This window comes from Corythoichthys intestinalis, unplaced genomic scaffold, assembly GCF_030265065.1.
Source record: "Corythoichthys intestinalis isolate RoL2023-P3 unplaced genomic scaffold, ASM3026506v1 HiC_scaffold_27, whole genome shotgun sequence".
Classification (NCBI taxonomy): Eukaryota; Metazoa; Chordata; class Actinopteri; order Syngnathiformes; family Syngnathidae; genus Corythoichthys; species Corythoichthys intestinalis.
The window spans coordinates 881,626-953,714 of record NW_026651596.1 but is presented as its reverse complement, the minus strand read 5'-3'; the positions used below and the strand labels follow the sequence as shown (position 1 = coordinate 953,714).

The 72,089-nt window shown below is 39.0% G+C and overlaps 2 protein-coding genes across 2 annotated transcripts; one reads left to right on the top strand and one right to left on the bottom strand.

Annotated features, from left to right (window-relative positions):
* The first annotated feature begins 42,088 nt into the window (after positions 1-42,088).
* LOC130911319 (uncharacterized) lies at positions 42,089-42,961 on the top strand. The gene has a single exon (XM_057829202.1). The coding sequence runs from the start codon at positions 42,089-42,091 to the stop codon at positions 42,959-42,961; it is 873 nt and encodes a 290-aa protein (XP_057685185.1).
* A 429-nt stretch (positions 42,962-43,390) lies between these two features.
* LOC130911327 (uncharacterized) lies at positions 43,391-55,686 on the bottom strand. Its single transcript, XM_057829209.1, has 8 exons — positions 54,248-55,686; positions 54,093-54,158; positions 50,942-51,051; positions 50,636-50,796; positions 44,397-44,465; positions 44,102-44,171; positions 43,778-43,867; positions 43,391-43,657 (listed from the first exon to the last, which is right to left on the bottom strand). The coding sequence occupies exons 1-8, from the start codon at positions 54,323-54,325 to the stop codon at positions 43,639-43,641; spliced, it is 663 nt and encodes a 220-aa protein (XP_057685192.1). The 5' UTR covers positions 54,326-55,686; the 3' UTR covers positions 43,391-43,638.
* Between the last annotated feature and the right edge of the window lie 16,403 nt (positions 55,687-72,089).

The following is a 72,089-nucleotide window of genomic DNA, read 5'->3' as shown; positions in this document are numbered from 1 at the left end:
TTTGAGCGCAATACTCAAACTTAGTTAAAAAAAAAGTCATTTAAGCCTTTTCGCAGTGAGATCTACGCGATATGGCCGAGAATTGTAATTTTGATGTTAACTCCAAAACCGCTGCGCAGAAGTCAACCAAACTTCACCCAATAGTGTATTGTATCACAATCTAGTAGTTACATTTGGAAATTTGGTTCTAGGACATTTGGTTTGAGCGCAATCCTCAAACTTAGTTAAAAAAAGTCATTTAAGCCTTTTCTCAGTGAGATCTACGCGATATGGCCGAGAAATGTAATTTTGATGTTAACTCCAAAACCGCTGCGCAGAAGTCACCCAAACTTCACCCAATAGTGTATTGTATCACAATCTAGTAGTTACATTTGGAAATTTGGTTCTATGACATTTGGTTTGAGCGCAATCCTCAAACTTAGTTAAAAAAAGTCATTTAAGCCTTTTCTCAGTGAGATCTACGCGATATGGCCGAGAAATGTAATTTTGATGTTAACTCCAAAACCGCTGCGCAGAAGTCACCCAAACTTCACCCAATAGTTAATTGTATCACAATCTAGTAGTTACATTTGGAAATTTGGTTCTAGGACATTTGATTTGAGCGCAATCCTCAAACTTAGTTAAAAAAAGTCATTTAAGCCTTTTCTCAGTGAGATCTAGGCGATATGGCCGAGAAATGTAATTTTGATGTTAACTCCCAAACCGCTGCGCAGAAGTCAACCAAACTTCACCCAATAGTGTATTGTATCATATCCTAGTAGTTACATTTGGAAATTTGGTTCTAGGACATTTGGTTTGAGCGCAATCCTCAAACTTAGTTAAAAAAAGTCATTTAAGCCTTTTCGCAGTGAGATCTAGGCGATATGGCCGAGAAATGTAATTTTGATGTTAACTCCCAAACCGCTGCGCAGAAGTCAACCAAACTTCACCCAATAGTGTATTGTATCACAATCTAGTAGTTACATTTGGAAATTTGGTTCTAGGACATTTGGTTTGAGCGCAATCCTCAAACTTAGTTAAAAAAAGTCATTTAAGCCTTTTCTCAGTGAGATCTACGCGATATGGCCGAGAAATGTAATTTTGATGTTAACTCCAAAACCGCTGCGCAGAAGTCACCCAAACTTCACCCAATAGTGTATTGTATCACAATCTAGTAGTTACATTTGGAAATTTGGTTCTAGGACATTTGGTTTGAGCGCAATCCTCAAACTTAGTTAAAAAAAGTCATTTAAGCCTTTTCTCAGTGAGATCTAGGCGATATGGCCGAGAAATGTAATTTTGATGTTAACTCCCAAACCGCTGCGCAGAAGTCAACCAAACTTCACCCAATAGTGTATTGTATCATATCCTAGTAGTTACATTTGGAAATTTGGTTCTAGGACATTTGGTTTGAGCGCAATCCTCAAACTTACTTAAAAAAAGTTATTTAAGCCTTTTCTCAGTGAGATCTAGGCGATATGGCCGAGAAATGTAATTTTGATGTTAACTCCCAAACCGCTGCGCAGAAGTCAACCAAACTTCACCCAATAGTGTATTGTATCATATCCTAGTAGTTACATTTGGAAATTTGGTTCTAGGACATTTGGTTTGAGCGCAATCATCAAACTTAATTAAAAAAGTCATTTAAGCCTTTTCTCAGTGAGATCTATGCGATATGGCCGAGAAATGTAATTTTGATGTTAACTCCCAAACCGCTGCGCAGAAGTCAACCAAACTTCACCCAATAGTGTATTTTATCACAATCTAGTAGTTACATTTGGAAATTTGGTTCTAGGACATTTGGTTTGAGCGCAATACTCAAACTTAGTTAAAAAAAAGTCATTTAAGCCTTTTCGCAGTGAGATCTACGCGATATGGCCGAGAATTGTAATTTTGATGTTAACTCCAAAACCGCTGCGCAGAAGTCAACCAAACTTCACCCAATAGTGTATTGTATCACAATCTAGTAGTTACATTTGGAAATTTGGTTCTAGGACATTTGGTTTGAGCGCAATCCTCAAACTTAGTTAAAAAAAGTCATTTAAGCCTTTTCTCAGTGAGATCTACGCGATATGGCCGAGAAATGTAATTTTGATGTTAACTCCAAAACCGCTGCGCAGAAGTCACCCAAACTTCACCCAATAGTGTATTGTATCACAATCTAGTAGTTACATTTGGAAATTTGGTCCTAGGACATTTGGTTTGAGCGCAATCATCAAACTTAATTAAAAAAGTCATTTAAGCCTTTTCTCAGTGAGATCTATGCGATATGGCCGAGAAATGTAATTTTGATGTTAACTCCCAAACCGCTGCACAGAAGTCAACCAAACTTCACCCAATAGTGTATTTTATCACAATCTAGTAGTTACATTTGGAAATTTGGTTCTAGGACATTTGGTTTGAGCGCAATACTCAAAATTAGTTAAAATAAGTCATTTAAGCCTTTTCTCAGTGAGATCTACGCGATATGGCCGAGAAATGTAATTTTGATGTTAACTCCCAAACCGCTGCGCAGAAGTCAACCAAACTTCACCCAATAGTGTATTTTATCACAATCTAGTAGTTACATTTGGAAATTTGGTTCTAGGACATTTGGTTTGAGCGCAATACTCAAACTTAGTTAAAATAAGTCATTTAAGCCTTTTCTCAGTGAGATCTACGCGATATGGCCGAGAAATGTAATTTTGATGTTAACTCCCAAACCGCTGCGCAGAAGTCAACCAAACTTCACCCAATAGTGTATTGTATCACAATCTAGTAGTTACATTTGGAAATTTGGTTCTAGGACATTTGGTTTGAGCGCAATCCTCAAACTTAGTTAAAAAAAGTCATTTAAGCCTTTTCTCAGTGAGATCTACGCGATATGGCCGAGAAATGTAATTTTGATGTTAACTCCCAAACCGCTGCGCAGAAGTCACCCAAACTGCACCCAATAGTGTATTGTATCACAATCTAGTAGTTACATTTGGAAATTTGGTTCTAGGACATTTGGTTTGAGCGCAATCCTCAAACTTAGTTAAAAAAAGTCATTTAAGCCTTTTCTCAGTGAGATCTACGCGATATGGCCGAGGAATGTAATTTTGATGTTAACTCCCAAACCGCTGCGCAGAAGTCAACCAGACTTCACCCAATAGTGTATTGTATCATATCCTAGTAGTTACATTTGGAAATTTGGTTCTAGGACATTTGGTTTGAGCGCAATCATCAAACTTAATTAAAAAAGTCATTTAAGCCTTTTCTCAGTGAGATCTATGCGATATGGCCGAGAAATGTAATTTTGATGTTAACTCCCAAACCGCTGCGCAGAAGTCAACCAAACTTCACCCAATAGTGTATTTTATCACAATCTAGTAGTTACATTTGGAAATTTGGTTCTAGGACATTTGGTTTGAGCGCAATACTCAAACTTAGTTAAAAAAAAAGTCATTTAAGCCTTTTCGCAGTGAGATCTACGCGATATGGCCGAGAATTGTAATTTTGATGTTAACTCCAAAACCGCTGCGCAGAAGTCAACCAAACTTCACCCAATAGTGTATTGTATCACAATCTAGTAGTTACATTTGGAAATTTGGTTCTAGGACATTTGGTTTGAGCGCAATCCTCAAACTTAGTTAAAAAAAGTCATTTAAGCCTTTTCTCAGTGAGATCTACGCGATATGGCCGAGAAATGTAATTTTGATGTTAACTCCAAAACCGCTGCGCAGAAGTCACCCAAACTTCACCCAATAGTGTATTGTATCACAATCTAGTAGTTACATTTGGAAATTTGGTTCTATGACATTTGGTTTGAGCGCAATCCTCAAACTTAGTTAAAAAAAGTCATTTAAGCCTTTTCTCAGTGAGATCTACGCGATATGGCCGAGAAATGTAATTTTGATGTTAACTCCAAAACCGCTGCGCAGAAGTCACCCAAACTTCACCCAATAGTTAATTGTATCACAATCTAGTAGTTACATTTGGAAATTTGGTTCTAGGACATTTGATTTGAGCGCAATCCTCAAACTTAGTTAAAAAAAGTCATTTAAGCCTTTTCTCAGTGAGATCTAGGCGATATGGCCGAGAAATGTAATTTTGATGTTAACTCCCAAACCGCTGCGCAGAAGTCAACCAAACTTCACCCAATAGTGTATTGTATCATATCCTAGTAGTTACATTTGGAAATTTGGTTCTAGGACATTTGGTTTGAGCGCAATCCTCAAACTTAGTTAAAAAAAGTCATTTAAGCCTTTTCGCAGTGAGATCTAGGCGATATGGCCGAGAAATGTAATTTTGATGTTAACTCCCAAACCGCTGCGCAGAAGTCAACCAAACTTCACCCAATAGTGTATTGTATCACAATCTAGTAGTTACATTTGGAAATTTGGTTCTAGGACATTTGGTTTGAGCGCAATCCTCAAACTTAGTTAAAAAAAGTCATTTAAGCCTTTTCTCAGTGAGATCTACGCGATATGGCCGAGAAATGTAATTTTGATGTTAACTCCAAAACCGCTGCGCAGAAGTCACCCAAACTTCACCCAATAGTGTATTGTATCACAATCTAGTAGTTACATTTGGAAATTTGGTTCTAGGACATTTGGTTTGAGCGCAATCCTCAAACTTAGTTAAAAAAAGTCATTTAAGCCTTTTCTCAGTGAGATCTAGGCGATATGGCCGAGAAATGTAATTTTGATGTTAACTCCCAAACCGCTGCGCAGAAGTCAACCAAACTTCACCCAATAGTGTATTGTATCATATCCTAGTAGTTACATTTGGAAATTTGGTTCTAGGACATTTGGTTTGAGCGCAATCATCAAACTTAATTAAAAAAGTCATTTAAGCCTTTTCTCAGTGAGATCTATGCGATATGGCCGAGAAATGTAATTTTGATGTTAACTCCCAAACCGCTGCGCAGAAGTCAACCAAACTTCACCCAATAGTGTATTGTATCACAATCTAGTAGTTACATTTGGAAATTTGGTTCTAGGACATTTGGTTTGAGCGCAATACTCAAACTTAGTTAAAAAAAAGTCATTTAAGCCTTTTCTCAGTGAGATCTACACGATATGGCCGAGAAATGTAATTTTGATGTTAACTCCAAAACCGCTGCGCAGAAGTCAACCAAACTTCACCCAATAGTGTATTGTATCACAATCTAGTAGTTACATTTGGAAATTTGGTTCTAGGACATTTGGTTTGAGCGCAATCCTCAAACTTAGTTAAAAAAAGTCATTTAAGCCTTTTCTCAGTGAGATCTACGCGATATGGCCGAGAAATGTAATTTTGATGTTAACTCCAAAACCGCTGCGCAGAAGTCACCCAAACTTCACCCAATAGTGTATTGTATCACAATCTAGTAGTTACATTTGGAAATTTGGTTCTAGGACATTTGGTTTGAGCGCAATCCTCAAACTTAGTTAAAAAAAGTCATTTAAGCCTTTTCTCAGTGAGATCTACGCGATATGGCCGAGAAATGTAATTTTGATGTTAACTCCCAAACCGCTGCGCAGAAGTCAACCAAACTTCACCCAATAGTGTATTGTATCACAATCTAGTAGTTACATTTGGAAATTTGGTTCTAGGACATTTGGTTTGAGCGCAATACTCAAACTTAGTTAAAAAAAGTCATTTAAGCCTTTTCTCAGTGGGATCTACACGATATGGCCGAGAAATGTAATTTTGATGTTAACTCCCAAACCGCTGCGCAGAAGTCAACCAAACTTCACCCAATAGTGTACTGTATCACAATCTAGTAGTTACATTTGGAAATTTGGTCCTAGGACATTTGGTTTGAGCGCAATCATCAAACTTAATTAAAAAAGTCATTTAAGCCTTTTCTCAGTGAGATCTATGCGATATGGCCGAGAAATGTAATTTTGATGTTAACTCCCAAACCGCTGCACAGAAGTCAACCAAACTTCACCCAATAGTGTATTTTATCACAATCTAGTAGTTACATTTGGAAATTTGGTTCTAGGACATTTGGTTTGAGCGCAATACTCAAAATTAGTTAAAATAAGTCATTTAAGCCTTTTCTCAGTGAGATCTACGCGATATGGCCGAGAAATGTAATTTTGATGTTAACTCCCAAACCGCTGCGCAGAAGTCAACCAAACTTCACCCAATAGTGTATTTTATCACAATCTAGTAGTTACATTTGGAAATTTGGTTCTAGGACATTTGGTTTGAGCGCAATACTCAAACTTAGTTAAAATAAGTCATTTAAGCCTTTTCTCAGTGAGATCTACGCGATATGGCCGAGAAATGTAATTTTGATGTTAACTCCCAAACCGCTGCGCAGAAGTCAACCAAACTTCACCCAATAGTGTATTGTATCACAATCTAGTAGTTACATTTGGAAATTTGGTTCTAGGACATTTGGTTTGAGCGCAATCCTCAAACTTAGTTAAAAAAAGTCATTTAAGCCTTTTCTCAGTGAGATCTACGCGATATGGCCGAGAAATGTAATTTTGATGTTAACTCCAAAACCGCTGCGCAGAAGTCACCCAAACTTCACCCAATAGTGTATTGTATCACAATCTAGTAGTTACATTTGGAAATTTGGTTCTAGGACATTTGGTTTGAGCGCAATCCTCAAACTTAGTTAAAAAAAGTCATTTAAGCCTTTTCTCAGTGAGATCTAGGCGATATGGCCGAGAAATGTAATTTTGATGTTAACTTCCAAACCGCTGCGCAGAAGTCAACCAAACTTCACCCAATAGTGTATTTTATCACAATCTAGTAGTTACATTTGGAAATTTTGTTCTAGGACATTTGGTTTGAGCGCAATACTCAAACTTAGTTAAAAAAAAGTCATTTAAGCCTTTTCTCAGTGAGATCTACACGATATGGCCGAGAAATGTAATTTTGATGTTAACTCCAAAACCGCTGCGCAGAAGTCAACCAAACTTCACCCAATAGTGTATTGTATCACAATCTAGTAGTTACATTTGGAAATTTGGTTCTAGGACATTTGGTTTGAGCGCAATCCTCAAACTTAGTTAAAAAAAGTCATTTAAGCCTTTTCTCAGTGAGATCTACGCGATATGGCCGAGAAATGTAATTTTGATGTTTACTCCAAAACCGCTGCGCAGAAGTCACCCAAACTTCACCCAATAGTGTATTGTATCACAATCTAGTAGTTACATTTGGAAATTTGGTTCTAGGACATTTGGTTTGAGCGCAATCCTCAAACTTAGTTAAAAAAAGTCATTTAAGCCTTTTCTCAGTGAGATCTACGCGATATGGCCGAGAAATGTAATTTTGATGTTAACTCCCAAACCGCTGCGCAGAAGTCAACCAAACTTCACCCAATAGTGTATTGTATCACAATCTAGTAGTTACATTTGGAAATTTGGTTCTAGGACATTTGGTTTGAGCGCAATACTCAAACTTAGTTAAAAAAAGTCATTTAAGCCTTTTCTCAGTGAGATCTACGCGATATGGCCGAGAAATGTAATTTTGATGTTAACTCCCAAACCGCTGCGCAGAAGTCAACCAAACTTCACCCAATAGTGTACTGTATCACAATCTAGTAGTTACATTTGGAAATTTGGTTCTAGGACATTTGGTTTGAGCGCAATCCTCAAACTTAGTTAAAAAAAGTCATTTAAGCCTTTTCTCAGTGAGATCTAGGCGATATGGCCGAGAAATGTAATTTTGATGTTAACTTCCAAACCGCTGCGCAGAAGTCAACCAAACTTCACCCAATAGTGTATTGTATCATATCCTAGTAGTTACATTTGGAAATTTGGTTCTAGGACATTTGGTTTGAGCGCAATCATCAAACTTAATTAAAAAAGTCATTTAAGCCTTTTCTCAGTGAGATCTATGCGATATGGCCGAGAAATGTAATTTTGATGTTAACTCCCAAACCGCTGCGCAGAAGTCAACCAAACTTCACCCAATAGTGTATTTTATCACAATCTAGTAGTTACATTGGAAATTTGGTTCTAGGACATTTGGTTTGAGCGCAATACTCAAACTTAGTTAAAAAAAAGTCATTTAAGCCTTTTCTCAGTGAGATCTACACGATATGGCCGAGAAATGTAATTTTGATGTTAACTCCCAAACCGCTGCGCAGAAGTCAACCAAACTTCACCCAATAGTGTATTGTATCACAATCTAGTAGTTACATTTGGAAATTTGGTTCTAGGACATTTGGTTTTAGCGCAATACTCAAACTTAGTTAAAAAAAGTCATTTAAGCCTTTTCTCAGTGAGATCTACGCGATATGGCCGAGAAATGTAATTTTGATGTTAACTCCCAAACCGCTGCGCAGAAGTCAACCAAACTTCACCCAATAGTGTACTGTATCACAATCTAGTAGTTACATTTGGAAATTTGGTTCTAGGACATTTGGTTTGAGCGCAATCATCAAACTTAATTAAAAAAGTCATTTAAGCCTTTTCTCAGTGAGATCTATGCGATATGGCCGAGAAATGTAATTTTGATGTTAACTCCCAAACCGCTGCGCAGAAGTCAACCAAACTTCACCCAATAGTGTATTGTATCATATCCTAGTAGTTACATTTGGAAATTTGGTTCTAGGACATTTGGTTTGAGCGCAATCCTCAAACTTAGTTAAAAAAAGTCATTTAAGCCTTTTCTCAGTGAGATCTACGCGATATGGCCGAGAAATGTAATTTTGATGTTAACTCCCAAACCGCTGCGCAGAAGTCAACCAAACTTCACCCAATAGTGTATTGTATCACAATCTAGTAGTTACATTTGGAAATTTGGTTCTAGGACATTTGGTTTGAGCGCAATACTCAAACTTAGTTAAAAAAAAGTCATTTAAGCCTTTTCTCAGTGAGATCTACGCGATATGGCCGAGAAATGTAATTTTGATGTTAACTCCCAAACCGCTGCGCAGAAGTCAACCAAACTTCACCCAATAGTGTATTGTATCACATTCTAGTAGTTACATTTGGAAATTTGGTTCTAGGACATTTGGTTTGAGCGCAATCCTCAAACTTAGTTAAAAAAAAGTCATTTAAGCCTTTTCGCAGTGAGATCTACGCGATATGGCCGAGAAATGTAATTTTGATGTTAACTCCAAAACTGCTGCGCAGAAGTCACCCAAACTTCCCCCAATAGTGTATTGTATCATAATCTAGTAGTTACATTTGGAAATTTGGTTCTAGGACATTTGGTTTGAGCGCAATCCTCAAACTTAGTTAAAAAAAGTCATTTAAGCCTTTTCGCAGTGAGAGCTACGCAATATGGCCGAGAAATGTAATTTTGATGTTAACTCCAAAACCGCTGCGTAGAAGTCACTCAAACTTCACCCAATAGTGTATTGTATCATAATCTAGTAGTTACATTTGGAAATTTGGTTCTAGGACATTTGGTTTGAGCGCAATCCTCAAACTTAGTTAAAAAATAGTCATTTAAGCCTTTTCTCAGTGAGATCTAGGCGATATGGCCGAGAAATGTAATTTTGATGTTAACTCCCAAACCGCTGCGCAGAAGTCAACCAAACTTCACCCAATAGTGTATTGTATCACAATCTAGTAGTTACATTTGGAAATTTGGTTCTAGGACATTTGGTTTGAGCGCAATCATCAAACTTAATTAAAAAAGTCATTTAAGCCTTTTCTCAGTGAGATCTATGCGATATGGCCGAGAAATGTAATTTTGATGTTAACTCCCAAACCGCTGCGCAGAAGTCAACCAAACTTCACCCAATAGTGTATTTTATCACAATGTAGTAGTTACATTTGGAAATTTGGTTCTAGGATATTTGGTTTGAGCGCAATACTCAAACTTAGTTAAAAAAAGTCATTTAAGCCTTTTCTCAGTGAGATCTACGCGATATGGCCGAGAAATGTAATTTTGATGTTAACTCCCAAACCGCTGCGCAGAAGTCAACCAAACTTCACCCAATAGTGTATTGTATCACAATCTAGTAGTTACATTTGGAAATTTGGTTCTAGGACATTTGGTTTGAGCGCAATCATCAAACTTAATTAAAAAAGTCATTTAAGCCTTTTCTCAGTGAGATCTATGCGATATGGCCGAGAAATGTAATTTTGATGTTAACTCCCAAACCGCTGCGCAGAAGTCAACCAAACTTCACCCAATAGTGTATTTTATCACAATCTAGTAGTTACATTTGGAAATTTGGTTCTAGGACATTTGGTTTGAGCGCAATACTCAAACTTAGTTAAAAAAAAGTCATTTAAGCCTTTTCTCAGTGAGATCTACGCGATATGGCCGAGAAATGTAATTTTGATGTTAACTCCAAAACCGCTGCGCAGAAGTCAACCAAACTTCACCCAATAGTGTATTGTATCACAATCTAGTAGTTACATTTGGAAATTTGGTTCTAGGACATTTGGTTTGAGCGCAATCCTCAAACTTAGTTAAAAAAAGTCATTTAAGCCTTTTCTCAGTGAGATCTACGCGATATGGCCGAGAAATGTAATTTTGATGTTAACTCCAAAACCGCTGCGCAGAAGTCACCCAAACTTCACCCAATAGTGTATTGTATCACAATCTAGTAGTTACATTTGGAAATTTGGTTCTAGGACATTTGGTTTGAGCGCAATCCTCAAACTTACTTAAAAAAAAGTTATTTAAGCCTTTTCTCAGTGAGATCTAGGCGATATGGCCGAGAAATGTAATTTTGATGTTAACTCCCAAACCGCTGCGCAGAAGTCAACCAAACTTCACCCAATAGTGTATTGTATCATATCCTAGTAGTTACATTTGGAAATTTGGTTCTAGGACATTTGGTTTGAGCGCAATCCTCAAACTTAGTTAAAAAAAGTCATTTAAGCCTTTTCTCAGTGAGATCTACGCGATATGGCCGAGAAATGTAATTTTGATGTTAACTCCCAAACCGCTGCGCAGAAGTCAACCAAACTTCACCCAATAGTGTATTGTATCACAATCTAGTAGTTACATTTGGAAATTTGGTTCTAGGACATTTGGTTTGAGCGCAATACTCAAACTTAGTTAAAAAAAAGTCATTTAAGCCTTTTCTCAGTGAGATCTACGCGATATGGCCGAGAAATGTAATTTTGATGTTAACTCCCAAACCGCTGCGCAGAAGTCAACCAAACTTCACCCAATAGTGTATTGTATCACAATCTAGTAGTTACATTTGGAAATTTGGTTCTAGGACATTTGGTTTGAGCGCAATCCTCAAACTTAGTTTAAAAAAAGTCATTTAAGCCTTTTCGCAGTGAGATCTACGCGATATGGCCGAGAAATGTAATTTTGATGTTAACTCCAAAACTGCTGCGCAGAAGTCACCCAAACTTCACCCAATAGTGTATTGTATCATAATCTAGTAGTTACATTTGGAAATTTGGTTCTAGGACATTTGGTTTGAGCGCAATCCTCAAACTTAGTTAAAAAAAGTCATTTAAGCCTTTTCGCAGTGAGATCTACGCGATATGGCCGAGAAATGTAATTTTGATGTTAACTCCAAAACCGCTGCGTAGAAGTCACTCAAACTTCACCCAATAGTGTATTGTATCATAATCTAGTAGTTACATTTGGAAATTTGGTTCTAGGACATTTGGTTTGAGCGCAATCCTCAAACTTAGTTAAAAAAAGTCATTTAAGCCTTTTCGCAGTGAGATCTACGCGATATGGCCGAGAAATGTAATTTTGATGTTAACTCCAAAACCGCTGCGTAGAAGTCACTCAAACTTCACCCAATAGTGTATTGTATCATAATCTAGTAGTTACATTTGGAAATTTGGTTCTAGGACATTTGGTTTGAGCGCAATCCTCAAACTTAGTTAAAAAATAGTCATTTAAGCCTTTTCTCAGTGAGATCTAGGCGATATGGCCGAGAAATGTAATTTTGATGTTAACTCCCAAACCGCTGCGCAGAAGTCAACCAAACTTCACCCAATAGTGTATTGTATCACAATCTAGTAGTTACATTTGGAAATTTGGTTCTAGGACATTTGGTTTGAGCGCAATCATCAAACTTAATTAAAAAAGTCATTTAAGCCTTTTCTCAGTGAGATCTATGCGATATGGCCGAGAAATGTAATTTTGATGTTAACTCCCAAACCGCTGCGCAGAAGTCAACCAAACTTCACCCAATAGTGTATTTAATCACAATCTAGTAGTTACATTTGGAAATTTGGTTCTAGGATATTTGGTTTGAGCGCAATACTCAAACTTAGTTAAAAAAAGTCATTTAAGCCTTTTCTCAGTGAGATCTACGCGATATGGCCGAGAAATGTAATTTTGATGTTAACTCCCAAACCGCTGCGCAGAAGTCAACCAAACTTCACCCAATAGTGTATTGTATCACAATCTAGTAGTTACATTTGGAAATTTGGTTCTAGGACATTTGGTTTGAGCGCAATACTCAAACTTAGTTAAAAAAAGTCATTTAAGCCTTTTCGCAGTGAGATCTACGCGATATGGCCGAGAAATGTAATTTTGATGTTAACTCCAAAACCGCTGCGCAGAAGTCACCCAAACTTCACCCAATAGTGTATTGTATCATAATCTAGTAGTTACATTTGGAAATTTGGTTCTAGGACATTTGGTTTGAGCGCAATCATCAAACTTAATTAAAAAAGTCATTTAAGCCTTTTCTCAGTAAGATCTACGCGATATGGCCGAGAAATGTAATTTTGATGTTAACTCCCAAACCGCTGCGCAGAAGTCAACCAAACTTCACCCAATAGTGTATTTTATCACAATCTAGTAGTTACATTTGGAAATTTGGTTCTAGGACATTTGGTTTGAGCGCAATACTCAAACTTAGTTAAAAAAAGTCATTTAAGCCTTTTCTCAGTGAGATCTATGCGATATGGCCGAGAAATGTAATTTTGATGTTAACTCCAAAACCGCTGCGCAGAAGTCACCCAAACTTCACCCAATAGTGTATTGTATCACAATCTAGTAGTTACATTTGGAAATTTGGTTCTAGGATATTTGGTTTGAGCGCAATACTCAAACTTAGTTAAAAAAAGTCATTTAAGCCTTTTCTCAGTGAGATCTACGCGATATGGCCGAGAAATGTAATTTTGATGTTAACTCCCAAACCGCTGCACAGAAGTCAACCAAACTTCACCCAATAGTGTATTGTATCACAATCTAGTAGTTACATTTGGAAATTTGGTTCTAGGACATTTGGTTTGAGCGCAATCATCAAACTTAATTAAAAAAGTCATTTAAGCCTTTTCTCAGTGAGATCTATGCGATATGGCCGAGAAATGTAATTTTGATGTTAACTCCCAAACCGCTGCGCAGAAGTCAACCAAACTTCACCCAATAGTGTATTTTATCACAATCTAGTAGTTACATTTGGAAATTTGGTTCTAGGACATTTGGTTTGAGCGCAATACTCAAACTTAGTTAAAAAAAAGTCATTTAAGCCTTTTCGCAGTGAGATCTACGCGATATGGCCGAGAAATGTAATTTTGATGTTAACTCCAAAACCGCTGCGCAGAAGTCAACCAAACTTCACCCAATAGTGTATTGTATCACAATCTAGTAGTTACATTTGGAAATTTGGTTCTAGGACATTTGGTTTGAGCGCAATCCTCAAACTTAGTTAAAAAAAGTCATTTAAGCCTTTTCTCAGTGAGATCTACGCGATATGGCCGAGAAATGTAATTTTGATGTTAACTCCAAAACCGCTGCGCAGAAGTCACCCAAACTTCACCCAATAGTTTATTGTATCACAATCTAGTAGTTACATTTGGAAATTTGGTTCTAGGACATTTGGTTTGAGCGCAATCCTCAAACTTAGTTAAAAAAAGTCATTTAAGCCTTTTCTCAGTGAGATCTAGGCGATATGGCCGAGAAATGTAATTTTGATGTTAACTCCCAAACCGCTGCGCAGAAGTCAACCAAACTTCACCCAATAGTGTATTGTATCATATCCTAGTAGTTACATTTGGAAATTTGGTTCTAGGACATTTGGTTTGAGCGCAATCCTCAAACTTAGTTAAAAAAAGTCATTTAAGCCTTTTCTCAGTGAGATCTAGGCGATATGGCCGAGAAATGTAATTTTGATGTTAACTTCCAAACCGCTGCGCAGAAGTCAACCAAACTTCACCCAATAGTGTATTTTATCACAATCTAGTAGTTACATTTGGAAATTTTGTTCTAGGACATTTGGTTTGAGCGCAATACTCAAACTTAGTTAAAAAAAAGTCATTTAAGCCTTTTCTCAGTGAGATCTACACGATATGGCCGAGAAATGTAATTTTGATGTTAACTCCAAAACCGCTGCGCAGAAGTCAACCAAACTTCACCCAATAGTGTATTGTATCACAATCTAGTAGTTACATTTGGAAATTTGGTTCTAGGACATTTGGTTTTAGCGCAATACTCAAACTTAGTTAAAAAAAAGTCATTTAAGCCTTTTCTCAGTGAGATCTACGCGATATGGCCGAGAAATGTAATTTTGATGTTAACTCCCAAACCGCTGCGCAGAAGTCAACCAAACTTCACCCAATAGTGTATTGTATCACATTCTAGTAGTTACATTTGGAAATTTGGTTCTAGGACATTTGGTTTGAGCGCAATCCTCAAACTTAGTTAAAAAAAAGTCATTTAAGCCTTTTCGCAGTGAGATCTACGCGATATGGCCGAGAAATGTAATTTTGATGTTAACTCCAAAACTGCTGCGCAGAAGTCACCCAAACTTCCCCCAATAGTGTATTGTATCATAATCTAGTAGTTACATTTGGAAATTTGGTTCTAGGACATTTGGTTTGAGCGCAATCCTCAAACTTAGTTAAAAAAAGTCATTTAAGCCTTTTCGCAGTGAGAGCTATGCAATATGGCCGAGAAATGTAATTTTGATGTTAACTCCAAAACCGCTGCGTAGAAGTCACTCAAACTTCACCCAATAGTGTATTGTATCATAATCTAGTAGTTACATTTGGAAATTTGGTTCTAGGACATTTGGTTTGAGCGCAATCCTCAAACTTAGTTAAAAAATAGTCATTTAAGCCTTTTCTCAGTGAGATCTAGGCGATATGGCCGAGAAATGTAATTTTGATGTTAACTCCCAAACCGCTGCGCAGAATTCAACCAAACTTCACCCAATAGTGTATTGTATCACAATCTAGTAGTTACATTTGGAAATTTGGTTCTAGGACATTTGGTTTGAGCGCAATCATCAAACTTAATTAAAAAAGTCATTTAAGCCTTTTCTCAGTGAGATCTATGCGATATGGCCGAGAAATGTAATTTTGATGTTAACTCCCAAACCGCTGCGCAGAAGTCAACCAAACTTCACCCAATAGTGTATTTTATCACAATGTAGTAGTTACATTTGGAAATTTGGTTCTAGGATATTTGGTTTGAGCGCAATACTCAAACTTAGTTAAAAAAAGTCATTTAAGCCTTTTCTCAGTGAGATCTACGCGATATGGCCGAGAAATGTAATTTTGATGTTAACTCCCAAACCGCTGCGCAGAAGTCAACCAAACTTCACCCAATAGTGTATTGTATCACAATCTAGTAGTTACATTTGGAAATTTGGTTCTAGGACATTTGGTTTGAGCGCAATCATCAAACTTAATTAAAAAAGTCATTTAAGCCTTTTCTCAGTGAGATCTATGCGATATGGCCGAGAAATGTAATTTTGATGTTAACTCCCAAACCGCTGCGCAGAAGTCAACCAAACTTCACCCAATAGTGTATTTTATCACAATCTAGTAGTTACATTTGGAAATTTGGTTCTAGGACATTTGGTTTGAGCGCAATACTCAAACTTAGTTAAAAAAAAGTCATTTAAGCCTTTTCTCAGTGAGATCTACGCGATATGGCCGAGAAATGTAATTTTGATGTTAACTCCAAAACCGCTGCGCAGAAGTCAACCAAACTTCACCCAATAGTGTATTGTATCACAATCTAGTAGTTACATTTGGAAATTTGGTTCTAGGACATTTGGTTTGAGCGCAATCCTCAAACTTAGTTAAAAAAAGTCATTTAAGCCTTTTCTCAGTGAGATCTACGCGATATGGCCGAGAAATGTAATTTTGATGTTAACTCCAAAACCGCTGCGCAGAAGTCACCCAAACTTCACCCAATAGTGTATTGTATCACAATCTAGTAGTTACATTTGGAAATTTGGTTCTAGGACATTTGGTTTGAGCGCAATCCTCAAACTTACTTAAAAAAAAGTTATTTAAGCCTTTTCTCAGTGAGATCTAGGCGATATGGCCGAGAAATGTAATTTTGATGTTAACTCCCAAACCGCTGCGCAGAAGTCAACCAAACTTCACCCAATAGTGTATTGTATCATATCCTAGTAGTTACATTTGGAAATTTGGTTCTAGGACATTTGGTTTGAGCGCAATCCTCAAACTTAGTTAAAAAAAGTCATTTAAGCCTTTTCTCAGTGAGATCTACGCGATATGGCCGAGAAATGTAATTTTGATGTTAACTCCCAAACCGCTGCGCAGAAGTCAACCAAACTTCACCCAATAGTGTATTGTATCACAATCTAGTAGTTACATTTGGAAATTTGGTTCTAGGACATTTGGTTTGAGCGCAATACTCAAACTTAGTTAAAAAAAAGTCATTTAAGCCTTTTCTCAGTGAGATCTACGCGATATGGCCGAGAAATGTAATTTTGATGTTAACTCCCAAACCGCTGCGCAGAAGTCAACCAAACTTCACCCAATAGTGTATTGTATCACAATCTAGTAGTTACATTTGGAAATTTGGTTCTAGGACATTTGGTTTGAGCGCAATCCTCAAACTTAGTTTAAAAAAAGTCATTTAAGCCTTTTCGCAGTGAGATCTACGCGATATGGCCGAGAAATGTAATTTTGATGTTAACTCCAAAACTGCTGCGCAGAAGTCACCCAAACTTCACCCAATAGTGTATTGTATCATAATCTAGTAGTTACATTTGGAAATTTGGTTCTAGGACATTTGGTTTGAGCGCAATCCTCAAACTTAGTTAAAAAAAGTCATTTAAGCCTTTTCGCAGTGAGATCTACGCGATATGGCCGAGAAATGTAATTTTGATGTTAACTCCAAAACCGCTGCGTAGAAGTCACTCAAACTTCACCCAATAGTGTATTGTATCATAATCTAGTAGTTACATTTGGAAATTTGGTTCTAGGACATTTGGTTTGAGCGCAATCCTCAAACTTAGTTAAAAAAAGTCATTTAAGCCTTTTCGCAGTGAGATCTACGCGATATGGCCGAGAAATGTAATTTTGATGTTAACTCCAAAACCGCTGCGTAGAAGTCACTCAAACTTCACCCAATAGTGTATTGTATCATAATCTAGTAGTTACATTTGGAAATTTGGTTCTAGGACATTTGGTTTGAGCGCAATCCTCAAACTTAGTTAAAAAATAGTCATTTAGGCCTTTTCTCAGTGAGATCTAGGCGATATGGCCGAGAAATGTAATTTTGATGTTAACTCCCAAACCGCTGCGCAGAAGTCAACCAAACTTCACCCAATAGTGTATTGTATCACAATCTAGTAGTTACATTTGGAAATTTGGTTCTAGGACATTTGGTTTGAGCGCAATCATCAAACTTAATTAAAAAAGTCATTTAAGCCTTTTCTCAGTGAGATCTATGCGATATGGCCGAGAAATGTAATTTTGATGTTAACTCCCAAACCGCTGCGCAGAAGTCAACCAAACTTCACCCAATAGTGTATTTTATCACAATCTAGTAGTTACATTTGGAAATTTGGTTCTAGGATATTTGGTTTGAGCGCAATACTCAAACTTAGTTAAAAAAAGTCATTTAAGCCTTTTCTCAGTGAGATCTACGCGATATGGCCGAGAAATGTAATTTTGATGTTAACTCCCAAACCGCTGCGCAGAAGTCAACCAAACTTCACCCAATAGTGTATTGTATCACAATCTAGTAGTTACATTTGGAAATTTGGTTCTAGGACATTTGGTTTGAGCGCAATACTCAAACTTAGTTAAAAAAAGTCATTTAAGCCTTTTCGCAGTGAGATCTACGCGATATGGCCGAGAAATGTAATTTTGATGTTAACTCCAAAACCGCTGCGCAGAAGTCACCCAAACTTCACCCAATAGTGTATTGTATCATAATCTAGTAGTTACATTTGGAAATTTGGTTCTAGGACATTTGGTTTGAGCGCAATCATCAAACTTAATTAAAAAAGTCATTTAAGCCTTTTCTCAGTAAGATCTACGCGATATGGCCGAGAAATGTAATTTTGATGTTAACTCCCAAACCGCTGCGCAGAAGTCAACCAAACTTCACCCAATAGTGTATTTTATCACAATCTAGTAGTTACATTTGGAAATTTGGTTCTAGGACATTTGGTTTGAGCGCAATACTCAAACTTAGTTAAAAAAAGTCATTTAAGCCTTTTCTCAGTGAGATCTATGCGATATGGCCGAGAAATGTAATTTTGATGTTAACTCCAAAACCGCTGCGCAGAAGTCACCCAAACTTCACCCAATAGTGTATTGTATCACAATCTAGTAGTTACATTTGGAAATTTGGTTCTAGGATATTTGGTTTGAGCGCAATACTCAAACTTAGTTAAAAAAAGTCATTTAAGCCTTTTCTCAGTGAGATCTACGCGATATGGCCGAGAAATGTAATTTTGATGTTAACTCCCAAACCGCTGCACAGAAGTCAACCAAACTTCACCCAATAGTGTATTGTATCACAATCTAGTAGTTACATTTGGAAATTTGGTTCTAGGACATTTGGTTTGAGCGCAATCATCAAACTTAATTAAAAAAGTCATTTAAGCCTTTTCTCAGTGAGATCTATGCGATATGGCCGAGAAATGTAATTTTGATGTTAACTCCCAAACCGCTGCGCAGAAGTCAACCAAACTTCACCCAATAGTGTATTTTATCACAATCTAGTAGTTACATTTGGAAATTTGGTTCTAGGACATTTGGTTTGAGCGCAATACTCAAACTTAGTTAAAAAAAAGTCATTTAAGCCTTTTCGCAGTGAGATCTACGCGATATGGCCGAGAAATGTAATTTTGATGTTAACTCCAAAACCGCTGCGCAGAAGTCAACCAAACTTCACCCAATAGTGTATTGTATCACAATCTAGTAGTTACATTTGGAAATTTGGTTCTAGGACATTTGGTTTGAGCGCAATCCTCAAACTTAGTTAAAAAAAGTCATTTAAGCCTTTTCTCAGTGAGATCTACGCGATATGGCCGAGAAATGTAATTTTGATGTTAACTCCAAAACCGCTGCGCAGAAGTCACCCAAACTTCACCCAATAGTTTATTGTATCACAATCTAGTAGTTACATTTGGAAATTTGGTTCTAGGACATTTGGTTTGAGCGCAATCCTCAAACTTAGTTAAAAAAAGTCATTTAAGCCTTTTCTCAGTGAGATCTAGGCGATATGGCCGAGAAATGTAATTTTGATGTTAACTCCCAAACCGCTGCGCAGAAGTCAACCAAACTTCACCCAATAGTGTATTGTATCATATCCTAGTAGTTACATTTGGAAATTTGGTTCTAGGACATTTGGTTTGAGCGCAATCCTCAAACTTAGTTAAAAAAAGTCATTTAAGCCTTTTCTCAGTGAGATCTAGGCGATATGGCCGAGAAATGTAATTTTGATGTTAACTTCCAAACCGCTGCGCAGAAGTCAACCAAACTTCACCCAATAGTGTATTTTATCACAATCTAGTAGTTACATTTGGAAATTTTGTTCTAGGACATTTGGTTTGAGCGCAATACTCAAACTTAGTTAAAAAAAAGTCATTTAAGCCTTTTCTCAGTGAGATCTACACGATATGGCCGAGAAATGTAATTTTGATGTTAACTCCAAAACCGCTGCGCAGAAGTCAACCAAACTTCACCCAATAGTGTATTGTATCACAATCTAGTAGTTACATTTGGAAATTTGGTTCTAGGACATTTGGTTTGAGCGCAATCCTCAAACTTAGTTAAAAAAAGTCATTTAAGCCTTTTCTCAGTGAGATCTACGCGATATGGCCGAGAAATGTAATTTTGATGTTTACTCCAAAACCGCTGCGCAGAAGTCACCCAAACTTCACCCAATAGTGTATTGTATCACAATCTAGTAGTTACATTTGGAAATTTGGTTCTAGGACATTTGGTTTGAGCGCAATCCTCAAACTTAGTTAAAAAAAGTCATTTAAGCCTTTTCTCAGTGAGATCTACGCGATATGGCCGAGAAATGTAATTTTGATGTTAACTCCCAAACCGCTGCGCAGAAGTCAACCAAACTTCACCCAATAGTGTATTGTATCACAATCTAGTAGTTACATTTGGAAATTTGGTTCTAGGACATTTGGTTTGAGCGCAATACTCAAACTTAGTTAAAAAAAGTCATTTAAGCCTTTTCTCAGTGAGATCTACGCGATATGGCCGAGAAATGTAATTTTGATGTTAACTCCCAAACCGCTGCGCAGAAGTCAACCAAACTTCACCCAATAGTGTACTGTATCACAATCTAGTAGTTACATTTGGAAATTTGGTTCTAGGACATTTGGTTTGAGCGCAATCCTCAAACTTAGTTAAAAAAAGTCATTTAAGCCTTTTCTCAGTGAGATCTAGGCGATATGGCCGAGAAATGTAATTTTGATGTTAACTTCCAAACCGCTGCGCAGAAGTCAACCAAACTTCACCCAATAGTGTATTGTATCATATCCTAGTAGTTACATTTGGAAATTTGGTTCTAGGACATTTGGTTTGAGCGCAATCATCAAACTTAATTAAAAAAGTCATTTAAGCCTTTTCTCAGTGAGATCTATGCGATATGGCCGAGAAATGTAATTTTGATGTTAACTCCCAAACCGCTGCGCAGAAGTCAACCAAACTTCACCCAATAGTGTATTTTATCACAATCTAGTAGTTACATTGGAAATTTGGTTCTAGGACATTTGGTTTGAGCGCAATACTCAAACTTAGTTAAAAAAAAGTCATTTAAGCCTTTTCTCAGTGAGATCTACACGATATGGCCGAGAAATGTAATTTTGATGTTAACTCCCAAACCGCTGCGCAGAAGTCAACCAAACTTCACCCAATAGTGTATTGTATCACAATCTAGTAGTTACATTTGGAAATTTGGTTCTAGGACATTTGGTTTTAGCGCAATACTCAAACTTAGTTAAAAAAAGTCATTTAAGCCTTTTCTCAGTGAGATCTACGCGATATGGCCGAGAAATGTAATTTTGATGTTAACTCCCAAACCGCTGCGCAGAAGTCAACCAAACTTCACCCAATAGTGTACTGTATCACAATCTAGTAGTTACATTTGGAAATTTGGTTCTAGGACATTTGGTTTGAGCGCAATCATCAAACTTAATTAAAAAAGTCATTTAAGCCTTTTCTCAGTGAGATCTATGCGATATGGCCGAGAAATGTAATTTTGATGTTAACTCCCAAACCGCTGCGCAGAAGTCAACCAAACTTCACCCAATAGTGTATTGTATCATATCCTAGTAGTTACATTTGGAAATTTGGTTCTAGGACATTTGGTTTGAGCGCAATCCTCAAACTTAGTTAAAAAAAGTCATTTAAGCCTTTTCTCAGTGAGATCTACGCGATATGGCCGAGAAATGTAATTTTGATGTTAACTCCCAAACCGCTGCGCAGAAGTCAACCAAACTTCACCCAATAGTGTATTGTATCACAATCTAGTAGTTACATTTGGAAATTTGGTTCTAGGACATTTGGTTTGAGCGCAATACTCAAACTTAGTTAAAAAAAAGTCATTTAAGCCTTTTCTCAGTGAGATCTACGCGATATGGCCGAGAAATGTAATTTTGATGTTAACTCCCAAACCGCTGCGCAGAAGTCAACCAAACTTCACCCAATAGTGTATTGTATCACATTCTAGTAGTTACATTTGGAAATTTGGTTCTAGGACATTTGGTTTGAGCGCAATCCTCAAACTTAGTTAAAAAAAAGTCATTTAAGCCTTTTCGCAGTGAGATCTACGCGATATGGCCGAGAAATGTAATTTTGATGTTAACTCCAAAACTGCTGCGCAGAAGTCACCCAAACTTCCCCCAATAGTGTATTGTATCATAATCTAGTAGTTACATTTGGAAATTTGGTTCTAGGACATTTGGTTTGAGCGCAATCCTCAAACTTAGTTAAAAAAAGTCATTTAAGCCTTTTCGCAGTGAGAGCTACGCAATATGGCCGAGAAATGTAATTTTGATGTTAACTCCAAAACCGCTGCGTAGAAGTCACTCAAACTTCACCCAATAGTGTATTGTATCATAATCTAGTAGTTACATTTGGAAATTTGGTTCTAGGACATTTGGTTTGAGCGCAATCCTCAAACTTAGTTAAAAAATAGTCATTTAAGCCTTTTCTCAGTGAGATCTAGGCGATATGGCCGAGAAATGTAATTTTGATGTTAACTCCCAAACCGCTGCGCAGAAGTCAACCAAACTTCACCCAATAGTGTATTGTATCACAATCTAGTAGTTACATTTGGAAATTTGGTTCTAGGACATTTGGTTTGAGCGCAATCATCAAACTTAATTAAAAAAGTCATTTAAGCCTTTTCTCAGTGAGATCTATGCGATATGGCCGAGAAATGTAATTTTGATGTTAACTCCCAAACCGCTGCGCAGAAGTCAACCAAACTTCACCCAATAGTGTATTTTATCACAATGTAGTAGTTACATTTGGAAATTTGGTTCTAGGATATTTGGTTTGAGCGCAATACTCAAACTTAGTTAAAAAAAGTCATTTAAGCCTTTTCTCAGTGAGATCTACGCGATATGGCCGAGAAATGTAATTTTGATGTTAACTCCCAAACCGCTGCGCAGAAGTCAACCAAACTTCACCCAATAGTGTATTGTATCACAATCTAGTAGTTACATTTGGAAATTTGGTTCTAGGACATTTGGTTTGAGCGCAATCATCAAACTTAATTAAAAAAGTCATTTAAGCCTTTTCTCAGTGAGATCTATGCGATATGGCCGAGAAATGTAATTTTGATGTTAACTCCCAAACCGCTGCGCAGAAGTCAACCAAACTTCACCCAATAGTGTATTTTATCACAATCTAGTAGTTACATTTGGAAATTTGGTTCTAGGACATTTGGTTTGAGCGCAATACTCAAACTTAGTTAAAAAAAAGTCATTTAAGCCTTTTCTCAGTGAGATCTACGCGATATGGCCGAGAAATGTAATTTTGATGTTAACTCCAAAACCGCTGCGCAGAAGTCAACCAAACTTCACCCAATAGTGTATTGTATCACAATCTAGTAGTTACATTTGGAAATTTGGTTCTAGGACATTTGGTTTGAGCGCAATCCTCAAACTTAGTTAAAAAAAGTCATTTAAGCCTTTTCTCAGTGAGATCTACGCGATATGGCCGAGAAATGTAATTTTGATGTTAACTCCAAAACCGCTGCGCAGAAGTCACCCAAACTTCACCCAATAGTGTATTGTATCACAATCTAGTAGTTACATTTGGAAATTTGGTTCTAGGACATTTGGTTTGAGCGCAATCCTCAAACTTACTTAAAAAAAAGTTATTTAAGCCTTTTCTCAGTGAGATCTAGGCGATATGGCCGAGAAATGTAATTTTGATGTTAACTCCCAAACCGCTGCGCAGAAGTCAACCAAACTTCACCCAATAGTGTATTGTATCATATCCTAGTAGTTACATTTGGAAATTTGGTTCTAGGACATTTGGTTTGAGCGCAATCCTCAAACTTAGTTAAAAAAAGTCATTTAAGCCTTTTCTCAGTGAGATCTACGCGATATGGCCGAGAAATGTAATTTTGATGTTAACTCCCAAACCGCTGCGCAGAAGTCAACCAAACTTCACCCAATAGTGTATTGTATCACAATCTAGTAGTTACATTTGGAAATTTGGTTCTAGGACATTTGGTTTGAGCGCAATACTCAAACTTAGTTAAAAAAAAGTCATTTAAGCCTTTTCTCAGTGAGATCTACGCGATATGGCCGAGAAATGTAATTTTGATGTTAACTCCCAAACCGCTGCGCAGAAGTCAACCAAACTTCACCCAATAGTGTATTGTATCACAATCTAGTAGTTACATTTGGAAATTTGGTTCTAGGACATTTGGTTTGAGCGCAATCCTCAAACTTAGTTTAAAAAAAGTCATTTAAGCCTTTTCGCAGTGAGATCTACGCGATATGGCCGAGAAATGTAATTTTGATGTTAACTCCAAAACTGCTGCGCAGAAGTCACCCAAACTTCACCCAATAGTGTATTGTATCATAATCTAGTAGTTACATTTGGAAATTTGGTTCTAGGACATTTGGTTTGAGCGCAATCCTCAAACTTAGTTAAAAAAAGTCATTTAAGCCTTTTCGCAGTGAGATCTACGCGATATGGCCGAGAAATGTAATTTTGATGTTAACTCCAAAACCGCTGCGTAGAAGTCACTCAAACTTCACCCAATAGTGTATTGTATCATAATCTAGTAGTTACATTTGGAAATTTGGTTCTAGGACATTTGGTTTGAGCGCAATCCTCAAACTTAGTTAAAAAAAGTCATTTAAGCCTTTTCGCAGTGAGATCTACGCGATATGGCCGAGAAATGTAATTTTGATGTTAACTCCAAAACCGCTGCGTAGAAGTCACTCAAACTTCACCCAATAGTGTATTGTATCATAATCTAGTAGTTACATTTGGAAATTTGGTTCTAGGACATTTGGTTTGAGCGCAATCCTCAAACTTAGTTAAAAAATAGTCATTTAAGCCTTTTCTCAGTGAGATCTAGGCGATATGGCCGAGAAATGTAATTTTGATGTTAACTCCCAAACCGCTGCGCAGAAGTCAACCAAACTTCACCCAATAGTGTATTGTATCACAATCTAGTAGTTACATTTGGAAATTTGGTTCTAGGACATTTGGTTTGAGCGCAATCATCAAACTTAATTAAAAAAGTCATTTAAGCCTTTTCTCAGTGAGATCTATGCGATATGGCCGAGAAATGTAATTTTGATGTTAACTCCCAAACCGCTGCGCAGAAGTCAACCAAACTTCACCCAATAGTGTATTTTATCACAATCTAGTAGTTACATTTGGAAATTTGGTTCTAGGATATTTGGTTTGAGCGCAATACTCAAACTTAGTTAAAAAAAGTCATTTAAGCCTTTTCTCAGTGAGATCTACGCGATATGGCCGAGAAATGTAATTTTGATGTTAACTCCCAAACCGCTGCGCAGAAGTCAACCAAACTTCACCCAATAGTGTATTGTATCACAATCTAGTAGTTACATTTGGAAATTTGGTTCTAGGACATTTGGTTTGAGCGCAATACTCAAACTTAGTTAAAAAAAGTCATTTAAGCCTTTTCGCAGTGAGATCTACGCGATATGGCCGAGAAATGTAATTTTGATGTTAACTCCAAAACCGCTGCGCAGAAGTCACCCAAACTTCACCCAATAGTGTATTGTATCATAATCTAGTAGTTACATTTGGAAATTTGGTTCTAGGACATTTGGTTTGAGCGCAATCATCAAACTTAATTAAAAAAGTCATTTAAGCCTTTTCTCAGTAAGATCTACGCGATATGGCCGAGAAATGTAATTTTGATGTTAACTCCCAAACCGCTGCGCAGAAGTCAACCAAACTTCACCCAATAGTGTATTTTATCACAATCTAGTAGTTACATTTGGAAATTTGGTTCTAGGACATTTGGTTTGAGCGCAATACTCAAACTTAGTTAAAAAAAGTCATTTAAGCCTTTTCTCAGTGAGATCTATGCGATATGGCCGAGAAATGTAATTTTGATGTTAACTCCAAAACCGCTGCGCAGAAGTCACCCAAACTTCACCCAATAGTGTATTGTATCACAATCTAGTAGTTACATTTGGAAATTTGGTTCTAGGATATTTGGTTTGAGCGCAATACTCAAACTTAGTTAAAAAAAGTCATTTAAGCCTTTTCTCAGTGAGATCTACGCGATATGGCCGAGAAATGTAATTTTGATGTTAACTCCCAAACCGCTGCGCAGAAGTCAACCAAACTTCACCCAATAGTGTACTGTATCACAATCTAGTAGTTACATTTGGAAATTTGGTTCTAGGACATTTGGTTTGAGCGCAATCATCAAACTTAATTAAAAAAGTCATTTAAGCCTTTTCTCAGTGAGATCTATGCGATATGGCCGAGAAATGTAATTTTGATGTTAACTCCCAAACCGCTGCGCAGAAGTCAACCAAACTTCACCCAATAGTGTATTGTATCATATCCTAGTAGTTACATTTGGAAATTTGGTTCTAGGACATTTGGTTTGAGCGCAATCCTCAAACTTAGTTAAAAAAAGTCATTTAAGCCTTTTCTCAGTGAGATCTACGCGATATGGCCGAGAAATGTAATTTTGATGTTAACTCCCAAACCGCTGCGCAGAAGTCAACCAAACTTCACCCAATAGTGTATTGTATCACAATCTAGTAGTTACATTTGGAAATTTGGTTCTAGGACATTTGGTTTGAGCGCAATACTCAAACTTAGTTAAAAAAAAGTCATTTAAGCCTTTTCTCAGTGAGATCTACGCGATATGGCCGAGAAATGTAATTTTGATGTTAACTCCCAAACCGCTGCGCAGAAGTCAACCAAACTTCACCCAATAGTGTATTGTATCACATTCTAGTAGTTACATTTGGAAATTTGGTTCTAGGACATTTGGTTTGAGCGCAATCCTCAAACTTAGTTAAAAAAAAGTCATTTAAGCCTTTTCGCAGTGAGATCTACGCGATATGGCCGAGAAATGTAATTTTGATGTTAACTCCAAAACTGCTGCGCAGAAGTCACCCAAACTTCCCCCAATAGTGTATTGTATCATAATCTAGTAGTTACATTTGGAAATTTGGTTCTAGGACATTTGGTTTGAGCGCAATCCTCAAACTTAGTTAAAAAAAGTCATTTAAGCCTTTTCGCAGTGAGAGCTACGCAATATGGCCGAGAAATGTAATTTTGATGTTAACTCCAAAACCGCTGCGTAGAAGTCACTCAAACTTCACCCAATAGTGTATTGTATCATAATCTAGTAGTTACATTTGGAAATTTGGTTCTAGGACATTTGGTTTGAGCGCAATCCTCAAACTTAGTTAAAAAATAGTCATTTAAGCCTTTTCTCAGTGAGATCTAGGCGATATGGCCGAGAAATGTAATTTTGATGTTAACTCCCAAACCGCTGCGCAGAAGTCAACCAAACTTCACCCAATAGTGTATTGTATCACAATCTAGTAGTTACATTTGGAAATTTGGTTCTAGGACATTTGGTTTGAGCGCAATCATCAAACTTAATTAAAAAAGTCATTTAAGCCTTTTCTCAGTGAGATCTATGCGATATGGCCGAGAAATGTAATTTTGATGTTAACTCCCAAACCGCTGCGCAGAAGTCAACCAAACTTCACCCAATAGTGTATTTTATCACAATGTAGTAGTTACATTTGGAAATTTGGTTCTAGGATATTTGGTTTGAGCGCAATACTCAAACTTAGTTAAAAAAAGTCATTTAAGCCTTTTCTCAGTGAGATCTACGCGATATGGCCGAGAAATGTAATTTTGATGTTAACTCCCAAACCGCTGCGCAGAAGTCAACCAAACTTCACCCAATAGTGTATTGTATCACAATCTAGTAGTTACATTTGGAAATTTGGTTCTAGGACATTTGGTTTGAGCGCAATCATCAAACTTAATTAAAAAAGTCATTTAAGCCTTTTCTCAGTGAGATCTTTGCGATATGGCCGAGAAATGTAATTTTGATGTTAACTCCCAAACCGCTGCGCAGAAGTCAACCAAACTTCACCCAATAGTGTATTTTATCACAATCTAGTAGTTACATTTGGAAATTTGGTTCTAGGACATTTGGTTTGAGCGCAATACTCAAACTTAGTTAAAAAAAAGTCATTTAAGCCTTTTCTCAGTGAGATCTACGCGATATGGCCGAGAAATGTAATTTTGATGTTAACTCCAAAACCGCTGCGCAGAAGTCAACCAAACTTCACCCAATAGTGTATTGTATCACAATCTAGTAGTTACATTTGGAAATTTGGTTCTAGGACATTTGGTTTGAGCGCAATCCTCAAACTTAGTTAAAAAAAGTCATTTAAGCCTTTTCTCAGTGAGATCTACGCGATATGGCCGAGAAATGTAATTTTGATGTTAACTCCAAAACCGCTGCGCAGAAGTCACCCAAACTTCACCCAATAGTGTATTGTATCACAATCTAGTAGTTACATTTGGAAATTTGGTTCTAGGACATTTGGTTTGAGCGCAATCCTCAAACTTACTTAAAAAAAAGTTATTTAAGCCTTTTCTCAGTGAGATCTAGGCGATATGGCCGAGAAATGTAATTTTGATGTTAACTCCCAAACCGCTGCGCAGAAGTCAACCAAACTTCACCCAATAGTGTATTGTATCATATCCTAGTAGTTACATTTGGAAATTTGGTTCTAGGACATTTGGTTTGAGCGCAATCCTCAAACTTAGTTAAAAAAAGTCATTTAAGCCTTTTCTCAGTGAGATCTACGCGATATGGCCGAGAAATGTAATTTTGATGTTAACTCCCAAACCGCTGCGCAGAAGTCAACCAAACTTCACCCAATAGTGTATTGTATCACAATCTAGTAGTTACATTTGGAAATTTGGTTCTAGGACATTTGGTTTGAGCGCAATACTCAAACTTAGTTAAAAAAAAGTCATTTAAGCCTTTTCTCAGTGAGATCTACGCGATATGGCCGAGAAATGTAATTTTGATGTTAACTCCCAAACCGCTGCGCAGAAGTCAACCAAACTTCACCCAATAGTGTATTGTATCACAATCTAGTAGTTACATTTGGAAATTTGGTTCTAGGACATTTGGTTTGAGCGCAATCCTCAAACTTAGTTTAAAAAAAGTCATTTAAGCCTTTTCGCAGTGAGATCTACGCGATATGGCCGAGAAATGTAATTTTGATGTTAACTCCAAAACTGCTGCGCAGAAGTCACCCAAACTTCACCCAATAGTGTATTGTATCATAATCTAGTAGTTACATTTGGAAATTTGGTTCTAGGACATTTGGTTTGAGCGCAATCCTCAAACTTAGTTAAAAAAAGTCATTTAAGCCTTTTCGCAGTGAGATCTACGCGATATGGCCGAGAAATGTAATTTTGATGTTAACTCCAAAACCGCTGCGTAGAAGTCACTCAAACTTCACCCAATAGTGTATTGTATCATAATCTAGTAGTTACATTTGGAAATTTGGTTCTAGGACATTTGGTTTGAGCGCAATCCTCAAACTTAGTTAAAAAAAGTCATTTAAGCCTTTTCGCAGTGAGATCTACGCGATATGGCCGAGAAATGTAATTTTGATGTTAACTCCAAAACCGCTGCGTAGAAGTCACTCAAACTTCACCCAATAGTGTATTGTATCATAATCTAGTAGTTACATTTGGAAATTTGGTTCTAGGACATTTGGTTTGAGCGCAATCCTCAAACTTAGTTAAAAAATAGTCATTTAAGCCTTTTCTCAGTGAGATCTAGGCGATATGGCCGAGAAATGTAATTTTGATGTTAACTCCCAAACCGCTGCGCAGAAGTCAACCAAACTTCACCCAATAGTGTATTGTATCACAATCTAGTAGTTACATTTGGAAATTTGGTTCTAGGACATTTGGTTTGAGCGCAATCATCAAACTTAATTAAAAAAGTCATTTAAGCCTTTTCTCAGTGAGATCTATGCGATATGGCCGAGAAATGTAATTTTGATGTTAACTCCCAAACCGCTGCGCAGAAGTCAACCAAACTTCACCCAATAGTGTATTTTATCACAATCTAGTAGTTACATTTGGAAATTTGGTTCTAGGATATTTGGTTTGAGCGCAATACTCAAACTTAGTTAAAAAAAGTCATTTAAGCCTTTTCTCAGTGAGATCTACGCGATATGGCCGAGAAATGTAATTTTGATGTTAACTCCCAAACCGCTGCGCAGAAGTCAACCAAACTTCACCCAATAGTGTATTGTATCACAATCTAGTAGTTACATTTGGAAATTTGGTTCTAGGACATTTGGTTTGAGCGCAATACTCAAACTTAGTTAAAAAAAGTCATTTAAGCCTTTTCGCAGTGAGATCTACGCGATATGGCCGAGAAATGTAATTTTGATGTTAACTCCAAAACCGCTGCGCAGAAGTCACCCAAACTTCACCCAATAGTGTATTGTATCATAATCTAGTAGTTACATTTGGAAATTTGGTTCTAGGACATTTGGTTTGAGCGCAATCATCAAACTTAATTAAAAAAGTCATTTAAGCCTTTTCTCAGTAAGATCTACGCGATATGGCCGAGAAATGTAATTTTGATGTTAACTCCCAAACCGCTGCGCAGAAGTCAACCAAACTTCACCCAATAGTGTATTTTATCACAATCTAGTAGTTACATTTGGAAATTTGGTTCTAGGACATTTGGTTTGAGCGCAATACTCAAACTTAGTTAAAAAAAGTCATTTAAGCCTTTTCTCAGTGAGATCTATGCGATATGGCCGAGAAATGTAATTTTGATGTTAACTCCAAAACCGCTGCGCAGAAGTCACCCAAACTTCACCCAATAGTGTATTGTATCACAATCTAGTAGTTACATTTGGAAATTTGGTTCTAGGATATTTGGTTTGAGCGCAATACTCAAACTTAGTTAAAAAAAGTCATTTAAGCCTTTTCTCAGTGAGATCTACGCGATATGGCCGAGAAATGTAATTTTGATGTTAACTCCCAAACCGCTGCACAGAAGTCAACCAAACTTCACCCAATAGTGTACTGTATCACAATCTAGTAGTTACATTTGGAAATTTGGTTCTAGGACATTTGGTTTGAGCGCAATCATCAAACTTAATTAAAAAAGTCATTTAAGCCTTTTCTCAGTGAGATCTATGCGATATGGCCGAGAAATGTAATTTTGATGTTAACTCCCAAACCGCTGCGCAGAAGTCAACCAAACTTCACCCAATAGTGTATTTTATCACAATCTAGTAGTTACATTTGGAAATTTGGTTCTAGGACATTTGGTTTGAGCGCAATACTCAAACTTAGTTAAAAAAAAGTCATTTAAGCCTTTTCGCAGTGAGATCTACGCGATATGGCCGAGAAATGTAATTTTGATGTTAACTCCAAAACCGCTGCGCAGAAGTCAACCAAACTTCACCCAATAGTGTATTGTATCACAATCTAGTAGTTACATTTGGAAATTTGGTTCTAGGACATTTGGTTTGAGCGCAATCCTCAAACTTAGTTAAAAAAAGTCATTTAAGCCTTTTCTCAGTGAGATCTACGCGATATGGCCGAGAAATGTAATTTTGATGTTAACTCCAAAACCGCTGCGCAGAAGTCACCCAAACTTCACCCAATAGTTTATTGTATCACAATCTAGTAGTTACATTTGGAAATTTGGTTCTAGGACATTTGGTTTGAGCGCAATCCTCAAACTTAGTTAAAAAAAGTCATTTAAGCCTTTTCTCAGTGAGATCTAGGCGATATGGCCGAGAAATGTAATTTTGATGTTAACTCCCAAACCGCTGCGCAGAAGTCAACCAAACTTCACCCAATAGTGTATTGTATCATATCCTAGTAGTTACATTTGGAAATTTGGTTCTAGGACATTTGGTTTGAGCGCAATCCTCAAACTTAGTTAAAAAAAGTCATTTAAGCCTTTTCTCAGTGAGATCTAGGCGATATGGCCGAGAAATGTAATTTTGATGTTAACTCCCAAACCGCTGCGCAGAAGTCAACCAAACTTCACCCAATAGTGTATTGTATCATATCCTAGTAGTACATTTGGAAATTTGGTTCTAGGACATTTGGTTTGAGCGCAATCCTCAAACTTAGTTAAAAAAAGTCATTTAAGCCTTTTCTCAGTGAGATCTACGCGATATGGCCGAGAAATGTAATTTTGATGTTAACTCCCAAACCGCTGCGCAGAAGTCAACCAAACTTCACCCAATAGTGTATTTCATCACAATCTAGTAGTTACATTTGGAAATTTGGTTCTAGGATATTTGGTTTGAGCGCAATACTCAAACTTAGTTAAAAAAAGTCATTTAAGCCTTTTCTCAGTGAGATCTACGCGATATGGCCGAGAAATGTAATTTTGATGTTAACTCCCAAACCGCTGCGCAGAAGTCAACCAAACTTCACCCAATAGTGTATTGTATCACAATCTAGTAGTTACATTTGGAAATTTGGTTCTAGGACATTTGGTTTGAGCGCAATCATCAAGCTTAATTAAAAAAGTCATTTAAGCCTTTTCTCAATGAGATCAATGCGATATGGCCGAGAAATGTAATTTTGATGTTAACTCCCAAACCGCTGCGCAGAAGTCAACCAAACTTCACCCAATAGTGTATTTTATCACAATCTAGTAGTTACATTTGGAAATTTGATTCTAGGACATTTGGTTTGAGCGCAATACTCAAACTTAGTTAAAAAAAAGTCATTTAAGCCTTTTCTCAGTGAGATCTACGCGATATGGCCGAGAAATGTAATTTTGATGTTAACTCCAAAACCGCTGCGCAGAAGTCAACCAAACTTCACCCAATAGTGTATTGTATCACAATCTAGTAGTTACATTTGGAAATTTGGTTCTAGGACATTTGGTTTGAGCGCAATCCTCAAACTTAGTTAAAAAAAGTCATTTAAGCCTTTTCTCAGTGAGATCTACGCGATATGGCCGAGAAATGTAATTTTGATGTTAACTCCAAAACCGCTGCGCAGAAGTCACCCAAACTTCACCCAATAGTGTATTGTATCACAATCTAGTAGTTACATTTGGAAATTTGGTTCTAGGACATTTGGTTTGAGCGCAATCCTCAAACTTAGTTAAAAAAAGTCATTTAAGCCTTTTCTCAGTGAGATCTACGCGATATGGCCGAGAAATGTAATTTTGATGTTAACTCCAAAACCGCTGCGCAGAAGTCACCCAAACTTCACCCAATAGTTTATTGTATCACAATCTAGTAGTTACATTTGGAAATTTGGTTCTAGGACATTTGGTTTGAGCGCAATCCTCAAACTTAGTTAAAAAAAGTCATTTAAGCCTTTTCTCAGTGAGATCTACGCGATATGGCCGAGAAATGTAATTTTGATGTTAACTCCAAAACCGCTGCGCAGAAGTCACCCAAACTTCACCCAATAGTTTATTGTATCACAATCTAGTAGTTACATTTGGAAATTTGGTTCTAGGACATTTGGTTTGAGCGCAATCCTCAAACTTAGTTAAAAAAAGTCATTTAAGCCTTTTCTCAGTGAGATCTAGGCGATATGGCCGAGAAATGTAATTTTGATGTTAACTCCCAAACCGCTGCGCAGAAGTCAACCAAACTTCACCCAATAGTGTATTGTATCATATCCTAGTAGTTACATTTGGAAATTTGGTTCTAGGACATTTGGTTTGAGCGCAATCCTCAAACTTAGTTAAAAAAAAGTCATTTAAGCCTTTTCGCAGTGAGATCTAGGCGATATGGCCGAGAAATGTAATTTTGATGTTAACTCCCAAACCGCTGCGCAGAAGTCACCCAAACTTCACCCAATAGTGTATTGTATCACAATCTAGTAGTTACATTTGGAAATTTGGTTCTAGGACATTTGGTTTGAGCGCAATCCTCAAACTTAGTTAAAAAAAAGTCATTTAAGCCTTTTCGCAGTGAGATCTAGGCGATATGGCCGAGAAATGTAATTTTGATGTTAACTCCCAAACCGCTGCGCAGAAGTCACCCAAACTTCACCCAATAGTGTATTGTATCACAATCTAGTAGTTACATTTGGAAATTTGGTTCTAGGACATTTGGTTTGAGCGCAATCCTCAAACTTAGTTAAAAAATAGTCATTTAAGCCTTTTCTCAGTGAGATCTAGGCGATATGGCCGAGAAATGTAATTTTGATGTTAACTCCCAAACCGCTGCGCAGAAGTCAACCAAACTTCACCCAATAGTGTATTGTATCATAACCTAGTAGTTACATTTGGAAATTTGGTTTTAGGACATTTGGTTTGAGCGCAATCCTCAAACTTAGTTAAAAAAAGTCATTTAAGCCTTTTCTCAGTGAGATACGCGATATGGCCGAGAAATGTAATTTTGATGTTAACTCCCAAACCGCTGCGCAGAAGTCAACCAAACTTCACCCAATAGTGTATTGTATCACAATCTAGTAGATACATTTGGAAATTTGGTTCTAGGACATTTGGTTTGAGCGCAATCATCAAACTTAATTAAAAAAGTCATTTAAGCCTTTTCTCAGTGAGATCTACGCGATATGGCTGAGAAATGTAATTTTGATGTTAACTCCCAAACCGCTGCGCAGAAGTCAACCAAACTTCACCCAATAGTGTATTTTATCACAATTTAGTAGTTACATTTGGAAATTTGGTTCTAGGACATTTGGTTTGAGCGCAATACTCAAACTTAGTTAAAAAAAAGTCATTTAAGCCTTTTCTCAGTGAGATCTACGCGATATGGCCGAGAAATGTAATTTTGATGTTAACTCCCAAACCGCTGCGCAGAAGTCAACCAAACTCCACCCAATAGTGTATTGTATCACAATCTAGTAGTTACATTTGGAAATTTGGTTCTAGGACATTTGGTTTGAGCGCAATCATCAAACTTAATTTAAAAAGTTATTTAAGCCTTTTCGCAGTGAGATCTAGGCGATATGGCCGAGAAATGTAATTTTGATGTTAACTCCCAAACCGCTGCGCAGAAGTCAACCAAACTTCACCCAATAGTGTATTGTATCACAATCTAGTAGTTACATTTGGAAATTTGGTTCTAGGACATTTGGTTTGAGCGCAATCCTCAAACTTAGTTAAAAAAAGTCATTTAAGCCTTTTCTCAGTGAGATCTACGCGATATGGCCGAGAAATGTAATTTTGATGTTAACTCCCAAACCGCTGCGCAGAAGTCACCCAAACTTCACCCAATAGTGTATTGTATCACAATCTAGTAGTTACATTTGGAAATTTGGTTCTAGGACATTTGGTTTGAGCGCAATCCTCAAACTTAGTTAAAAAAAGTCATTTAAGCCTTTTCTCAGTGAGATCTACGCGATATGGCAGAGAAATGTAATTTTGATGTTAACTCCAAAACCGCTGCGCAGAAGTCACCCAAACTTCACCCAATAGTGTATTGTATCACAATCTAGTAGTTACATTTGGAAATTTGATTCTAGGACATTTGGTTTGAGCGCAATCATCAAACTTAGTTAAAAAAAAGTCATTTAAGCCTTTTCTCAGTGAGATCTAGGCGATATGGCCGAGAAATGTAATTTTGATGTTAACTCCCAAACCGCTGCGCAGAAGTCAACCAAACTTCACCCAATAGTGTATTGTATCATATCCTAGTAGTTACATTTGGAAATTTGGTTCTAGGACATTTGGTTTGAGCGCAATCCTCAAACTTAGTTAAAAAATAGTCATTTAAGCCTTTTCTCAGTGAGATCTAGGCGATATGGCCGAGAAATGTAATTTTGATGTTAACTCCCAAACCGCTGCGCAGAAGTCAACCAAACTTCACCCAATAGTGTATTGTATCATAACCTAGTAGTTACATTTGGAAATTTGGTTTTAGGACATTTGGTTTGAGCGCAATCCTCAAACTTAGTTAAAAAAAAGTCATTTAAGCCTTTTCTCAGTGAGATCTACGCGATATGGCCGAGAAATGTAATTTTGATGTTAACTCCCAAACCGCTGCGCAGAAGTCAACCAAACTTCACCCAATAGTGTATTGTATCACAATCTAGTAGTTACATTTGGAAATTTGGTTCTAGGACATTTGGTTTGAGCGCAATCATCAAACTTAATTAAAAAAGTCATTTAAGCCTTTTCTCAGTGAGATCTACGCGATATGGCCGAGAAATGTAATTTTGATGTTAACTCCCAAACCGCTGCGCAGAAGTCAACCAAACTTCACCCAATAGTGTATTGTATCATATCCTAGTAGTTACATTTGGAAATTTGGTTCTAGGACATTTGGTTTGAGCGCAATCCTCAAACTTAGTTAAAAAAAAGTCATTTAAGCCTTTTCGCAGTGAGATCTAGGCGATATGGCCGAGAAATGTAATTTTGATGTTAACTCCCAAACCGCTGCGCAGAAGTCAACCAAACTTCACCCAATAGTGTATTGTATCACAATCTAGTAGTTACATTTGGAAATTTGGTTCTAGGACATTTGGTTTGAGCGCAATCCTCAAACTTAGTTAAAAAAAGTCATTTAAGCCTTTTCTCAGTGAGATCTACGCGATATGGCCGAGAAATGTAATTTTGATGTTAACTCCAAAACCGCTGCGCAGAAGTCACCCAAACTTCACCCAATAGTGTATTGTATCACAATCTAGTAGTTACATTTGGAAATTTGGTTCTAGGACATTTGGTTTGAGCGCAATCCTCAAACTTAGTTAAAAAAAGTCATTTAAGCCTTTTCTCAGTGAGATCTAGGCGATATGGCCGAGAAATGTAATTTTGATGTTAACTCCCAAACCGCTGCGCAGAAGTCAACCAAACTTCACCCAATAGTGTATTGTATCATATCCTAGTAGTTACATTTGGAAATTTGGTTCTAGGACATTTGGTTTGAGCGCAATCCTCAAACTTAGTTAAAAAATAGTCATTTAAGCCTTTTCTCAGTGAGATCTAGGCGATATGGCCGAGAAATGTAATTTTGATGTTAACTCCCAAACCGCTGCGCAGAAGTCAACCAAACTTCACCCAATAGTGTATTGTATCATATCCTAGTAGTTACATTTGGAAATTTGGTTTTAGGACATTTGGTTTGAGCGCAATCCTCAAACTTAGTTAAAAAAAAGTCATTTAAGCCTTTTCTCAGTGAGATCTACGCGATATGGCTGAGAAATGTAATTTTGATGTTAACTCCCAAACCGCTGCGCAGAAGTCAACCAAACTTCACCCAATAGTGTATTTTATCACAATTTAGTAGTTACATTTGGAAATTTGGTTCTAGGACATTTGGTTTGAGCGCAATACTCAAACTTAGTTAAAAAAAAGTCATTTAAGCCTTTTCTCAGTGAGATCTACGCGATATGGCCGAGAAATGTAATTTTGATGTTAACTCCCAAACCGCTGCGCAGAAGTCAACCAAACTCCACCCAATAGTGTATTGTATCACAATCTAGTAGTTACATTTGGAAATTTGGTTCTAGGACATTTGGTTTGAGCGCAATCATCAAACTTAGTTAAAAAAAGTCATTTAAGCCTTTTCTCAGTGAGATCTACGCGATATGGCCGAGAAATGTAATTTTGATGTTAACTCCAAAACCGCTGCGCAGAAGTCACCCAAACTTCACCCAATAGTGTATTGTATCACAATCTAGTAGTTACATTTGGAAATTTGGTTCTAGGACATTTGGTTTGAGCGCAATCCTCAAACTTAGTTAAAAAAAGTCATTTAAGCCTTTTCTCAGTGAGATCTACGCGATATGGCCGAGAAATGTAATTTTGATGTTAACTCCAAAACCGCTGCGCAGAAGTCACCCAAACTTCACCCAATAGTTGGCAGAGAAATCTAATATTGATGATAACTCCCAAACCGCTGCACAGAAGTGAACCAAACTTCATCCAATGGTGAATTGTGTCACATTCTGGTAATTACATTTGGAAATTTGGTTCTAGGACATTTGGTTTGTGCGCAATCCTCAAACTTAGTTCAAAAAAGCAGTTCTCACCTTTTGACAGTGAGATCTATTCACTTCAGCCGAGAAAGGCAATTTTGATGATAACTCCCAAACCGCTGTGCAGAAGTGAACCAAACTTCACCCAATAGTGTATTGTATCACAATCTAGTAGTTACATTTTGAAATTTGGTTCTAAGACATTTGGTTTGAGCGCAATCCTCAAACTGAGTTCAAAAAAGCCGTTCTCACCTTTTGACACTGAGCTCTACTCACTTCGGCCGAGAAATGTAATTTTGATGTTAACTCCCAAACCGTTGCGCAGAAGTGAACCAAACTTTACCCAATAGTGTATTGTATCACAATCTAGTAGTTACATTTTGAAATTTGGTTCTAGGACGTTTGGTTTGAGCGCAATCCTCAAACTGAGCTCAAAAAAGCTGTTCTCACCTTTTGACAGTGAGATCTATTCACTTCGGCCGAGAAATGTATTTTGATGATAACTCCCAAACCGCTGCGCAGAAGTGAACCAAACTTCAGCCAATAGTGTATTGTATCACAATCTAGTAGTTACATTTGGAAATTTGGCTCTAGGACATTTGGTTTGAGCGCAATCCTCAAACTGAGTTCAAAAAAGCCATTCACGCCTTTGGACAGTGAGATCTATTCACTTCGGCCGAGAAATGTAATTTTGATGATAACTCCCAAACCGCTGCGCAGAAGTGAACCAAACTTCATCCAATGGTGAATTGTCATATTCTAGCAATTACATTTGGAAATTTGGTTCTAGGACATTTGGTTTGTGCGCAATCCTCAAAATGAGTTCAAAAAAGCCATTCTCACCTTTTGAGCACGAGATCTATGCACTTTGGCAGAGAAATGTAATATTGATAATAACTCCAATACCCCTGGGCAGAAGTGAACCAAACTTCCCCCAATGGTGAATTGTGTCATATTCTAGTAATTACATTTGGAAATTTGGTTCTAGGACATTTGGTTTGTGCACATTCCTCAAAATGAGTTTAAAAAAGCCATTCTCACCTTTTGAGCGCGAGATCTATGCAATTTGGCAGAGAAATCTAATATTGATGATAACTCCCAAACCGCTGCACAGAAGTGAACCAAACTTCATCCAATGGTGAATTGTGTCACATTCTAGTAATTACATTTGGAAATTTGGTTCTAGGACATTTGGTTTGTGCGCAATCCTCAAACTTAGTTCAAAAAAGCCGTTCTCACCTTTTGACAGTGAGATCTATTCACTTCGGGCGAGAAAGGCAATTTTGATGATAACTCCCAAACCGCTGTGCAGAAGTGAACCAAACTTCACCCAATAGTGTATTGTATCACAATTTAGTAGTTACATTTTGAAATTTGGTTCTAAGACATTTGGTTTGAGCGCAATCCTCAAACTGAGTTCAAAAAAGCCGTTCTCACCTTTTGACACTGAGCTCTACTCACTTCGGCCGAGAAATGTAATTTTGATGTTAACTCCCAAACCGCTGCGCAGAAGTGAACCAAACTTTACCCAATAGTGTATTGTATCACAATCTAGTAGTTACATTTGGAAATTTGGTTCTTGGACGTTTGGTTTGAGCGCAATCCTCAAACTGAGTTCAAAAAAGCCGTTCTCACCTTTTGACAGTGAGATCTATTCACTTCGGCCGAGAAATGTAGTTTGATGATAACTCCCAAACCGCTGCGCAGAAGTGAACCAAACTTCAGCCAATAGTGTATTGTATCACAATCTAGTAGTTACATTTGGAAATTTGGCTCTAGGGCACTTGTTTTGAGCGCAATCCTCAAAATGAGTTCAAAAAAGCCATTCACGCCTTTGGACAGTGAGATCTATTCACTTCGGCCGAGAAATGTAATTTTGATGATAACTCCTAAAGCGCTGCGCAGAAGTGAACCAAACTTCACCCAATAGTGTATTGTATCACAATCTAGTTGTTACATTAGGAAATTTGGTTCTAGGACGTTTAGTTTGAGCGCAATCCTCAAACTGAGTTCAAAAAAGCCGTTCTCACCTTTTGACAGTGAGATCTATTCACTTCGGCCGAGAAATGTATTTTGATGATAACTCCCAAACCGCTGCGCAGAAGTGAACCAAACTTCAGCCAATAGTGTATTGTATCACAATCTAGTAGTTACATTTGGAAATTTGGCTCCAGGACATTTGGTTTGAGCGCAATCCTCAAACTGAGTTCAAAAAAGCCATTCACGCCTTTGGACAGTGAGATCTATTCACTTCGGCCGAGAAATGTAATTTTGATGATAACTCCCAAAGCGCTGCGCAGAAGTGAACCAAACTTCATCCAATGGTGAATTGTGTCACATTCTAGTAATTACATTTGGAAATTTGGTTCTAGGACATTTGGTTCGTGCGCAATCCTCAAAATGAGTTCAAAAAAGCCATTCTCACCTTTGGAGCGCGAGATCAATGCACTTTGGCAGAGAAATGTAATATTGATGATAACTCCCAAACCGCAGCGCAGAAGTGAACCAAACTTCACCCAATGGTGAATTGTGTCATATTCTAGTAATTACATTTGGAAATTTGGTTCTAGGACTTTTGGTTTGCGCGCAATCCTCAAAATGAGTTCAAAAAAGCCATTCTCACCTTTTGAGCAAAAGATCTAATCACTTTGGCAGAGAAATCTAATATTGATGATAACTTCCAAACCGCTGCGCAGAAGTGAACCAAACTTCACCCAATGGTGAATTGCATCATATTTTATTAATTACATTTGGAAATTTGGTTCTAGGACATTTGGTTTGTGCGCAATTCTCAAAATGAGTTCAAAAAAGCCATTCTCACCTTTTGAGCAAAAGATCTAATCACTTTGGCAGAGAAATCTAATATTGATGATAACTTCCAAACCGCTGCGCAGAAGTGAACCAAACGTCATCCAATGGTGAATTGTGTCATATTCTAGTAATTACATTTGGAAATTTGGTGCTAGGACATTTGGTTTGTGCGCGATTCTCAAAATGAGTTAAAAAAAAGCCATTCTCACCTTTTGAGCAAAAGATCTAATCACTTTGGCAGAGAAATCTAATATTGATGATAACTTCCAAACCGCTGCTCAGAAGTGAACCAAACTTCCCCCAATGGTGAATTGTGTCATATTCTAGTAATTACATTTGGAAATTTTGTTTAGGACATTTGGTTTGTGTGCAATCCTCAAAATGTGTCACACCGTGGTGAGGTTTGTCGCATCATGGTTACTTCCTGCTTTATTTTGAAATTCTTTTCCTCCTTGTTTCAGAGCACTTGCCCTTCCTCATGTGCTCCCTAATCACCAATTGTTTCCACCTGTTCCCCATTACCTTCTCTGTGTGTATATATATATAAGGCGCTTTCGCACTGCAGGAACTTGAGTACTTAGCTCCTTTAACTATCCCGCCCTCCTGTAGTTCGAGGAGCTATCCTTTGCGAAGCAGTCGTGTTCGCACATGGGGTACTACGCCCAGTCAGACCTGCTGTGACGTTTTAGTCTGCGCCAGTGACGCATTATTTACTCGCCAGTCGTCACGCCCACCAGCGGCGCATTAGCTAAACAGAAGACAACGAAATGGAGACCGTTGAAGACACTGCAGCAATTCTTGCAAGTTTGAAGGGAATCGTTTCCATCAGCGAGCAATCCCAGCGTCTAACGACGAGACTGGTAGCGCACATTAAAAGACAAGAGTCAAAAGCAAGCGATGTTTCTTCGTTTCATGGAGACCGAAAGGGTAGCAGACGACCGTAGAAGACAAAGGAGGCTACGGGTAAGTGTAAAACAATGTATTTGACGTGTTTACTAAGGATGTAAGTGTTCACGTGTTTTTTTAACTGTTTTAACTTTACTTGCGTGCCGTCTGTTTTCTTTTGATGCATTTGGAAGCCCTCATAAATTTACTAGTGCGAGCTATGCGATGTGTGCGGTCCTGCGGCAGTTTCCGCACGGACGCTTTAAGTGTCGGACACTCTGGAATATGTACGTGAAAAAAAGTCAAGGGAATAAATGTTATAATTTTTTTTTTTTTTTTTTTCAGAACGAGGTGTTTTATATGTATTTGAAATATCATCCAAAAGTGTCTCGTTTATTTATTTTCACATATTCTATTGTTTACATTTTGAAAAATAAAAGCATTAAGTATATTTTTCCAATCTTTTTTCGTAAAGACTTAATTGCACTGAGCACTTCAAAACCTGAACCAAATTTTAATTTTAGTGTACTGTTAGACCCCTACTGTTACTGTATACACATGTACTTTCATATGAACAAACATTTGAGCCAAGTTTGTGTTTTGTGTTTTTGAGTTTGTGACTTATGTTACCCAAAATACCCAAGAAAATAAGTTTTCCATTTCCATTTCAGATTTTGCAGCGACTCATTGCACAGCGATCCTCGCCATCTGTTTGGGTGCGAACAAAAGCCGATGACTGGTGGAGACGGGTTCTTCCCAGTTTTACAGACCAGCAGTTCGTGGAGAATTTCCGTATGACTAGAGAGACATTTCATTACCTCTGTCGGCGTCTGAGGCCTGCAATGGAGAGAGTGGACACGACGTTTCGCCTTACAGTTCCGTTAGACATGAGGATTGCTGTCGCCCTTTGGAAGCTCGCCACCAACTCTGACTACAGGAGCATAGGGCATATATTTGGGATTGGCCTTTCAACTGCCTGTGACTGTTTAAGAGAGTTCTGCTCCGCCGTGGAAGAAGTTTTGCTGCCAGAGGTCCTGAAAATACCTAGCCTTGACAAAATGAAAGAACATGCACAGTACTTTGAGCAAAGATGGGGGTTGCCACAGTGTATTGGGGCTGTTGATGGCTCCCACATCCCAATTTTAGCACCCCAGCAGTACCATACAGAGTATTTCAATAGAAAAGGATGGTACTCGATTGTTTTACAGGCAGTTGTAGATGAAAGAGGTTTGATTTGGAACGCATACACTGGGCAACCTGGTAGCCTACATGGTGCCCGAGTGTTACGCTTGTCTGCTCTGTGGGAACTGGCTGAGAGGGGCAGGGTATTTTCACAGGAGTACATGAGTGTTGGAGGGCAGAATGTTGGCTACTACATCATTGGAGATGCTGCATATCCACTGAAAAGCTGGCTCATGAAGCAATTTGCAGACACTGGTGCCTTAACCAAAGAAGAGCAGACATTCAACGTGAAGACAAGCAGGGCAAGAGTTGTGGTTGAGCATGCTTTTGGTAGACTGAAAGGAAGGTGGCGATGCCTCCAAAAGTGCAATGACTGCAGCCTAGAGAGGATCAAGTCCATGGTGCTCACGTGCTGTGTGCTTCATAACCTCTGTGAAAGTCACAATGAGATGTGGAGAGAGGAGTGGAGCGAGCCACTGCCACTGCAGCCAGACACTCTTGTTCAACCACCTGCTACAGATGCTGAAGGTGTAGCTGTGCGTTCAGCCTTGATGCGCCACTTTGTGTTGCCCAACTAAATAGGTGTACACCACCACCCCATGACTCGTTTTTTTTCCCTCCCAAAATAAGTCTTAATTTTCATTTATGTTTTATGTGCATTATTATAAACCCATTTTCCATCTGTAGCTGGCTACAAAGGCCAATTTTTTTTAATGTGGTGTCATGTGTTTACTACTCACACAATGTATTGCAAGCCACATGTTAAGGAATACTTCAGTGTACTAGTAATCAGACATAAAACATTGTGTTACTCAAAGTAATATTTTTTAATGAAAAGTCACACTGCAACACAAAAAAAAATAACGTGCAAAATTAAAAATAATATATTGTAATGAAAAATCACACCAACAAAAGGAAAAATTAACATGTGCAAAATTTGTTTTCAAAGTAATATATTTTACAGAAAAATCTCTGCAACAATAGAAAAATTTAGATGTGAAACATTTGGTTGAGTCCAATTTCTTTTAATTAGGGTTTGTCATGCCGATTTGACATTCTGTTCATGATGTCCCGAATACCCTCCATTACCATCTGATGTTGCCGGCTGGACTCAGACAGCAGAGCCTGACACTGCTTTTCAAAGTGTTGATTTTGCTCTTCAAACACCTGTAGCATCCTGTCAAATTGTGCATTTCGTTGCCTTTGGTACTCTGCGTCCGAAGCCTGCCATTCCTGCACAGTTGCAAGCAGTGTGTCATTCTTTCTCCTCTTTGCTGCAAGAAATAAGGAAGGTGGAAAATCAGTGAAGAACTGGCTGTACACCACACTACAAGTTGTCCACAAGTTCTCACTATTTCTTGGCAAGATGCAGGAACAACAGATTATTTCCTTACCAGGTCTGGGATGGCAGTGGGTGCTGGCAGCTGGGCGGCGTTGGCTTATTATTTGTGAATCCGGACAAGCAGGAAACCGGTGTGTAGTTACTGAATTTCAAAGAAAAAAATAACATCAAGTTTCTCTTCAAAGAACAAAATAATAACATCAAGTTTCTCATCCTTCATTATTGATATTTGTTGTGCTATCAGTTTTGTATATTTTCCTAATGAGACTTAAGTGCAGCAATGAGATGATCCAATTAGGTTGTGAGTTCACTCAGCCAGGCTAACCACCATTATAGCAGCACACAATTTTGCACATAAAATACAACATTTCTTTACCTGATGTAAGCTGACTGGTACTGGCACTTTGTGTGGGGCAAGGAATGGCAGGACATCACAACGTTGTTTTCTGGTGGGTACACAGGGGATAAACATTTTTGAATGAACAAGTTCTGAGTGGTAGTGGTGGTTTATAAAAAAAAAAAAAACTTAGCTCAATTAGTTACTTTTTTTCCTTTCAAACAAAGCATCAGTGCCGCCATGATATGATCCCACCAGGTTGTTAGTGCACTCATCAAGCTAACCACCACTATAGCAGCACAGATTTTGCACATAAAAGACAATCTTTCTTTACCTGATGTAAGCTGGCTGGTACTGGCATTTTGTGGGGGCAGGGAATGGCAGGACATCACAACGGGGTTTTCTAGTGGGTACACAGGGGATAAACACTTTTGAATAAAAGTTCTGAGACAAATGGTGATTCATAAAGAAACTTAGCTCAATTAGTTACTTTTTTCTTTTAAATGAGTACAGCCATGATATGAGAGAGAGAGAGAGAGAGAGAGAGAGAGAGAGAGAGAGAGAGAGAGAGAGAGAGAGAGAGAGAGAGAGAGAGAGAGAGAGAGAGAGAGAGAGAGAGAGAGAGAGAGAGAGAGAGAGAGAGAGAGAGAGAGAGAGAGAGAGAGAGAGAGAGAGAGAGAGAGAGAGAGAGAGAGAGAGAGAGAGAGAGAGAGAGAGAGAATTTCACTGGCACTGGCTCAAGTCTAATATATGGTTATAGAAAATATAGAAATTATGTTATAGGATATTAGACGTTATATGGATAAATGTATATATACCCACATAAATATATACCTACATATATACATATATATACACACACACCTACAACACCCACCCACATCCACACATACATATATCGTTTCGTTTTATCTATATCCCATGCATATTAAATCCTCCTATTTATGCTTCGTCAAATACCATTTTTATTGTTTTAGTGGGGAATGTCCAAAATATAATTTATAATTTATAGTAGATAATACATAGAGATACATTGAGAACCCCAGAACCACAAGTCAGGACCCACTATATAATATATATAGAGAGAAACAGGCAAATATTATTTTATATATTACTATTTATTATATCAGCATAAAACAAATTTTACACCTAATATATTTAATCCAAATTGTACAACATTTCCAATACTATATCGACCCCCCGTCCTAATATTATAACCCAATTATCCTATATACAATCAATATATATGATATAATAATCATAATAGTATCCTTAACCTAATATTTCATACAATCAGATAAGCCTTTCCGTGTATACATGCATATACATATATATCCACTCATATATATATACACACACATACATCCAAATACATATATATCTATATACAGTGCCTTGCAAAAGTATTCGGCCCCCTTGAATCTTGCAACCTTTCGCCACATTTCAGGCTTCAAACAAAGATATGAAATTTAATTTTTTTTGTCAAGAATCAACAACAAGTGGGACACAATCGTGAAGTGGAACAACATTTATTGGATAATTTAAACTGTTTTAACAAATAAAAAACTGAAACGTGGGGCGTGCAATATTATTCGGCCCCTTTACTTTCAGTGCAGCAAACTCACTCCAGAAGTTCAGTGAGGATCTCTGAATGATCCAATGTTGTCCTAAATGACCGATGATGATAAATAGAATCCACCTGTGTGTAATCAAGTCTCCGTATAAATGCACCTGCTCTGTGATAGTATCAGGGTTCTGTTTAAAGTGCAGAGAGCATTATGAAAACCAAGGAACACACCAGGCAGGTCCGAGATACTGTTGTGGAGAAGTTTAAAGCCGGATTTGGATACAAAAAGATTTCCCAAGCTTTAAACATCTCAAGGAGCACTGTGCAAGCCATCATATTTAAATGGAAGGAGCATCAGACCACTGCAAATCTACCAAGACCCGACCGTCCTTCCAAACTTTCTTCTCAAACAAGGAGAAAACTGATCAGAGATGCAGCCAAGAGGCCCATGATCACTCTGGATGAACTGCAGAGATTTACAGCTGAGGTGGGAGAGTCTGTCCATAGGACAACAATCAGTCGTACACTGCACAAATCTGGCCTTTATGGAAGAGTGGCAAGAAGAAAGCCATTTCTCAAAGATATCCATAAAAAGTCTCGTTTAAAGTTTGCCACAAGCCACCTGGGAGACACACCAAACATGTGGAAGAAGGTGCTCTGGTCAGATGAAGCCAAAATTGAACTTTTGGGCCACAATGCAAAACGATATGTTTGGCGTAAAAGCAACACAGCTCATCACCCTGAACACACCATCCCCACTGTCAAACATGGTGGTGGCAGCATCATGGTTTGGGCCTGCTTTTCTTCAGCAGGGACAGGCAAGATGGTTAAAATTGACGGGAAGATGGATGCAGCCAAATACAGGAACATTCTGGAAGAAAACCTGTTAGTATCTGCACAAGACCTGAGACTGGGACGGAGATTTATCTTCCAACAGGACAATGATCCAAAACAAAGCCAAATCTACAATGGAATGGTTAAAAAAAAAAAAACGTATCCAGGTGTTAGAATGGCCAAGTCAAAGTCCAGACCTGAATCCAATCGAGAATCTGTGGAAAAAGCTGAAGACTGCTGTTCACAAACACTCTCCATCCAACCTCACTGAGCTCGAGCTGTTTTGCAAGGAAGAATGGGCAAGAATGTCAGTCTCTCGATGTGCAAAACTGATAGAAACATACCCCAAGCGACTTGCAGCTGTAATTGGAGCAAAAGGTGGCGCTACAAAGTATTAACGCAAGGGGGCCGAATAATATTGCACGCCCCACTTTTCAGTTTTTTATTTGTTAAAAAAGTTTAAATTATCCAATAAATTTTGTTCCACTTCACGATTGTGTCCCACTTGTTGTTGATTCTTGACAAAAAATTAAAATTTTATAACTTTATGTTTGAAGCCTGAAATGTGGCGAAAGGTTGCAAGGTTCAAGGGGGCCGAATACTTTTGTAAGGCACTGTATATACATATGCACACATAAACACATACATACATATAAATCCATAATCTCACTAGGTATAGGCTAAGTTCTATAATTAGGCGCACGTACGGTCATATTATTAGGCACAAGCGTAATCCTATTATCAAGCGCAGATCCGGCCATATTTATAGGCCCAGGCGCGGCCCTATTATTAGGTACCAGTATGTTCATATTATTAGGTATCTTTATATGATTTCGCGATTTCGGATTTTAATGTCCGGAGGAATCGTTTTGTGTAGCCCCTCGGGCGCAAGGCTTTAAACAAAATGTTTGTGGCCTCCTCTACATCCTCAGGGAAGGTGCATATTCTGTGAAAACGGATAAGTTGAGATTTAATAATACCTTTGAATGTGTGTTTTGGATGGTAGCTATTTTTGAATAATAGTGCATGTCTGTCCGTAGTTTTGAAGAAAACTTTGGTGGCTAAGTATTTTGAGATATCCGTACTGGTATTATTATAATAAACGAATACTGTTGTGTCTAAAAATTCTATATGCTCATTACTAATATTATATTTTAATTTAATATTCGAATGATATGAGTTTAATATTTCAATAAATGTATAAAATTCATCAATCGTTCCTTCCCAGATACCAAATATATCGTCTAGATATCTCATATAATAGCGGAGTTTTATGGCATAATTTCAAAGCCTCTTCTTCCCATTTTGCCAGATAGATATTCGCATACGCTGGAGAATACTTGCGGCCCATTGCGCAACCGCAAGTTTGTAAATAAAAATCCTTGCCGAAGCAAAAATCATTCCTGGTTAATGTAATCTCCAACAACTGGAGGATTTCCTGGTCTGGTCGGCCATGTTGTGGAGATTTCCGAAAGGCATTTGCGACAGCTTCAAGTCCCAAATTCGTGTCTATGTTGGTATATAGTGAATCAATATCTATAGTAAATAAAAAAGCATTAGATGGTAAGGGTCTATTTTTAATTTTATGTACAAATTCATAAGTATCTTAAATATAACTAGGATGTATTTGTGATAAAGGATTTATGTAATAATCATTGTATTCTGTTATTCTATACGATTCGGATCCGCAGTCACAATCGGACTGCCTGTGGGAACTTTATACGGGATAGTCCATGTCTCTGGTGGTTTATGTATTTTTGGAAGTAGATAGAAAAGTCTTGGACAGGGGCTCTCCGGTCCCAAAAAGTATTTTAATTGTTTATAAGTTATATATTTTTTATTGTATAGTTCAGTTATAATGTCTCTAATTAATATTCTTGTGCGCTTAATTAAAGAATGAGGCATTTTTATATAATATTTTGGATTATTTAATTGTCTAGTCGCCTCTTTAATATAATTATCCTTGTCCTGTATAACTATTTGGCCCCCTTTGTCAGCAGGTTTTATAATAATTTTGTCATTATTTACGAGTGTTTTTAAAGCTTCTTTTTGTCTGGGTGTAAGGTTATTTTTATCAGCATGTAGTGGCCTATATTTTTTCAATAGATTTTCGTTATCTTTAATAAAATCTTTAATCGGTTGTGACATACTATTTGTGTTAGGTTCCCATACTAACGGCCCAGTGAACGGTTGGTAGGTATATTCTTCCTCGTCCTTAAAATAATGCAGAATTTTAATTTTCCTATGAAATTTATACAGATCCTTACCAATATCATTTTTGTTCGGCTTCCCTGGAGTTGGGATAAATGTTAAACCCTTTTCTAAAACCTCCAGTTGTTCCTTATTTAATTTGAAGCTGTCGCATAATACCAAAACATTTGACGGTGAGGGGTTCCCAGCCATGGTTGAACCCCTCACATGTTTAATTGGTCAAGCCAATAGTTCAAAATCGCCTCCGCTGTCTCTGATGTCCAGTGGACCGCGTCATGTATCTCTACTTTGAATTTTAAGTAGGAAATTTCGTTTAAAAAGTTGTATTTATTCATAATAATTCCATTAAGATTTTCAATGCGTTGTTGTACTTTATTGTCTAGTCTGTCCGAAAAATTGATAATAGGCATGAAGATTTCCGCTTGTGGGAACCTCTCTGTGGTCGTTTTAATTAAGGTGTATAATTGTCTCTCAGTTGTATATGGCATTAATAGTCTAAGGCAATTATTCAAACCTATAGACAAAATAAGTTTATCTACACGGGAATTAATTGTAGCTTCTTTGATCAGAAGTTGTAAGTGATGTATTTGTGCCCCTGGGAAGCTGTCTATTTGTACATCAGGATCCTGGAATGGTGGGATGCGCGATAAATTTGAGTCTCCAATAATGACAATATTTTTGACAATGTGTAATTTCCATTCTTTATTTTTTCTGATTGTTTTTTGAGGTCTTGTAGGCTCCCAACGCAGTGAAAAATCATCTTTAGAATTTTCGACCGGTGGATGTCTTTCCTGAGTGGAAAATGATGTATCAGAAGAGGGCTTGTGCACCGTCTCATGACCTGTGTCGACTGCCTCTCTCATCATTGTAATTTTCTCATTTTCCTCTATGGCAAAATTCGCCATAGTTTTATTTTCAATGTCAGTTTTCTTTTCAATGATTCCAGTTTGTTCGCTGCGTTGGGAGCCAGTAATTGATCTGCCCGTGTCTGGTGGAGAGAGAGAGGGGGCGGGATGGTCATCCTCCATAAGTAATGTCATCAAAGCAGTATATTCTTTTTTTGAGACCCCTGATAACGGAGTCTCCGAGTCCTCCCTTCCTGTATCCCTTATTTCGGAACTTTGTAAGAATTGTTTTTCCCGTTATTTTTATTGCCGTTTTCGTCATTTCTGGTGGAAATTTCTTACCCTTGTCGTTCGTATTATGTTCTATGTCATTTTCCATTATATGTTTCGTCTTTGCTTTGCATTTTCTTGGAGATTTATTGTTCATTTCACTGAGCGCTTGTTTTAAAAGTTTAGCTGATGTTTGAATTCGTTGCGGGAGTTGTTCATGGGCAAATTTATCCATTGTATTTATTTTGTCATCATTACTTTTGATATTTTTGTCATGTATAGGTTGTCTTAGGTAATTTTCTTTGCACAGACCCGAAGGTCCCGCAATTTCGCCGTCCTCCACTACGCTCGCCTGTTGCCATGGTGGAAGATCTGGCAACCCAGCTCGCAACGGAGGGAATTGCGATAATGAACGAAGATTTATTGGGTTATTGTTATGTACTGCGCGCATTTCCTTATTGTAGACCATGTCATAAAATGTTTTTAGAGACGAGGATGTTAATTTCGGTCCAAATCGGATTCTTGCCCAGTCTATTGCTTTATTATATGACGCTTCATCAAAGTCCCCTAGTATCCCCCAGTTGTTGGAGATTACCGAATCATAATGATCACGCATGAGAATAAAGTTATTTCTGAGCCAGTTTTTAGTATTGTCCTTTATTTTTGACAGTATATCGTCGCTCGGAGAGGCTGGTTTGATAAAGTTTGCCAATTTGTTTACTTTTAATGACATGATTTTAGGATAATTATCCGTTTCTAACGATTTCGAAATGATTTCGGAGTGGTGTATGGCTTGCAAAATGCAGAAATACTTTTTGGTTTGATCGGAGTTGTATGCACGGTCACCTGAGGGTGCAGAAGAGGCCCCCCCTGACACCCGAGAGGCGTACGTGTCTTGTCGTTTGGCGTATTGATGCCAGGTCCGCTGGGCGTATGGCCTTGGTTGGCGAACTGGTAGCTGTCGTCTCAACATGTTTGTATTTGTCGTGAGAAGAGATGAAAGGAGTCTGAAAATTCGAACAAAATCAAAACCTCAATCAGGAAGGGTTCTTATATATACCTTCCCTGTATTAAATGATTTTTCTATGTATAGACCAAATGCATACCTTTACCTTTTAAGCCAACACAAAGAGGAACTGCTGGAGTACTCACGTTCCCAACCAGGAAGTCGGATTCTCCACCGTCGCCGGCCAGCCGATTCCCAATGGGAGCGGAATAAGGAGTGTCGCACTTTTTATCGTTTCTCCGTCGGAAGTGAAAAACTTCACAATGTTTGAGTTTAACCAAAAAACGGTCAGTGGGGAAGCAAAAAAGAGTTCACAAAAAAGATTCCTAATAAATAATCCACTCTCTCCTCCGAAGTTCTCTGAGGGAGGGGGTCCACAAAAGTCTAGCAAATGCTTTTTAAAGGTACAGTAACCATCCAAATGTTGCGCCTTCTCTCCAAATATTGATTCGTAAATACCTAAAAAATAGGCACAGCCCTTTATTTACAAAAAATTGCTTATAAAAAAAAATTTTTGTTCAAAAATGTATTTGCGCAATCGCGGTAAAAAAAAAAAAAAAATCAAAATATGTACAAAAATCAATTATATTGGAGAGAAAGGGCAATATTATATTGATCCCCGGGGAACCATACAAACCCATACAACATTTTATATATATATATATATATATATATATATATATATATATATTTTTAGGAATTTTTTCTTAATATTACTACTGCCACCCTACAACCACATTAGTGATAATGAATAATAAGTTAGTAATATTTCGAAATACCACTTTGGACGAGGCTCTGGCCAAGTTAGGTGACTTATATATATAGAGTGAAACGGAATTTCACTGGCACTGGCTCAAGTCTAATATATGGTTATGGAAAATATAGAAATTATGTTATAGGATATTAGACGTTATATGTATAAATGTATATATACCCACATAAATATATACCTACATATATACATACATATACACACACACCTACAACACCCACCCACATCCACACATACATATATCGTTTCGTTTTATCTATATCCCATACATATTAAATCCTATTTATGCTTCGTCAAATACCATGTTTATTGTTTTAGTGGGGAATGTCCAAAATATAATTTATAATTTATAGTAGATAATACATAGAGATACATTGAGAACCCCAGAACCACAAGTCAGGACCCACTATATAATATATAGAGAGAGAAACAGGCAAATATTATTTTATATATTACTATTTATTATATCAGCATAAAACAAATTTTACACCTAATATATTTAATCCAAATTGTACAACATTTCCAATACTATATCGACACCCCGTCCTAATATTATAACCCAATTATCCTATATACAATCAATATATATGATATAATAATCATAATAGTATCCTTAACCTAATATTTCATACAATCAGATAAGCCCATCCGTGTATACATGCATATACACATATATATATATATCCACTCATATATATATACACACACATACATCCAAATACATATATATCTATATAAATACATATGTACACATAAACACATACATACATATAAATCCATAATCTCACTAGGTATAGGCTAAATTCTATAATTAGGCGCACGTACGGTCATATTATTAGGCACAAGCGTAATCCTATTATCAAGCGCAGATCCGGCCATATTTATAGGCCCAGGCGCGGCCCTATTATTAGGTACCAGTATGTTCATATTATTAGGTACAAACGCGGCCATATTATTAGGCACAGGCATCGCCCTATCATTAGGTATAAATGTGACCATATTATTAGGTACAGGCGCGTTTCTATTACTAGGCATATACGCTGCCCAAACATCAGGCGCAACTATGGCCATATTATTAGGTACAGGCGCGGTATAGGGTAAGTATATAAATAATATATCATATATTAAATACTATTAGTTATATATTATATATTAAATACAATTAGTTATATATTAGGTGTAATCTGGGCTAGGGTTATTTTTAACCTCTAGGGTTTATTCAATTAGGGTTTATTTATTTCCTAGGGTTAATTTTTGGCCCTATTAAGGTTATGATTTAAACAATATGCTATTTATCAATTAGGGTTAGGAGGGCAAGTGTTCTCGATTAGTTAAGTTTAGTAAAAGGTAGGGTTTACCTGTACTCAACCTTTAAACGAAAAACAAACTAAATTTGACAAAACGCGCGGGATAGAAAATCCCCCCTCCCTCCCCTGCCAAAGCAGAGAAGGGAAGTAACGTTTCCTCCCCCCGAAATCCCAAAGGGATTACGAGGTTTGGGGTTAGTGTGGGGGGGATAACCCCTCAAAAAAAGGGGGGGGGCCATCCCCCCCAACCCCGAAGAATCATGTTAGAACCGGAACCCAGCCACGACATGCAACACCTACAACCATAACATTCAATATAAACAATTATTTACACACCAAAACCAAATTATTTACAATTGGATATATTTATTTACATATACAACCAACTAGACAAAAAAAATATATTAACATTATTTACAATATATACAAGAATAAATATAAGTGCCCAAGACGGCATCGCATGTCGAACCCGGACCCCCACTCCAACCCCCCCCACACAAACACCAAAAAGTCAAACAATCCCGGTACCATGTAAAACGGGCATCCCGGCCAGCAGAGCCCAGCCTAAGTGCTCGTGTGGTAAGTGCTATACAAAAAGTGCCAAAACATTTACAATACAAACAACAATGCAAATCACAACATTTTATTTACAAAACTCAATCCAATGGATGGGCCTCGTCCAACCGGGACCCCCGCATCACCAGGACCGGACAAGAACGCGTGAAGGAGGTAATTATACACATATACGACTGTCAAACTAATCAATAACCAAATTATGTTTTTTCGTTCAGGCCCTCCGGATGCACTGTGCCCAGTTTTTGGATCCAAATATGTTCAAAACGGAGTCTTTGCCTTCTTGACCACGTGCTATCGCTTTGTAGGCCCTTGAATTTGAAGTTATCGACTTCACAAGTTTGGAAATGTTCATACAATACATAGGATTTTCTATTATAATGCCTAATAAAATATAAATGTTCTTTGATACGTGTTAATAAAGGTCTACCCGTCTCTCCTATATATATATTTTATGACATTTATAACATTGTATTACATATATAATATTGGTGTTTCTGGTGGTCAGAGAAATATTTTGGATTAGACCTTAATTCAGATAAACAATAGGAATACCACACATCTTCTATTTACATTTAGCTAATGTAAGTTAGAGAAGATCACAAAAGTCAACATTTCTGAATGCATTCAGGCAGCATGACTTACCTGATGGGCGACAAGGGGTACTGCAGGCAACAGTAATTGGATTTGATAGAGGAGATCTGTTTTGCTCTGTTTGAATAGAAACGCAATGCATCTCAACAACATAACATTTAAAGGGTTGAGAATTTAAAATTTCGTTGTGACAAAATCTAGCTTACTTTCTTAAGTGCACACACAACATCTTCTGATTCTGCTGTGTTATCTCGGTCAACATATCTGTACCGCAATGTCAACATAACTATGTATTTATTCACTTCCCCTTCTCTATTACAAAAAGTAAAACGAGACTAGTCATGTCCGACACTTAATGCGTCCGTGGGGAAACACCTTCAGTAATTCGGTTCCCCATGCAGCGTTTAGAATGCATTTTATCAGGGGAAAAATACAACAAAACCGACAGTGTACGCAAGTGAACCGAACCGAACATGCAAAAACAAACGGTTACACCCTTAAATAACTTCTTGTTCCATACCTTCAAGCAGCTGGGAGGGTGGGTTGTTCTCCTTCTGCGTCAACGACCGCAAAAGTGAAGCAGAGGAGTCTTTTGTTTCGGCGTTCCCATATGCTGGTCTGTGGCCCAATATGAGGTCGAGCGTCTCATACCATTTGCCAGTTTTTCTGTCTGCCCCGCTCTGGTTGTTGTGGTCTTTGATCTTCTTGTAGTCCTGTTTCAGTTTCTTCATTTTTTCCCTAATTGTTTTGCGCTGTGGTAAACCCCAGCCTTCTCCAGTTGTGCGCTTATCTCGGCAAATATTTTTTTGTTGCGTTGCGACCCCTCAAGTCCTCTTTGGACGCTCGCAGTTGAATAAATAGCAAGGAGGGCTTTTACCTCATCGTCGCTCCATTGAGCTTTTCCTGGCTCCATTTTTTTTCCAACAATTTACAGACAGAGTAGTTGTTTTTTAAATATGGCGGCTCCATGTGATGCGCGAAAAGTAAGGGGCGTGTTTGCCGCTGATTTCAGCGAATCACCAAAGAGCTACGTAATATCGTTCCTGCGGCCCCGCGGAAAGTACTCACTTCAGAGTCGGCGCTAAAATGTTGCTCGGAAGACGAGGTCCTCGTCCTACGTTCCTACATATCCGAACACACAAAATGACGTCATCCACCCCCAAAAGGGTCGAGGAACTGCAGATAGTTACAACAGTGCGAAAGCGCCTATAGTCAGTCTCCCCTTTGTTTTTTGCCAGAGTGTCTTCGTCCGCTGACGTGTCACCCCAGCCTGCTAAAGTCCACAGCCTAAGTCACCACGAGAGTCAAGTCCTGAAGAATTTAGTAAGGCTTTTGAGTTTGTTTGCTATTTTGTTTTTTGATGGTTATTTTGCCTTCCTTGTGAGGTGAATTTTTTTTGAAGAACCTGCTTTCTGATTGTGAATATTTTGTAAGCATTTCTGAGTTTGTTTGCTACTTTGTGTTTTTGATAACGTTTTTGCCTTCCTTCATGAAGTGAATTTTTGCTGAAGAACCTGCCTTGTTTGTTTTCACCTTAAGAGAGACTGTTGAAAAAATTATTTTTGTTAACAACAATAACTCTGCATTTGGGTCCTCCTTTGAGTCCAGTTCTGACAAAATGAGTTCAAAAAATCTATTCTCACCTTTTGAGCGCGAGATCTATGCACTTTGGCAGAGAAATGTAATATTGATGATAACTCCCAAACCACTGCGTAGTGAACCAAACTTCACCCAATGGTGAATTGTGTCATGTTCTAGTAATTTCATTTGGAAATTTGGTTCTAGGACATTCGGTTTGTGCGCAATTCTCAAAATGAGCTCAAAAAAGCCATTCTCACCTTTTGGAGTGCGAGATCAAATCACTTTGGCAGAGAAATGTAATATTGATGATAACTCCCAAACAGCTGCGCAGAACTGAACCAAGTTGGACCCAATGGTGAATTGTGTCATATTCTAGTAATTACATTTGGAAATTTGGTTCTAGGACATTTTGTTTGTGCGCAATCCTCAAAACGAGTTCAAAAAAGCCATTCTCACCTTTTGAGCGTGAGATCTATGCACTTTGGCAGAGAAATGTAATATTGATGATTGGTTCACTTCTGCGCAGCGGTTTGGGAGTTAGCATCAAAATTACATTTCTCGGCCGAAGTGAATTGATCTCGCGCTCCAAAGGTGAGAATGGCTTTTTTGAACTCATTTCGAGGATTGCGCACAAACCAAATGTCCTAGAACCAAATTTCCAAATTTAATTACAAGAATATGACACAATTCACCATTGGGTGAAGTTTGGCTCACTTCTGCGTAGCGGTTTGGGAATTATCATCAATATTACATTTCTCTGCCAAAGTGCACTGATGATGTGCTCGAAAGGTGAGAATGGCTTTTTTGAACTCATTTTGAGGATTGCGCACAAACCAAATGTCCTAGAACCAAATTTCCAAATGTAATTACAAGAATATGACACAATTCACCATTGGGTGAAGTTTGGTTCACTTCTGCGTAGTGGTTTGGGAGTTATCATCAATATTACATTTCTCTGCCAAAGTGCACTGATGATGTGCTCGAAAGGTGAGTATTGCTTTTTTGAACTCATTTTGAGGATTGCGCACAAACCAAATGTCCTAGAACCAAATTTCCAAATGTAATTACTAGAATATGACACAATACACCATTGAGTGAAGTTTGGTTTTCTTCTGCGCAGCAGTTTGGGAGTTATTCACAATATTACAATTCTCTGCCAAAGTGCACTGATCTTGCGCTCAAAAGGTGAGAATGGCTTTTTTTAACTCATTTTGAGGATTGCGCACAAACCAAATGTCCTACAACCAAATTTCCAAATGTAATTACTAGAATATGACACAAGTCACCATTGGGTGAATATTGCGCGGCGGTTTGGGAGTTATCAATATTACATTTCTCTTCCAAAGTGCACTGATCTCGCACTCAAAAGGTGAGTATTGCTTTTTTGCACTCATTTTGAGGATTGTGCACATACCAAATGTCCTAGAACCAAATTTTCAAATGTAATTACTAGAATATGACACGATTCACCATTGGGTGAAGTTTGGTTCACTTCTGCGTGGCAGTTTGGGAGTTATCAATATTACATTTCTCGGCCAAAGTGCATAGATCTCAGGCTCAAAAGGTGATATTGGCCGTTTGAAATCATTTTTAGGATTGCGCACAAACCAAATGTCGTAGAACCAAATTTCCAAATGTAATTACTAGAATATGACACAATTCACCATTCGGTGAAGTTTGGTTCATTTCTGCGCAGCAGTTTGGGAGGTTTTTTTTTCTAGTGTGCAAAGCACTCATCCAGATCGTGTCAATGACTTATTTTCCAGTTGTTCATAAATACAATTCAAATCTAATGTCTAAGCACAATTTACAGTTTGAATGGGAGTTTGTGAGCTGTTAGTCAAGTTTCTGAGGTACTTTCGCTTTACTTCCTTATGTCTGCCTACCACTTCTATTTCCAATTTTTTTACCATTGACTTCAATGGCGCTGGAGTGAAAGCCTGAAAAACCATGATTGGGAAATACTGCATTCTTCTGCCATCTGTACATGGGAAGACAACATAGAGAAGTGACCGAGGGTGACCACAAGTCAAATATGATCGTATTTTATTGACTCTACGGCAATGGATGGATACTCCCATCAGGAAGCTCCTAGGCATTCCATTACCTCCGCAGCCACAAAGTTGGCTGTGTCCTCAAACACTAACACGGGAATTTTGTCTTCACGAATGTGGATGCAGAATCAAGCCAGCGCCTCAATGCTCCACACCACAATCCATTGCGGTCAAGCCAGTCTAACAGCGTAGGGAGACGTCCAAACTGCAGGTTGTACTGCGGGTCCCGGGCATTCGTGTAATCATGGTGCCGCTATCTCATGGAAAGTAATTGCTCCAAAGACACGAAACTTAAAATCTGGCGCATGAAACGATTTGTTGCCTTTGCTATTGATATATCGATGATGATTGTAATTATTAGCTTTAATGTTATTGACAAAAACTACTGTTGCTCGCCTATTGCAAACGCGTATGTGTTGGATGGCTCCCCCGAAAAGCAAGTGTTCCAAGTTTTTTGTTTACAGGTGGAAAATGCTGTTAGGCAATATAAATTGATGTGCCTCACAGCAACACTTACTGTAGGTTGATGGACTTATACCGAGCTTATGTTGTCCAACCCGGGGGAGGGGGCTGGAGGCGTTTGCTTGCCTCGAAGCGGACTGTCAGCTCGATCCAGAGATCCAACTGCTTTTTAACTGCAACAATTTTAAGATATGCTATTGGAGCTGGAATCACCAAAGACGGCGGGATAAAGTCCATCTGGATGCCGCCGAGGGTCTCGTAATGTCGATTGAAAGTTTGGATCCCTTAAGCTCTGCTGTCTGATAACGCATTCCTCGTATGCTCAACCTTTAATATTTTTAATCATTTTATAAATTGTGATTTATTGACGTGTTTTGCACGTGCACCAATCTTTTTAAATAAAACACGAAATGGAATCATGTTGTCCAAAACTTTTATTGCGATCATTGTATGCAATAAAAACGAATGAAATACAATTTTTGTTTATATGATATGCACATACCTTGAAGTATTTCCTTGTATCGACAAAATCCGTGTCAGTCCTTCTACATTCGGCAAATGTAATATAATTTGTAATTTCACCACATTTTGGGCAGGGGCCTTGGCGGTCCGACCCCCGGCTACAGAAGCTAACTCTTGGGACATGGAATGTCACCTCTCTGGCGGGGAAGGAGCCCGAGCTGGTGTGTGAGGCAGAGAAGTTCCAACTAGATTAAGTTGGACTCTCCTCCACACACAGTATGGGTTCTGGTACCAGTCATCTCGAGAGGGGTTGGACCCTCTTCCACTCTGGAGTTGCCCACGGTGAGAGGCGCCGAGCAGGTGTGGGCATACTTATCGCCCCCCGGCTTGGTGCCTGTACGCTGGGGTTTACCCCAGTAGACGAGAGGATAGCCTCCCTCCGCCTAGGGTGGGGGGACTGGTCTTGACTGTTGTTTGTGCTTATGCACCAAACAGCAGTTCAGAGTACCCAGCCTTTTTGGAGTCCTTGGAGGGTGTGTGCTGGAGAGCGCCCCCTCTGGGGACTCCCTCGTTCTGCTGGGGGACTTCAACGCTCACGTGGGTAATGACAGTGAGACCTGGAGGGGCGTGATTGGGAGGAAGCACCCCCCCCCGATCAGAACCCGAGCGGTGTTCTGTTGGACTTCTGTGCTCGTCATGGATTGTCCATAACAAACACCATGTTAAAACATAAGGTTGTCCATATGTGCACTTGGCACCAGGACACCCTAGGCTGCAGTTCGATGATGGACTTTGTAATCGTGTCATCGGACTTGCGGCCGCATGTTTTGGACACTCGGGTGAAGAGAGGGGCGGAGCTGTCAACTGATCACCACCTGGTGGTGTGTTGGCTCCGATGGCGGGGTCAGACCTGACAGGCCTAAACGTATTGTGAGGGTCTGCTGGGAACGTCTGGCAGAATCCCCTGTCAGAAAGAGCTTCAACACTCACCTCCGGAAGAACTTCTCCCTTGTTCCGGGGGAGGTGGGGAACATTGAGTCCGAGTGGACCATGTTCCGCACCTCCATTGTTGAGGCGGCCGATCGGAGCTGTGGCCGTAAGGTGGTTGGTGCCTGTCGTGGCGGCAATCCTCAAACCCGCTGGTGGACACCAGCGGTAAGGGATGCCGTCAAGCTAAAGAAGGAGGCCTACCTGGCCTTTTTGGCCTGTGGGACTCTGGAGGCAGCTGACAGGTACCGGCTGGCCAAGCGGACTGCACCTACGGCGGTCACTGAGGCAAAAACTCGGACATGGGAGGAGTTTGGTGAGGCTATGGAAAACGGCTTCGAGGAAATTCTGGTCCACCATCCGGCGTCTGCGGAGAGGAAAGCAGTGCACCATTAACACTGTATATAGTGAAGATAGGGTACTGCTGCCCTCGACTCGGGACGTCGTGAGTCGGTGGGGAGAATACTTCGCAGACCTCCTCAATTTCACCGACACGCCTTCCTTTGAGGAAGCAGGGTCTGGGGACTCCGAGGTGGGCTCGCCGATCTCTGGGGTTGAAGTCACTGAGGTGGTTGGAAAGCTCCTCAGTGGCAAGGCCCTGTGGGTCGACGAGATCCGCCCGGAGTTCCTAAAGGCTCTGGATGTAGTGGGGCTGTCGTGGCTGACACACCTCTACAACATTGCGTGGACATCGGGGACAGTGCCTCTGGATTGGCAGACCGGGGTGGTGGTCCCCCGTTTTAAGAAGGGGGACCGGAGGGTGTGTTCCAATTATAGATGGATCACACTCCTCAGCCTCCCCGGTAAAGTCTATTCAGGGGTGCTGGAGAGGAGGGTCCGTCAGGAAGTCGAATCTCAGATTCAGGAGGAGCAGTGTGGTTTTCATCCCGGCCGTGGAACAGTGGACCAGCTCTACACCCTTGGCAGGATCCTCGAGGAGGCATGGGAGTTCGCTCAACCAGTCTACATGTGTTTTGTGGATTTGGAGAAGGCGTTCGACCGTGTGCCTAGGGGAGTTCTGTGGAGGGTGCTCTGGGAGTACGGTGTACAGAGCCCCTTGGTAAGGGCTGTTCGGTCCCTGTACGACCGGTGTCAGAGTCTGGTCCGCATTGCCGGCAGCAAGTCGAATTCGTTCCCAGTGAGAATTTGACTCTGCCAAGGCTGCCTTTTGTCACAGATTCTGTTCATAATTTTTATGGACAGAATTTCTAGGCGCAGCCGAAGCGTTGAGGGTGTCCGGTTTGGTGACCTCAGCATTGCATCTCTGCTTTTTGCAGATGATGTGGTGCTGTTAGCTTCATCGAGCCGTGACCTCCAACTCTTACTGGGGCGGTTCGCAGCCGAATGTGAAGCGGTTGGGATGAAGATCAGCACCTCCAAATCCGAGATCATGGTCCTCAGCCGGAAAAGGGTGGCATGCCCTCTCCGGGTCGCGGATGAGATCCTGCCCCAAGTGGAGGAGTTCAAGTATCTTGGGGTCTTGTTCACGAGTGAGGGTAGGAGGGAGCGGGAGATTGACAGGCGGATCGGTGCAGCGTCTGCAGTGATGTAGACTCTGCACCGGTCTGTTGTGGTGAAGAAGGAGCTGAGCCAAAAGGCGAAGCTCTCGATTTACCGGTCGATCTACGTTCCTACCCTCAGCTATGGTCAGGAGCTGTGGGTCGTGACAGAAAGAAGATCCCGGATACAAGCGGCCGAAATTAGTTTCCTCCGTCGGCTGTCCCCCGCGACCCGACCCCGGACTAAGCGGAAGATAATGGATGGATGGATGGACCACATTTTGGTCACTCAAGTGGCCGGCGTATCAATCTTTACTTCACGTCAACACAGGCTGACAGGTTGTTATAATTTTGACCAGGAAGGATCAACTAAGTGATAAAAACAATCATCCAATCTCATCTACGTGTCATCTAGGTCGTGCCGAATCCATTTTTGAAGATTCCGTGGGTTCCTCTGGCTTGATTTCCGCCCCCCCAGACAATTGAGACCGACATGAATGCTCATGAAATATAATGGATGGAAAGTAACACACATAAAATGGTAAATTATGACTGTTTTAGCATCAGTGGGTATAAACCCTAACCCTTCCACTAGCACAGCACATATGCACCTGTCGCCCAATCACGAATTTCCAATGTCGCAAGAGAGTTGCGACACTAATCTCGCCGAAGGTGGTCACGTGGTTTATGTAGGCGTTAATAGTTCCAAGCACAAGCAGCGCTGTAATTGTTTTCTATGGAACTGAAAGTGGTGTTTGCGACGTTTATGGGAAAATCACGTATTGAGGAAGTACTTGTTTGATTAAGTTTTCGCATTATAATATATTTGTCAATGCTAGTTAGGGCCCGAGCACTAGGCGTGCGAAGGCCCTATTGTTTTGCAAAGGATTATTAGGGCCCGAGCACTAGGCATGCGAAGGCCCTATTGTTTTGCAAAGGATTATTAGGGCCCGAGCACTAGACGTGCGAAGGCCCTATTGTTTTGCAAAGGATTATTATTAGGGCCCGAGCACTAGGCGTGCGAAGGCCCTATTGTTTTGCAAAGGATTATTTATTTATTTATTTATTTATTTTTCAGGGCAAATGAAAACGGCCAATTTGGAGGCCTGAACATGCGCGAAAAGTCACCAAATTTTGCACATACGTTCGGAAAATTGTAAATTTCGATAATTTAACAACGTTGCAAAAAAATGTAACAAAATGGCTCAGTGGCGCCCCCTTGAAATTTTAAAATTGGCCTATAACATTAGGGTTTGTCAGCGTAGAGCAATGAAATTTGGGGAGTCTATACCTTGTCTAAAACCGCTTCAAAAAAGCATTGGCACCCATATTCCAAACCCAACAGGAAATCGGTTATTTTGGATCGAATATGAAATTTTTATCGATTTACAGGGTGCACATTTGAGACCTTTTCGCCGAGGGAGTTAGTTGGATCATCTTCAAAATTGGTGAGACTGTTCAGGAGACATATGAGATCTTAAGTTTCTAAAATGGTGTGTTTTCATTCACGGGTCTGACCTGGGCGTGGTGCCAAAGTCGGCCATTTTTTCGGCAAAACACCGAATTCAGTAAATGGCTAATAATTCCTTTACACAACTTTCAATCTTTTTCATATCTGCCATGTACATGCGGTATCCCAGCCTGAACACGACTGCATTGAAATATTACCCATTAGGCCTAGCGCCCCCTAGTGAGAACAGGAAATGCCTTTTTTTACAAGACAGGTTCCTCCTCCAAGGGAAAAAAATCTGTTGACCTCAAACCTGCATCAGGGGAGCCTTAAGACCTGTGTTCAGGTGCCTGATGAAAAATATTGAGGTTTCGTTGAAGCGGAGGGGTCCAAACATGAAAGTGAAAATGATCGTCAACAATTTGTCTCGCAAAATACTTTGAACAGTCATAACTCAGCAGATATACAACATATCTGCGCCAAACTTCCCATGCTTGTTAAGAGTCATACCCTGAAGCGTCCTGTAGGGGTCATTTGCATCAACTCTACAGTGCCAACTAGTGGCGACAGAAAGGAGTTTTAAAAAAGGCTTTTCCTATTGGGTTTTTTCAACGTAGAGCAATGAAATTTGGGGAGTACATACCTTATGCCTAACTGCTCAAAAAAGCCTCTTGCACCCATATTCCAAATCCAACAGAAAATCGGGTATTTTGGATCGAATGTGAAATTTCTGTCCATTTCTAGTACAGTTTACATTTCGAGGCCTGGACATGCACGAAAACTCACCAAATTTTGCACATACATGCGGCTTTGTGTGGATTTCAATAATCTTGCAACGTTACAAAAAAATGTAACAAAATGGCTCAGTGGCGCCCCCTTGAATTTTTCAAAAAGGCGTTTCCTATTAGGTTTTTTTAACGTAGAGCAATGAAATTTGGGGAGTCGATACCTTGTACAAAACTGCTCCAAAAAGTCTCTTGCACCCATATTCCAAACCCAACAGGAAATCGGGTATTTTGGATCGAATGTGAAATTTTTATCAATTAACAGGGTGCACATTTGAGACCTTGTCACAGAGGGAATCAGTTGGATCATCTTCAAAATTGGTTAGACAATTCAGGAGACATATGAAATCTAAACTTTTCAAAATGGTGTGTTTTCATTCATGGGTCTGACCTGGGCGTGGTGCCAAAGTCGGCCATTTTTTCGGCAAAATGACAAATTCAGTAAAGGACTAATAGCTCCTTGAAACAACGTTCAATCTTTTTCATATCTGGCATGTATGTGCGGCATCCCACCCTTAACACGAGTGCATTGAAATATTACTCATTAGGCCTAGCGCCCCCTAGTGGGAACAGGAAATGACTTTTTTTACGAAACAGGCTCCTCCTCCAAGGAAAAAAAATCTATTCACCTCAAACCTGCATCAGGGGAGCCTTAAGACATGTGTTCAGGTGCCTGATGAAAAATACTGAGGTTTGGTTGAAGCAGAAGGGTCCAGCAGGAGAAGTAAAAATGACTGAAGCCATTTCGTCTCACCACAAGTTTTGAACAGTCATAACTTCTACAACATATCTGCGCCAAACATATCGTGCTTGTTGAGTCATAGTCTGAAGGGTCCTGTAGGGGTCATTTGCATCAACCCTACAGCGCCAACTAGTGGCAATAGAAAGTCACTCATTTTTTAAAATATATGTCCAGTTCTTTTCAGGTTGGTCATTGTAGTTTCAAGACCTTTTAAAATACTTATTTTACGGCCCATGTCCACATGTCTCTGTCTGTTGCTGTGATGACCCTTTATTCGCTCCTTTTTTGTAGTCCTCTGTCCAATAGGGTTTTTTATCTCTTAGGTGTGTGAATGTAAAGAGGCAACTTTCGCGCATGTTAGGTTCTAATGAGATGATTAGAGAGGACGATCTGCCACCACCCTGACCTGCACACTGTCCGAGTTGCATGACGTCCGAGTTGCGCTAGATTGCGAGGGCCCGTTCAGTCCTGCTTGCAGGCTTAGTTATTATTATTCTTTTTTCAGGGCAAATGAAAATGGCCAATTTGGAGGCCTGAACATGCACGAAAAGTCACCAAAATTTGCACATACGTGCGGGTTCGCGTAAATTTCGATAATCTTGCGTCGTTTTGAAAAAATGTCAAAAAATGGCTCAGTGGCGCCCCCTTGACCCTTAAAATTTTCAAAAAGGCCTCTCCTCTCAGGTTTTCAACGTAGAGCAATTAAATTTGGGGAGTAGATACCTTATGCCTAACTGTTCAAAAAAGCCTCTTGCACCCATATTCCAAATCCAACAGGAAATCGGGTATTTTGGATCAAATGTGAAATTTTTATCGGTTCACAGTTGGAGTTTACATTTGGAGGCCTGAACATGCACGAAAACTCACCAAAATTTGCACATACATATAACTTTGCATAAATTTTGATAATCTACGAAAAAATTTAACAAAATCGCTCAGTGGCGCCCCCTTGAAATTTTCAAAAAGGCCTCTCCTATTAGGTTTTTTCAACGTAGAACAATGAAATTTAGTGAGTCGATACATTGTACAAAACTACTCCAAAAAGTCTCTTGCACCCATATTCCAAACCCAACAGGAAGCCGGAAATTTTGGGTCAAATGCGAAATTTTATCGATTTACATTTGAGACCTTGTCGCTGAAGGATAAAGTTGGATCGTCTTCAAAATTGGTCAGACTATTCAGGAGACCTATGAGATCTTAAGTTTTCAAAATGGTGTGTTTTCATTCAAGGGTCTGGCCTGGGCGTGGTCCCAAAGTCGGCCATTTTTAGGCAAAATACCAAATTCAGAAAATGATTAAAAACTCCGTGATCCAACGTTCAATCTTTTTCATTTTTAGCATGTTTATGAGATATCCCAGCCTGAACATGACTGCATTGAAATATTACCCATTAGGCCTGGCGCCCCTAGTGGAAACAGGAAATGGCCTTCTTTACGAGACAGGCTCCTCCTCCATGGGAAAAAAATCTATTGACCTCAAACCTGTTTCAGGGGAGCCTCAAGACATGTGTTCAGGTGCCTGATGAAAAATATTGAGGTTTCGTTGAAGCGGAGAGGTCCAAACTGGAAGTGAAAATGACCGTCAACAATTTGTCTCGCCCAAAATTTTGAACAGTCATAACTCGGCAGATATGCAACATATCTGCGCCAAACTTTCCGTGTTTGTTGAGAGTCATACCCTGAAGGTTCTTGCTCTACAGTGCCAACTAGTGGCGACAGAAAGAAGTTTTAAAAAAGGCCTTTCCTATTGGGTTTTTTCAACATAGAGCGAGGAAATTTGGGGAGTAGATACCTTATGCAAAACTGCTCCAAAAAGTCTCTTGCACCCATATTCCAAATCCAACAGGAAATCGGGTATTTTGGATCGAATGTGAAATTTTCATGGGTTCACAGTAAGAGTTTACATTTTGAGGCTTGAATATGCATAAAAACTCACCAAAATTTGCACATACATGCAGCTTTGCATAACGTTCAATAATCTTACAACGTTACGAAAACATGTAACAAAATGGCTCAGTGGCGCCCCCTTGAAATTTTCAAAAAGGCCTCTCCATTTAGGTTTTTTCAACGTAGAGGGATGAAATTCGGAGAGTCGATACCTTGTACAAAACTGCTCAAAAAAGTCTCTTGCATGCGTATTCCAAACCCAACAGGAAATCGGGTATTTTGGATTAAACGTGAAATTTTTATCGATTTACAGTGTGCACATTTTACACCTTGGCACCTAGGGAATTAGTTTGATCATTCTCAAAATTGGCGAGACTGTTCATGAGGCATATGAAATCTTAAGTTATCAAAATGGTGTGTTTTCATTCACTGGCCTGACCTGGGCGGGGTGCCAAAGTCGGCCATTTTTTCGCCAAAACACCAAATTCGGAAAATGACTGATAACTCCCTCATACAACGTTCAATCTATTTTAAATCTGGCATGTGTGTGAGGTATACCAGCCTGAGCAGGACTGGATTGAACATTTACCATTTGTGCCTGGCGCCTCCAAGTGGGAACAGGGAATGCCCTTTTTTACGGGACACACTCCTCCTCTAAAAGGAAAAAATCAATCTACCTCAAACCTGCATAAGGGAAGCCTTAAGACCTGTCTTCAGGTGCCTGATGAAAAATATTGAAGTTTCGTTGAAGCGGAAGGGTCCAAACAGGAAAGTGAAAATGACTGTTAACAATTTTTCTCTCCAAAAACTTTGAACAGTCATAACTTGGCAGATATACAACATATCTGCGCCAAACTTCCCGTGCTTGTTGAGAGTCATACCCTGAAGGGCCTTGTAGGGGTCATTTGCATCAACCCTACAGCGCCAACTAGTGGCAATAGAAAGTCACTCGTTTTTCCAATACATGTCCAGCTCTTTTCAGGTTGGTCATTGTAGTTTCAAGACCTATTAAAATACTTATTTACGGCCAATGTCCACGTGTCTCTGTCTGTTGCCGTGACGACCCTTTGTTCGCCATTTAAAGGAAATATTTTTTTTCAGAGACTCAGGAAGCTTATAGAGCCACAATATTTGGCACACTTGGTCGAATTGGCCCAGTTAGAAGATTAATTTTAGTTTTGAATAAGGGCTTGGCTGCACAGCTCAGTAGTGGCTCCTTTTTTGTAGTACTCTCTCCAATAGGAGTTTTTATCTCTTGGGTGTGGGAATGTAAATAGGCGACTTTCGAGCATGTTAGGTTCTAATGAGATGATTAGAGAGGAGGATCTGCCACCACCCTGACCTGCACACAGTCCGAGTTGCGTGACGTCCGAGTTGCGCTAGATTGCGAGGGCCCGTTCAGTCCTGCTTGCAGGCCTAGTTATTATTATTATTTTTATTAGGGCCCGAGCACTGAGCGTGCGAAGACCCTATTGTTTTGCAAAGGATTATTATTATTATTATTATTATTATTTTTATTTTTATTAGGGCCCGAGCACTAGACGTGCGAAGGCCCTATTGTTTTGCAAAGGATTATTTTTTTTTTTATTTATTTATTTTTTTTTTTTCAGGGCAAATGAAAACGGCCAATTTGGAGGCCTCAACATGCACGAAAAGTCACCAAAATTTGCACATACGTCCGGAAAATTGTAAATTTCGATAATTTTGCAACGTTGCAAAAAAATATAACAAAATGGCTCAGTGGCGCCCCCTTGAAATTTTAAAATTGGCCTATAACATTAGGGTCTGTCAGCGTAGAGCAATGAAATTTGGGGGGTCTATACCTTGTCCAAAACCGCTCCAAAAAAGCATTTACACGCATATTCCAAACCCAACAGGAAATCGGTTATTTTGGATCAAATATGAAATTTTTATCGATTTACAGGGTGCACATTTGAGACCTTTTCGCCGAGGGAGTTAGTTGGATCATCTTCAAAATTGGTGAGACTGTTCAGGAGACATATGAAATCTTAAGTTTTGAAAATGGTGCGTTTTCATTCACGGGTCTGACCTGGGCGTGGTGCCAAAGTCGACCATTTTTTCGGCAAAATGACAAATTCAGTAAATGACTTATAGTTCCTTGACACAACGTTCAATCTTTTTCATATTTGGCATGTATGTGTGGTATCCCACCCTTAACACGAGTGCATTGAAATATTACCCATTAGGTCTAGCGCCCCCTAGTGAGAACAGGAAATGCCTTTTTTTACGAGACAGGTTCCTCCTCCAAGGGAAAAAAATCTGTTGACCTCAAACCTGCATCAGGGGAGCCTTAAGACCTGTGTTCAGGTGCCTGATGAAAAATATTGAGGTTTCGTTGAGGCGGAGGGGTCCAAACAGGAAAGTGAAAATGAACGTCAACAATTTGTCACGCAAAAAACTTTGAACAGTCATAACTCGGCAGATATACAACATATCTGCGCCAAACTTCCCGTGTTTGTTGAGAGTCATACCCTGAAGGTTCTTGTAGGGGTCATTTGCATCAACTCTACAGTGCCAACTAGTGGCGACAGAAAGAAGTTTTAAAAAAGGCCTTTCCTATTGGGTTTTTTCAACATAGAGCAAGGAAATTTGGGGAGTAGATACCTTATGCAAAACTGCTCCAAAAAGTCTCTTGCACCCATATTCCAAATCCAACAGGAAATCGGGTATTTTGGATCGAATGTGAAATTTTCATGGGTTCACAGTAGGAGTTTACATTTGGAGGCTTGAATATGCACAAAAACTCGTAAAAATTTGCACATACATGCGGATTTAGATAACGTTCGATAATCTTGCAATGTTACGAAAAAATGTAGCAAAATGCCTCAGTGGCGCCCCCTTGAATTTTTCAAAAAGGCGTTTCCTATTAGGTTTTTTCAACAGAGAGTGATGAAATTTGGGGAGTCGATACCTTGTGCAAAACTGCTCCAAAAAGTCTCTTGCACCCGTAATCCAAATCCAACAGGAAATCGGGTATTTTGGATCGAATGTGAAATTTTTATCGGTTCACAGTAGGAGTTTACATTTGGAGGCTTGAACATGCACGAAAACTCACAAAAATTTGGACATACATGTGGCTTTGCATAACGTTCAATAATCTTGCAACGTTACGAAAACATGTAACAAAATGGCTCAGTGGCGCCCCCTTGAAATTTTCAAAAAGGCCTCTCCATTTAGGTTTTTTCAACGTAGAGGGATGAAATTCGGAGAGTCGATACCTTGTACAAAACTGCTCCAAAAAGTCTCTTGCATGCATATTCCAAACCCAACAGGAAATCGGGTATTTTGGATTGAATGTGAAATTTTTATCGATTTACAGTGTGCACATTTTACACCTTGGCACCTAGGGAATTAGTTTGATCATTCTCAAAATTGGCGAGACTGTTCATGAGGCATATGAAATCTTAAGTTATCAAAATGGTGTGTTTTCATTCACGGGCCTGACCTGGGCAGGGTGCCAAAGTCGGCCATTTTTTCGCCAAAACACCGAATTCGGAAAATGACTGATAACTCCCTCATACAACGTTCAATCTATTTTAAATCTGGCATGTGTGTGAGGTATACCAGCCTGAGCAGGACTGGATTGAAAATTTACCATTTGTGCTTGGCGCCTCCTAGTGGGAACAGGAAATGCCCTTTTTTTACGGGACACACTCCTCCTCTAAAGGGAAAAAAATCAATCTACCTCAAAGCTGCATAAGGGAAGCCTTAAGACCTGTCTTCAGGTGCCTGATGAAAAATATTGAAGTTTCGTTGAAGCGGAGGGGTCCAAACAGGAAAGTGAAAATGACTGTCAACAATTTTTCTCTCCAAAAACTTTGAACAGTCATAACTCGGCAGATATACAACATATCTGCGCCAAACTTCCCGTGCTTGTTGAGAGTCATACCCTGAAGGGCCTTGTAGGGGTCATTTGCATCAAACCTACAGCGCCAACTAGTGGCAATAGAAAGTCACTCGTTTTTCCAATACATGTTCAGTTCTTTTCAGGTTGGTCATTGTAGTTTCAAGACCTATTAAAATACTTATTTACGGCCCATGTCCACGTGTCTCTGTCTGTTGCCGTGACGACCCTTTGTTCGCCATTTAAAGGAAATATTTTTTTTCAGAGACTCAGGCAGCTTATAGAGCCACAATATTTGGCACACTTGGTCGAATTGGCCCACTTAGAAGATTAGTTTTGGGTTTTGAATAAGGGCTTGGCTGCACAGCTCAGTAGTGGCTCCTTTTTTGTAGTACTCTCTCCAATAGGGGTTTTTATCTCTTGGGTGTGGGAATGTATATAGGCTACTTTCGAGCATCTTAGGTTCTAATGAGATGATTAGAGAGGAGGATCTGCCACCACCCTGACCTGCACACAGTCCGAGTTGCGTGACGTCCGAGTTGCGCTAGATTGCGAGGGCCCGTTCAGTCCTGCTTGCAGGCCTAGTTATTATTAGGGCCCGAGCACTAGACGTGCGAAGGCCCTATTGTAATGCAAAGGATTATTAGGGCCCGAGCACTGAGCGTGCGAAGGCCCTATTGTTTTGCAAAGGATTATTATTAGGGCCCGAGCACTAAGCGTGCGAAGGCCCTATTGTTTTGCAAAGGATTATTATTATTATTATTAGGGCCCGAGCACTAGACGTGCGAAGGCCCTATTGTTTTGCAAAGGATTATTTTTTTTTTTATTATTATTTTTTTTTTTTTTCAGGGCAAATGAAAACGGCCAATTTGGAGGCCTCAACATGCACGAAAAGTCACCAAAATTTGCACATACGTCCGGAAAATTGTAAATTTCGATAATTTTGCAACGTTGCAAAAAAATATAACAAAATGGCTCAGTGGCGCCCCCTTGAAATTTTAAAATTGGCCTATAACATTAGGGTCTGTCAGCGTAGAGCAATGAAATTTGGGGGGTCTATACCTTGTCCAAAACCGCTCCAAAAAAGCATTTACACGCATATTCCAAACCCAACAGGAAATCGGTTATTTTGGATCAAATATGAAATTTTTATCGATTTACAGGGTGCACATTTGAGACCTTTTCGCCGAGGGAGTTAGTTGGATCATCTTCAAAATTGGTGAGACTGTTCAGGAGACATATGAAATCTTAAGTTTTGAAAATGGTGCGTTTTCATTCACGGGTCTGACCTGGGCGTGGTGCCAAAGTCGACCATTTTTTCGGCAAAATGACAAATTCAGTAAATGACTTATAGTTCCTTGACACAACGTTCAATCTTTTTCATATTTGGCATGTATGTGTGGTATCCCACCCTTAACACGAGTGCATTGAAATATTACCCATTAGGTCTAGCGCCCCCTAGTGAGAACAGGAAATGCCTTTTTTTACGAGACAGGTTCCTCCTCCAAGGGAAAAAAATCTGTTGACCTCAAACCTGCATCAGGGGAGCCTTAAGACCTGTGTTCAGGTGCCTGATGAAAAATATTGAGGTTTCGTTGAGGCGGAGGGGTCCAAACAGGAAAGTGAAAATGAACGTCAACAATTTGTCACGCAAAAAACTTTGAACAGTCATAACTCGGCAGATATACAACATATCTGCGCCAAACTTCCCGTGTTTGTTGAGAGTCATACCCTGAAGGTTCTTGTAGGGGTCATTTGCATCAACTCTACAGTGCCAACTAGTGGCGACAGAAAGAAGTTTTAAAAAAGGCCTTTCCTATTGGGTTTTTTCAACATAGAGCAAGGAAATTTGGGGAGTACATACCTTATGCAAAACTGCTCCAAAAAGTCTCTTGCACCCATATTCCAAATCCAACAGGAAATCGGGTATTTTGGATCGAATGTGAAATTTTCATGGGTTCACAGTAGGAGTTTACATTTGGAGGCTTGAATATGCACAAAAACTCGTAAAAATTTGCACATACATGCGGATTTAGATAACGTTCGATAATCTTGCAATGTTACGAAAAAATGTAGCAAAATGCCTCAGTGGCGCCCCCTTGAATTTTTCAAAAAGGCGTTTCCTATTAGGTTTTTTCAACAGAGAGTGATGAAATTTGGGGAGTCGATACCTTGTGCAAAACTGCTCCAAAAAGTCTCTTGCACCCGTAATCCAAATCCAACAGGAAATCGGGTATTTTGGATCGAATGTGAAATTTTTATCGGTTCACAGTAG

Excerpts from the sequence above, each read along its gene's own strand:
- LOC130911319 (XM_057829202.1), top strand. The coding sequence starts at position 42,089 with ATGAGGATTGCTGTCGCCCTTTGGAAGCTCGCCACCAACTCTGACTAC.
- LOC130911327 (XM_057829209.1), bottom strand. The coding sequence starts at position 54,325 with ATGTTGACATTGCGGTACAGATATGTTGACCGAGATAACACAGCAGAA. Across the intron at positions 50,797-50,941 it reads CCGACTTCCTGGTTGGGAAC|ACTCCTTTCATCTCTTCTCA; the intron begins GTGAGTACTCCA and ends TCGAATTTTCAG. Across the intron at positions 44,172-44,396 it reads TACCAGCCAGCTTACATCAG|AAAACAACGTTGTGATGTCC; the intron begins GTAAAGAAAGAT and ends TGTACCCACCAG.